The sequence below is a fragment of the Hylaeus anthracinus genome, unplaced genomic scaffold (assembly GCF_026225885.1).
Source record: "Hylaeus anthracinus isolate JK02 unplaced genomic scaffold, UHH_iyHylAnth1.0_haploid 27452, whole genome shotgun sequence".
Taxonomy (NCBI): Eukaryota; Metazoa; Arthropoda; class Insecta; order Hymenoptera; family Colletidae; genus Hylaeus; species Hylaeus anthracinus.
In genome coordinates this window covers 1-72,089 of record NW_026535242.1, presented here as the reverse complement: position 1 = coordinate 72,089, position 72,089 = coordinate 1, and the positions used below count along the sequence as shown (strand labels likewise).

The window sequence follows — 72,089 nt, the reverse complement described above, 5'->3', positions numbered from 1 at the left end:
TGAATACGCCGCGATGGTGTAAAACTCGTCAACGTCCTCCCATCGGACAGGTTACCTGCATTTTTCAGATGTTCGACTCTCTGTCGGCGAGTCGTACCTCGATTCCGAGTCGCGAGATATTTTTATCGATTCTAAGCTCCACGAAAATTGCGCTCCACGTTTAACTTAAATTTCACCCACCGTCGTAGACAATCATCCTAGTGAAACGAACAGTTGGATTCATTTATCAATGGTGGTCTCTCAGACAGCCACCGTACCATTATTTATTAATTTTTATTGGCTCCTTCTTAAGAAACGACAGGTCCTATTCATGCATCGTTTTGTACGTTACGAGTCAACCCCCTTTCCCATAATTAATTAATCGTTTCGATGATGAATCGGTACGCAGTTGCGAACCGCAATTCTTCGGATTCGAATTCTTAAAAGTCACTTTCTATCTTGTTTTCTTTATTCCTTTCCTACTCCGCCTAGCTGGAAATTAGCCCCACGAATCAGCCTTATCGTTCGTTCAGCCGTAGACAATGAAAAAGCGTGTCCCAGGCTTCGAGGACGCCTCTGCCCAGCGGAATTCAGGCCTGTTCCTTTATCTCGACCCTTCGAAACGACGTTATCAAGCCAGGAGTCAGGAGAAAGTTAGATCGACGCGAACGGTGATGCGAAAGGAGAGACGAAAAGAAAGATCCTAAGGGGTGGTTGGAAGAGGTGTGTGGGGGGGGGTGGAAATGGGAAGATGATCCGAGTGGAAGCAGAGGAGGTGGCTGTCGCTCGGCCGCCGGACGATTCTCTCGAATTAATTCTTAGGGGTGGATTTGGAAGGGGCCCGCCACCGCCGCTGCCTGTAAGGGGTGTGAGTGGAGCGAGTGGACCGTGAAATAACCAACCCCCGCGCGACACTCGCACACCCCACGCTTTGGAACCTCCGACAGTGGCGTAACCTCGCCGCGGACGCCTCTGAGCGAGCCAAGACTCTTTTCGAGGACGCTTAACTTCTCTGGCGAGAACACGAGTAGCAGCTGCCGGGAGGCTGGGGGGAGGGGAGGGCGCTAATTAACGATCTGTCTCGGGACTCTTAGTACTCCGGACCCGTATTTCCTGACCGTGGCTCATTAGCGTCGCGAGTTAACGATGACGTCACCTGGTGGCGCAGTCAGGGCACGGAAAATAAGAATGTAATCGGTGGGGGGAAGTCATGTTGAATTCTTGGGGTCGATAGAGATCACTGTGCATGAACGTACGTGGGATTAAAACTTAGTCACTTGGAGTACATGGGACAAGAATCACCAAATGACAAAGTCGAGTTTGTAGGAAGGTAATAGCATCTACTTTCAATGTTAGCCTGTACCCTGAAGATCACTCGAATATTAGCCACTCTAGGTACATTTTACCATCGTTAGCATCCTTTGAATTAATGTTTACTTCAACCTCAACCAGGACTAAGATGACATACCATGAAAATATAAAGCTAGTACGTGCATCTTAAGAACAAAATACCACATTGGCTACAAATTCTAGGCCCATGAACGTCGCCAGCCAAGACAAAGCTAGTGAAGAAACCATAAAGTTAGTGACATCAAAATAGAAGATCACCAGTTCCTCCTCCATCTCTTCTACATTTTTCAAAGCCTCCTCGTCTAAGTGTAATTTCGATTTCCCCTACCTCACATCTAAATCCCGCCTCTTATATCGATAAGTCCATGAAAACTTCCACTACCTTCGGTCAATAAGTGTCACCGAGTAGAAGCTCACAAATTCATCCTCCATCTTTTCTACATCTTTCAAAGCCTCCTCATCTAAGCGTAGCTTCGAATTCCTCTACCTCATATCTAAATCCCGACTCTTACATCGATAAGTCCATGAAAACTTCCTCCACCTTCGGTCAATATATGTCGCAGCGCCTTCCTGACCCCCCGAGACACTTAACAAACATTCTCCATATTTGCACCAAATCTCCCACAAACTCCTCCTCCCTTCCATGTCGTCCAAAGGCTCCCCATCTATGCCTAACAGCGTGTTCCTTTGCGTTACGCTTGAATACCGCAGTCCAGCTCATTATCAGCCTGCAAGAAGTCCGTGAGGAGGACGTTGCTCGGCTAGAGCTGCCAATTACCCACGGTCAACCGCGTATTCCCTTTGTTCCCTTGTCTGCCTTGCGGTGCAGCGTGCTCCGGCGACCGCTTGAACACCGTGGTCCTCGGATTCGTGTACGGATTACCAGTTTGAGGTCGTGGAGTCGCACGCATCGAAAGCAGCAAGGCACGCCACTGCAGTCAGGCTGTTCCACTTAAGCGTGTAATAGCTCAATAGCTGTCGGTCCCGTGTCTGCGAACACGGCCAGGGGTCACCACTGCGTTTCGCGCGCGTACACGCGGCCTTATTTATAGGCCTGTCCTCAGACCGAAATACTTACCTCGAAAAAGATGTCCCGCGTCCTTCGTTCCGCGGTCCCTCGTATCCCGTTCGCTGGTTAATTAGTCAGACTTTAATAGAGGATGTTCGTCGAACGCAGACGCCGAAACGAAGGGGTCGGTCTAGAGGACTGATTTTAATGCGGTAATTGGCCGATTGATTCGAGGGGATGGTGTTTTTATGATTAGATGTTGCTCGGAGCGATCCAATTAGAGTGGGTCGGACTTGTCTCGATGGGATTGGGGGATATTAGGATATCGTTTGCGAGGCGTTGTTTCGGTTTAATGATTGATCGTTTGGAATTTGTCGTACCGGTGCCTCAGGAATTTTGTTAGGTTTTACAATGTGATAGTTTATAAAAGAATCCTAGCCTACTCGGTATAGAAATTTTACATCTTGTGGATCTCATTAAACTTGTAACCTACATCCCCAAAATACAATCACCTTAGTACTCCTCCATCCCTCCTACTCAACCTAAAAATCCTGAGTAATCTTATTCGTCTGCCAAGCTACAGTTTCCAAAATCCTTTAGGAAAGTTCAGGAGTCTACACCTATGTCAGCAACCTAAAATAAAAATACTACACCTTAAGGATCTCATTAAACTTGTAACCCATATCCCCCAAAATACAATCGCCTACTCCTCCATTCTTCCTGCTCAATCTAAAACTCCTGAGGAATCTTACTTGTCTGCCAAGCTACAGTTTCCAAAATCCTTTACGCAAATCCAGCAGTCTACGTCACCGAGCCTCTCGACATCGCTCGATCTAAAAATCCTTACCCCATGGACCTCGTTAGACTATCGACCTCCAATCCTAAAAATCCTTTCATCGACAACCCATTCGTAAACATCTGAAATCCGGGTTCCGATCCAGCAGTATTTTTCCAAGAGGGTGACTTGTAGCGTTTCGGCTCTCCGCGTCGAGATAAAGTCGGTTCTTACAGAGGCTGCTCGATTCCATGCCGCCTCACCATCGAGCGTTCGTAGTTAAATCGGATAGCGGGGCCGTGGAGTGAACAAAAGCCTCAGCGGATCGATCGATTGGCTCCGAGCCGTTATCTTTCGCGTCCGCGTTTCTCTCTTTCCTTGTTCAGCCTGGTCCCCGGTGTTTCCCGTCGCGACGGGGACCCGTCACGGTTGTCTCGCGTCTCCGACGAGATCGTCGAGGATTACCCAGCTAGGAGTTCGTCCTTTCTTCGCGGGAGGCAAAGGGGGTAGGGGCTTCTCCAGGACTCGGTGTGTCCCGATACGGCGCAAATTGCCGGAACCCGTTTAATCGTCGACGATATTCGACCCTGGAGCGTTAATGGCAATCTGGACTTTGAGCGCAAACGTTGGTCCTGGCGAGCAATTACCGCCCGGTCTCGATTATCTGGACAGTTGGACGGACAACTTAGTCCTATTAAGCGGCTGGAGGGTACCTGCTCGATTATTCCTGCATTCCCGGTACCTTGAGTCGAACGAGACTTCGTTAGACTAATGGGTGACGAATAGGGACAGGATGTTGGAGTTGGAGGTAGATTTGACCACGTCGACGTGGAAAATAAATTCGTCGTGGAGGATTCGCGTAAACCAGCGTTAGTAAATGTGTTCTTTCGGAAAGATTTTAGACATCTTTTATGGGAAGTCGGTTCTTACAGAGGCAGTAGACATTTTTTATGGGAAAGATCCTAGTAGATGTTAGTAGTGGAAAACCCTTTCTTCTTAGACTGTTTGGTCTTCTTTTAAAGACTAATAAAACGTATTTTTAATGGAAGGGATGCCTTTCAGTAGAATAAGGTGTTTCGTATCAGACTTCCACTGCAGCATGAAGTACCAATAACAACAGCTAGATAATAACAGCGATCCTGATAAAATAACGTACACGTAGGATGATCTTTTCAAGGATTGAAGAAGATTAACGAAGTCAGGTCCCTTCTGGGTTTCAATTGCCACCGCCTCTCATCATTTGCAGCTCAGCCAGAGCTTTATCAAGCGAATCCAGCGTGACAGGGTAACGACAGCCACGGCTTTCCGTAAAACATTCCAATCGATAAACAACTGAATTCAAAGTCGCCTATTACTCTGCCCCCACGACAATTGAACGAAAATTTGCGAAGACGGATACCTTCCTTTTCTGGATCCGGTCGTTCGAGCGTCAGCTGGTTTCAGCAGGACGCAAATGGGTCAAACTCGATTACCTGAGAGTCAGCGATTATCTTTGAATATAAATACTTGCTTAACGACGAATAGAAGCTGGTTGGACATTTTATTATTGTGCCAATTTATTCCAATGGAGCAAAAAGAGATTCTTCTTTTAAATCATCATTATGTAAATTCTATCGATTTAATAGTACAAGAACAATAATTCCTGTAACCCTTTAAAATTATTTCTTTGACCTACGATTTACTGTAGGATCGTGCGTACCATAATCAAGTACAAAACTCCTTGCACCCTTTCGTACGACGTGCTTGACTGTTGCTTTTTATCTTCGACTCAAATTCTGTACCACGAGTCTCACACGTTGTTATAGGTTAAAGGGTTAAGGGACTAATCTAGCGTGAACAAGAAAAATTATTCCATCAAATTGATATGTTATAAATGTTATATCGTTTCCAGTATGTATGCATAGGTCTGATCTAGTAGAGCAAGGAAACTTATTCCTTTGAATCGATATAACAAAGTATTAGGTTGTCCAAAAAGTTCACACCACTTATACTTCTGCTACTAAAATTAATATGGGAAACGTGCTCTTAAGTATTATTAAAAAAAGCTAAAACTCTCTTATTTTACAATATTTTCCCACCTTTCTGAGATGGTCATTATATCGTCACTATAAAATGTCTGCACTCTTTAAATTAAGCACAAATCTAATATCGTACCCACTCCTAACCTATGGTACTGATCTAGTCGAAGCAGGAATAATGATATCTTCAAATTATCACAATAATTTATACGATACATAAATAGATGCTATAACTTCCACCTATAATAGACCACCTGCCTCCCATTTCCCTGTGGAAGAAAATCGCCAATCTTCACAATGTTCTCGAAGAGCAAAAAACAATTACAAGTTTACAACCGCCTGCGCGCACTTTCACCTTAGCCACCGTACAAGCAGTGTCCATGAACGTTTCCCGTATCTGGCTGCACGCACACAGAGCCGAATCCGGCAGGCAGGAACGGAATTCGGTTCGACCTCAACAGTGCAAACAGAAGCATTGATTTCACCGCTTTCAAACACCCCCTAGCAAAGCGTCAGTCGCTCGGGGTGTTCCCCGTCCCGTTTGTACGTGTGGGTGAGGGACCTGCGCGTTCAGACGCGTCCCATGTTCATGCCAGGCGTCTGTGTGCGCGCAGAGCCGACGAGGACGACGACGGCCACGCTCCTTGTCGCCGATGCGGTTCTAATAATAATGCTAATTGAAATCAGCACGCCCGCGAAAATCGACGGCGCAGCCCTTCGGGTTTCCACGCTCGAGTAGTTACCGCCTCGGATCGCGTTGCCGTCTTTTCGATCCTCCGCGACTCCGAGTGTCTCATATAATTCGCAGGAATAGCGAATTCCGCGAGGACGTGTTCCTCGTGCAGGAATTCACGTGGCAGGGTGCCATCCTCGATCGTCTTTAGTCGGCCATGTTGTCTTCTCGGAGCTGGGCCCTAGCATTTTTAACGCGTTGATCGCCACCCATACATGGGTGACAGTGCTTTTCACTAAAGAACTAAACAAATTAATTCTGAAAGTGTAGAATCATTGAAAATTAATTTAAATGAAATTCATGAATTTTAATAAAGTTACAAAAATGTACGTGGAATGAAATACCACGATGGATGCTTGATTATGTAGTCTTCAATAGTCTAAGTAACATTAAATCCGACAGAAATTTTCAAGACTATTTGCCTGGCAGTCAACGTGTTAATCTACATATTTTTAGGCTTGGAGTATGAGAGTCTTGAGTAAGGTTAATGGGGAATTGAGGATTGATATGGGGATGTGGTGGATATTGAGGAGGACGATAGAGGGAAGAAAACGAAGGAAGCGTTTCGTTCTGGGCCTGATGGTGGACTCGATAGTAACGCTACCTACCAGGCCCTTATCTTGGACGCCGAGATGTTTGGAGGATTTTTATTGTTGTTGGTTTCTCTTGATTACTGCGGTGCCTTTGGAGATTCCTTTATAACCCGCTTTTTTCCTTAATTTTTCTTGAGTCCCCTTGCTTCTCGAAGTTAATGTGGAGTTGATTCTCTTGAAAAAATTGAGTCAGATATATTTCTGTAAAGAGTCACTACCATTTTGGGAGTCCTGAATTTGATTTCGGTACGTGTGGTAGCCTCATTGACGTAATTCCAACAGGTGCAGGGGATGGGGGTGTTCCAGAAAATAATACTTTCCTAATAATTACTATATATTTTTACCTCCACAGTGATTACTTTGCCCCACGGGAGTCGCGTAACTTACGACATGCCTACTCCAAAAGGCAAATACCCGATACACCTTGTATAGTCACTGGTAGGGATCTTGTGAGCTCGTAAAATCGGTCGGAAATCGATCTTTACAACTTACGCCGACAGCAATTAGTAATCTGACACATTTTTAGACAAGGATAGAGCTAAACTTTTCGTTCAGGACCGTACGGTATCAAAATTAGGAGGTTCATATTTTCTGTGGTCATAAGGATCAGTTACCTGTGCGAATAAAGCAATAACTGCTGTTTCGGTTTACGACCTTACAAGATCCCTACCAGTGACTATACTGATGTGCTACCCTCATAAAGAAGATCCTACAAGTGATCGCTTCATCAAAAAATGGCCATTACCCATCAAGAATTATCCTCGGCAACCTAATCAGTAAAAGTACTTTGAAAAAATATCTTTGAACAGCTTTCATCCCTTCGAATATAACCAGAATAGTGTACGTGTCGCCTGATAGACCGACCTCTAAATGAACATTGACCTCCGCAATGCACCACTCGAAAAGGAACAACGGGTGGCCATGATACATTTGTCGTAGCCACTGTGGACGGTTTTCCAGCTGAAAACGCCAATGGAGCCGGGAACAGGAGGATCAAGGACGTTGACAAGCCTTGCCTGGAAACAATGAGCCATGGCCAGGCATCGCGGCGGCCTCGCAACCCACCGTTGCACCTTCCGCGAAGAAGAGAGCAGTCAGGGTGGCAATAACCCGCCCAGCCGCGGGGATGGTGTGGGTTCCGGCTCGGATAGTCGAGCGAGAGGAGGACCAGGGGGGCAGAGAGGGTCGGGACGGGCGGCGAAGCGAACGTTTAATAAAAGATGCGCAGAGATAGCACCATTACCCCGGCTTGCATTATTTACCGACGCGAGGCAACTCTCTGGCCGCGTTCCGCCGCAGTCGCGGCGTTAGGTAGGCGTGTCGTGTCCGTGTGTATGCGTGTGCACGTGTATTATGCGCGCGGATGTGTACGGGAGTGTATGCAGAAGCGTACCTGCTTCATCCACACCGGCGCCGTCGTCTTGGTTACACGAACGCTCGGGGAAGAACAGGGGGTTGCTCGACGAAGACGACGATGCCGTAAGATCGTTGGCAGAAGTCGTGATCGTTGATTCTGACCAGCGATCACGCGAACACCTGGAGAAACCGATCGGGCGATCGGGAAGATCTTGCCGAAGACGGGTTTGGGAATTTTGGAACCATTTGGGGATCGTTCCAGTTGAGTTTAGTGGATGTAAAATGGCGGTAGAAGATTTTAGGGAGCAGAGACCTTCGGGCGCCTGGAAGAGGCTTATAAAGAATTATAGAGAGTGTTTTGGAGTCATGGAATCATGGAATCATGGTTGGAGATTTCCTGGTGTTCGAGGGATTTGAAACTTTCATGGAGACCTGATTTATGAAATGTTGGTGGATGATGAATACCTGAAGAACCTTGATTTCGAGAGCGGTCGTTGAATCTTCAGGACAAACAGGAATAATAGCCAAGCAGATTATTTATGTAAACTCCTTATCATCTCGATAACTTTCACTTCATTTTTAACGCATGTTCGAAGCCATCCTCCGTTCAGCCATCAACGTCCTCGTGAGCAAAAGAAGAAGAGAGTCGGTTTAAGGGATGAAACAGTAAACACTGCAGTAAATCAATCGTGAAGCAGTCGATGCGCCTCCAAGAGTCGAGGCTCCATCTTTAGAATTCCCGTCGTCGAATCCCAAGTGACAAAACATTGGTTTAACAATCTGAGAAGGGTGAAGATGAGGTCCCAAACAGATTATCGTTGATTCCTGGAATAATTATTGAGTTCGAGCAACTCCGGGGTTGTAAAAGGGAGAGGATTATTAAGACGCTTCTCCGAGAACTGCGAGGCAATTCTAGGGGTGGAAACCAACGATCTTTCGAGAGTCGTTGGCGAACTGTTGCTGCCACTAATATACAATAAATGAAAGCATTTCCAGTTTTAGGACATTGTGCTTCTCCTGCGGACTACTCCCGAGGCTCTGGAAATTATTAATTAAAATCGTTGTTATTTAAATTACGTGGACCAACAAGGGTTTATAGGTTATGACTTTGTATTATTAAATACCTTTATAATACAGATAATACAGTTTCGTTATATTTCAAAAGCCCTGTAATTACATTGTTAACCGACTTCTTTTAGATAGACACAGGAAGCATTGGTTCGAAAACAGCTAGGAGCAACGAATGTCACTCCCTTCATTCGATAAGTGTCGCGGCGCGCTCCTGACCCCGCGACTCTTATCGAATATACTCATTTTCTACTGATTGTTATACACTATAAATAACCAGAAAAAGCTCTCGTGTCCCAAATTAGCCAGGAATTGTTGGAATACTTTTTGGAATATATTCCCCTCCCTTGGTCCTGGAGTCTGGTCTAATGTTCCTCCTCCGCGGCAGACGTTTAGACGTTTCTCGAAAGTCTCACCCTCTCTTTCTCGAGGAACCACCGTCCCCCGCCGCGGTGCTCTACGAACAGAAACCGTCGTAACGAGGAGCATTACTCCGGGGGATGGAAAACACCGTTAATTACCTCCAAGCGGGTCATTCGTTATCCTCTGGACCTAGCCTCAGGGCCAGCGGTGTGCGGTTCGCCCAAATTGCCTTCTCACTTCCTGGACGAAGATCGGCCGCGATTACGCCTCGGATCGGGGCCGTTGTTTCTCTTCTCCGCACTTTGTTTGTTGTTTCTCCGGAGAAACGAACGGAACGGGATAGAAACTGCGCGGGGGAGAAAGATCAAGCGGGGTTGGGACTTTACAACGGAGGGTAAGCTCCGGAGCATCGTTCCCCAAAACTTTTTCATTTGCCACAGAGCATTTCTCTCGACTCATTTACAGGATACTATGATCTTTTTATTTTTGCATAGCTATTTTAGGATACTTCGCATTTCGTGATTCATATTTTTACCTTGGAAACGGAGTGGGAATAGAAGTATATATCTGTACAAAGTGGGAAACAGTTGGGAATGAGAGCTTGAATTAAAATTGTCAAATAAATATTCTAGTCTTGTGGTTAAAATTAAAATACAAATGTACTCGTTGAATGCTTGGTAATATCTAAAAACTAAAATTTTTCCCTTAAAATTACAATCAAAATGTCAATAATTTTTGCTGTTACAGACCTTTTACGAAACAATCTTTTCAACCACTACTCTATAACGCTACATTAATAGCTGGAAAGCAGTAATATTAAAAATTTGAATTATACAAAATTCGTGTACACTACGAACTTATTTGACTCCACCTTTTCAACCATTAATCGCAATTCTTCCCAGGCCTGTTTCGAGGGCTAGAGTTTTCAAAGGGCTGGTTTAGAGGGTGGTGGTCGGTTAGAGACAGGAACCATGGAAATTCGGAAGGAACTGCCGTGGGGGGAAATTCGGTAAGAGGAAGTAACGACAGACGGAGGGGCGAGGGAAGAGATACAGCCCCGTCAAGGGCAACGAGAGCCGAAACCACCCTCGGTGACGAAAGAGAAGGACCCAGAGGAGGGAGACGCGGAAACGAGGCTCGAGTGGAAAGCCGAAAGGCGAACTTGACATTTATATCGGGGATTCTCGGCTTTACACCGTGGAGAACCCTTTCGAGGATACACCGTGAATAGAACCGAGGGGGGAGGACACTGGGAGGGGGTTGAAACTCGCGGGATCCTTTCTCCTGGGCTCCATCTCTTCTCCTTTCTTACCGGCCCTCTAACTCAAGGAAATTATGTCCAGACGGTTCGCAGTCGAGGGAGCTTCAATCGACCGTGACGAAGCTTAGGCGTTAAGGAAACTTTCCATATCCATGGAAATCCATGAATACACTGTTCATACTCGTTTACTGCACCCTCCACTTTGCTACCTTTCATAGAATTTCCCCAATGTCTCTCTACTTGTGCTATATTCCTGTTTAGGACATTTTTCAGTAATTACTTTTATATTTTATAGTCCCTTTGAAAGCCTAATGGTATAGTTGTAGAAATGACTATAGTAGGGGGTTGTTTTCAAAGTGAGTTAATAGAGCCATGCTTTAATGGAGAAGACAACCTCTGAAACATGGATGCATTTCCTCGAATGGTAAGAATTGCGGGTCGTAACATAGGGTACTGGATTTTGTACCTTCTGGGTGGTTGAAGGTTTTGAGGGTTGTTTTCTGTGACAGATAAAGGCGAGGGTGAATTTAGCTGCAGATGATACAGTCAGAAATTTAATACCTACTGTAGTAAAAAATATTTCCTTCTTATATTGGCAGTGGATGATGAGAAATTCTGTTTTACAAGTCGATGGTAACCACTGGTAATGAAAGTTACCAGCACAGGGGATGTAGGCTCAGTCTGGTGCTGCCATCGTTAGGGGTGAGTTTGCTCGCATGGTTACTGCAAGGGTAGCTTACTCGCGATCAATAACTTCCCTGAATAAGGTAACAGTATGGTGAGTGAAAGTTCTAGACAGACTGTAATCCAGTAAATATTTAATAATTTAGATATGCATATTAAAAACGAATACCATAGTCCAATCACTATTGGTACAAGAATATTAATTATAAATACATAAAAATATAAAAGAATTTACTTTATTCCTTTCTCGCATTCTTTTATATTTTATTTACGCTGTATATGATATTAATTATACTTTTGCTTTAGCTTCCATATAAATTCCATATAAATTTTCTTAGTCGATCTACAAAGTTCATCTTGAAATACAGAAAACCATCGAAGTTTATCTGACCCGCTGAAATTCGCGAAGCGTGTTTAGCAATTCCGTTGCAGGGTGGCACTAGCTGTCGATCTCTCGATACCCCCGATTCTCATCTCACCCCCAACGCGGGTATTCCAGCAGAGAAATCGCGGAAATTCCAGCAAGCGTTAAATTTTGACCGCAGACACGCGTCACGTGAACAAATTTTTCCGCGACACTTGGGCGCGCTGCGATTTATACTCGTCGATAAATTACACAGACTGCAATTTTTCCAACAAAAAAATTGTCGTCATTCTACGGTCTAAAAAATCTGAAAAAAATCTCGTGAAGGTAGAATGAAACGGAGCATCTAAAAATGTTCCAAGGAACGACCCTGATGATTAGTCATTTTCGGTATTTATGGGAGCAGAATTTATAGATAACATAGTAAATGAATAAAAAGTGTGAAAGAAGTGAATATAATGAAGAGAAAATGTCCTTTTCCATTTTGCGATCTGAGGCTTCGTTGATGAGATATAAACAGTTGAAGTCTCTACGTTCGGGTGTGCATGATTATGCGTGCCCAGGCGCGCGATCAGCTGACTGGGATATGGAATAGCGCTCACCGAGAGTCGCGTCCATAAGCTTTAATTGCTCGTACTTAAGCAACGGAGCTTCACATTGCAAAATGATAAAAACCTTTTCGATTCCTTTTCACGCGAAGATGTGATCCTCATAAAGAGCTCCTCAATTTTCTTTATTTATTCATATATTCCTTAATTAATAATTGAATTCCAATGCACGACACCTGCCACAGGTGTTCCCCCATTGAGGGAGTTCACAAATACGCGAAGTTTGGGAAACACTGTCTCCAAAAACACATAGACATACCATAAAACATTCTTTTTCTTCTTTAATACAAAAAAAATGGCTTGCTTCGGTCACGTTCCTTGGACGCAAAGCGTTCAGATGTTTCGATCCACGATCGCACAATGCGATTCGCTCGACTCGCGGCGACAGTAGCCGGCGACGGAACGCGTTAACTTTAATCTTCCGCTTTATTCTAATGCGTCCGTTTGAGGCGAGTCCCAGCCTCTGTTCCCGCCCCGTTTTCTCCAAGCTACCGCCCCCCTTCCTCCAACCTCCCTCCCCCATCCTCCCTCCCTGCTCGACGGCTCTCGGTCGCGCTTCTTAGTCTCGCAAATTGGCTCCGGCATTCTTTTCTTTATCATTGAAAAAGTTTCTATTATACGAGAATTTTCCCGTTCCGCGCAATACCGTCGTGAATAGGCGATGTCTCCCGATAATAGAAGAATGAAACGGGACAACGGGAAACCGTATAGAGTTGCATAACAAGGGACCAGTATCACGGAAAATCACGAACGGGAACAACAAATGCATTTGGCGTGCCTCCTAATGAGGTCGTTTAGCGCACGAGGCTCTCCTCGTCGGTCTCCAGAGGACCGTATTAATGAATCGGCGTGACGAGGGGTGGGAACGGTCAGGGGCAAAAGGGGTGGTTTCGAATTGGTGCAGTGCGTCGCTAGAAGTGCACACGCAGGACGGCAAAGTGAACGCATTAAAGGCGCACCGTTTTCACGTGCAATTAGCTTTCTCATCGACGACGGATCGATGCGCCGAGAAAAGGAAAACGCGCGCCTCTATTCGGCCTCCCGACGTTTCTGCTTACGATCGGGGAACGTACCCACTGTCGGGTCGGGACAAATAATTCACGCAGTAGAACGCGCCTCGAGTCGCGATTGAATCTCAATAGCGAGTTTGCGTTCATTATTGGGACGCACGGACCGCATTGTGCCCGACAGGGATCGAAGCTCGACAGAAAAGGATTCTGTGTGAAAAACTACGTCGAGAGTACGCGGGAAAGTTTCTTCATGGAAGGCTTCGTTTTTCGGGAAAATCGAGCTTGAATGCGCGACGGGGCGCGCTTACTATCGCAGCCGTGCTCCGAAGACTCGCGCACTTTAAAATCGATTATCTCAAAAACGGACGCTCGTAGACCAACATTTAATACTACCTTTCTTTTCTGTTTTTTTTTTTCGATAACTTTTACCCTTGTTCGTCAAATTTTCGAAATATTAAACAGTCCCGATGTTTCGGAGGATCGGAAAGCATACCGAAGGTTATTTAATACCCATCGTAGTCCAAAATAGATCCACAATGAAAAATGGAGGCTTGAAACGGAACGTTGTCGTTTCTCGGTTGCAAAACACTGCGGTTTTTCGGACGCCAGGGGCCGAAAGTCGATACTCGTCGGCGAACCGCTGGAAAAAAAAAAACGCGCCGACACCGCCATCGCGACGGGAAGAATCTCGTCGAAGGGGACATCCTCGCCAGAAATCCTCATTCGCGTTGCGCTAATTGAAGCGACAGGGACGCTCCGCCGATGTGTCTGGTCGGGAAAGTCCGCGGGACGTGTCGCGTGCAAGTATCATTGCCGGGCGTATTCATCCTGGCTGGGGAAATTTCCTGAAAAATATTTCCTCCCCGAAGGGGTGAGAAGTCAACGGCGCTGGAGACAGATAGACCGGTAGCTGGGGACGAGGAGAGACGGACAGGGAGGCGGAGAGCGAGGCGAGAAAAAGGGAGGACAACGCAGAGAGGAGGAGGAACAGTGAGTACACCGGCCACATTGGCAGCAACAGTGGCAGCCAGCAGCCACCCCACAGATGCTACAGAGCTGTTGGACAAGCTGTAGCCTTCACAACCGAATTAGAATGAATCGACCCTTGCCTCCGTCTCCCTCTCGGTCTCCTCCCGCGGTTTTATTCTCTTTACGCGCCGCTTTTACCCTGTCCTCCTCTCTGAGTCGCCCTCACCCGGACCTCTCCGCCGCCAAACCCGATAATCTTCGTTTCTCCTTCCCAAATCAGGCCCTCCCCCATTCTCGGCCACCTTCCTTCCCGTTCTTTCTGAAACGCTTCAGCGCCACCCTCGTACAAACTCCGCCGGCTGCCTTCTGGTAACTATCTTTCCTTCCTTCTCGCCACCCCTCCACGGAATCACGACGACGGCGACGGCCAACCCCCGACGCTATTTCCTCCCATTCCAGCATCGTACCCCCTCCCCCTCCCCCCACCCCCGACCGCTGAATATCTTGCTCCTTCAGCCGAGTTATATAAACTTTTTACGATTCTTCGAGCTCCGGCTCGAGAGTCGACTTCCCCCTCTCTCACCCTATCCCCATACGGGCGACCCGACTCCCCCGCGACTACCCCACAGTCCTGGCGTCTACCACCAGCCGCAGTGCGCGCGACCCGGGGGATAATCCCGTGTATCTTTCGGATAAGAGACCTATAAATTTGTTTGCCCTGTCACCCCGCCCCCGAGTTCGCCCAGGCAGCCAGAAGCATTAAGGCGGCAAGCTCCAATCTGTTGGCTCACCGACGATATGGCTCCCGAGGACTTCCATTTCGACGACCGACTGACGACCACGAGGACGACCGAGCTAGGGTAAAAGGGGGGTCGAATCGCGAGATGACGTTCCTCCCTGCTCGTTTGGCCGCCTCTATCCCTGGGATTCCGGCGAATTTCCACCGAACACCGCCATATTGTCGCGGTCGAGGTGAATTTTTCATCCACGTTATCCGTAGCGTGGATAGCTTGGCAATTCGAGAAGGAATCGAAACGGAAGTCGTCTGTGTTTGTAGATAAACCTTGAACGAGAAGTAAAGTAGAGCCATTTTTATATATTCTAACGCGATCTACGAGAAAATTTTATAGGAGACAGAACCCCTCGAAGAAATAAACCCAAAACGTCGAATAAACTTTGATGCACCATCCATAGTTTCCCAAAGAATCGATTTCGAATTTGGCGCGCGCCCCGCGCGATTTTCAATCTCTGTCCTCGCGAAAACGAAGCCCCGTATCGAAAGTCTCCATTCCACATTCTCGACTCATCTTTTTTATGAAGAATCGCGTATAGTGTCCACGAAAATCTAAAAGAAAATCTAAAAGAAATGCCAACGCTCGTATAAATCGCACATGTCATCTTCAAAATCACCGAATAGCCTCGAATACCTGCTCGAGAATATACAGGGTGTCTCGTAAGTGGTGGTACAAACGAGAGGGTGATTCTACTGGAAAAATTGAATCGAAATTTAGAATAAAATGTAGAATATCATGTTGACATATGACGCTTTATTTTCGAAAAAAATAAGTTTGAAAATTTGTCGAGTACGCGTGCACTTGGGCCAGCTTAAGCTCGACGGATTCCATCGTAGATCATAAAGCATGAGAAGAAAGTAAAATCGATGTAAGAGATATCATAATATTGACAATGTTTGTATAGGGAAGCACTCTTCTACTCGGAACAGTAAGATGGTAAAACCCGTCGAACTGAAGCTAAATCAAGTACACACGTCCTCGACCAATTTTCAAACTTTTCTTTTTCGAAAATAAAGCGTCGTATGACAACATTTTATTCTAAATTTTCGATTCAATTTTTCACGCAGAATCACGCCGTACTCGCTTGTACCACCAGTTACGGAACACCCCGTATATTTACAAAACGAATCCCCGCATTCGATCAGCCATAGATCTTCCGTGGTCCGTTTTGAGGGCGGATCAAGGGTAGCGTTGAAAAATCGGGAACGTTTTTCGTCGGGAACGAAGGCGACGGAGCGTCTCAAAGCATTCCGCGGAACGGGAGCACCGGCGGTGTTTATGTCGATACAGGTACAATGTAGCCTCTCGCTGCTCGTTTCCCCCGGAGTTCCTCCAATCTATCGAACTTCTATCCCGCGCGGCTTTCCATTCTGCAGCGGGAAAACATTTCCCAGGGAAATTTTCAGCGACCAAAAGCCAGCGCGGTGACAAGTAGCGCCATAAATAGAGTCGATACGACGGATACGTCGCGTTCCCGTTCGTTCCCAGCGTGCCTTCGCCAGTCACCCCGATATCTTTCCCTGCTTTACACCGCGGCTGATCCCACCACGGCAAAATCACCGGCCATCAACGGACGGATATCTCTCCTGGCTCTCTGTTTCAGCCGCGCGTCGACGAGCTTCCGTAAATAAACGCCGCAGTAAATAAAAATTACAGCCTCGGTGGCGTGGATCGACCAGCCTGACCGGGGTGATCTTCGAAGCGTGCGTTTTTCTCCATTCTGGGCCACGCTATCGACGATTCCCTCGTTCGCCGCCCCTCCCCCTCTCTTTTTTTTTTATCCTTCCTTTTTCTCATTTCGGAATTCTTGGCTGAAGTCACGGAACGTTTGAACGTCGATCGCAGGACAACGACGTGGCCAACTTTTATTATCGGTATTCCGCGGGAATCTATGGAAAATACGTTGTTTTCCCCGCTCGCATATAAAAATTGCTATCAACTCTCCCGTTAGCGTGTACGTGTTTTTCTGTTGTTTTGCTTTTTTTTTTTTTATTAGTTTATTTTTTGGTTTCATCAGACATTTACGGTTACCTCCCCCCCCCCCCTCCCCCCGCTGTACTATTTACAAACCGTCAAACGAGTGTACGTGTAACCGTTGCGGTACCGTTTCCCCTTTTTATTTTTATTTTTTTAAACGTGAAACATTGTAGAGTGATCTTGTTAGCGACGATTGGTCGGAAACGTTAAACTGACCGCCGCGTCGACAATTATCGCGCGGTAAAATATTTCACGTGTGCCGGAATCCGTGCACGGAAATATGACCGTCGGATTCGCCTATCGTCGGCTGTCACGTGACAATTATACCAATTTGAACGAATATTTTCCGCCTATTTCGAACGATTTTAAATCGAGCGTTTGGAAGGAAAAGCTTGGGCCTCGTTCACGGCGGAGGAAAAATGTTGACGTTATAGGTTTAAATGGTAAGATTTTTCATTGCCTTTTTGGGACTGCGTAGTTTATCTGTCTCGATTACTTCACTGTTTATTTTCATATCTTTAATGCTCACTCGCAACTATATTTAGTTTAAAAAGGTACAAACTAACTGTAGAGACCTCGAGTCTTTAATTCATGATAAATGGAAGACAGAGACTAAGTAATTTATTTCGATTTACTCTTTGTACTCTGATTCCTGTCTCTGTATTCCAGATTTACCGTCTAAGATATTCTCTTGCAGTTAAGCACTACGTTTATCCTTTTTGCAAACCTTCCAAAGTCAAGTTTCCATCTCCTCGAATAACAGAATCTCCTAGCTGGCGACAAAAGATCTTTCCCGATTAAAATGTTTATTCTGTTCTATAGATACTTCCATTCTTCAGCTTTTTTCAATCCGCTTCAAGCGATTATTCGCGCTTCACGTATCCTAAATTGTCTTATCGACGCATAATAGTCCCAATTGAATATGCGAAACGTTCACTAACGCCAAAAAGCGTTATTACTTTGATAATAAAAAATGATATTAAATTATAGACTTATATGATTGATTGAATACCATAATGAAAACTAGTAGAATACATGGATATATGAAATTTAAATCTAGACTTATCAAGAAACACGTTGCAATAGTGTGACCCGCCACGAATTTCACGTTTTGAGCGCGCAATAGAATGAGTCGTTACGGTCAGACACTCGGCCGTCCTACACTAACGTGGCAATCAAAATTGCTCCCTTTGTACTTTTTACAACGGAACAAAAATACGTTTCGTTGCTTATTAAGTATGTTTTCATAATTGCATCACTGTTAATCATTAGTTTATGGGACAGGAAACTCTGACCAATATTAAAACTGGCCAAGTACTTTCATGCAGGGGCAGTCTTCTTCATTCTCCCTGAAGAACAAAAATAAAAATATTAAAAATAATGCATTGAATAAAGAACACTATTAATCCATTCACTGCCAGGAAAATTTGAAGCGTTTTGCTTTGGACACCCAGATTTAATAACAAAATACATTTACAGACGTGTAATCTGAGTTATTATTTTCATAATAAAAAGTGATAATAAACTTGTAGTTTTAAAAAGAAAATTTACGATCTTCTTTTGCCACAATTTGTGTCTCAAACGGCTATAAACTTATCCCTCGTAGTTGGCAATGAATGGGTTAATTTGAGTAATTCTCCAGCACCCAACAAAGGGTGTCATTAAACCCTCGAATTTAAAAATATTCTTCCCCCCTTATACATTCAAGCAGACCAATAATCACGAAACAAACGTCGCGTGGAAGCATTTTGAAACATATTTTAAAGCAGCGATAAAATGTTTTCAGGCTTTCACCAAAAAGGTTCGCCAAAGGGAACCGTATCGTAAATTGGAGATGCATTACCGCGCGATTTCGCGGACGATTTACAAAGTACGAACTGCGCCGGGCCATTTACTCGAAAGTCCATTCCGAACGCACACGGATGCAACCCCCCACCCACCCGTCCTCCCACCCCTTGTGTACTTACACGGCCAGCGGCGTTTACAATTTAATCGATGATAAATGCCGACAGATAGCCGAGCCCCAGGTCCCCCGTTTCGTCTGTCCCCCGACGGGAAACCACTTGGCGTTCGGGTTGCTTCCTATTAGGCCGTCTCTATACATTTGCAGTATGGTCCATTTGGGGCGCGACTCGTGGTCCCATCTCTTCTCGGGGCGTCGTTGTCGACGACATGTGGGCTCACCGAAGCAAAACCACCACGGGAGCCGTGGGTGTCGTAGGTGCGACAGCATCCATCCATCTATCTGTAACCCGGCGTAAAGCCCGGTACAATATCCCTTCTGGGACTTCTTTTCGTCCTTTTAATGGTCCGCCGGTGGGTATCCTCCCGATATATCCAGCGGCGTGTTACGCGGTCCGACGGCTTTTTCGACGCAGACGCCAGACGATCGTCGACGTGACGCCGCGGCAATCGATCAAAAAAGAGATCTCTATCGAACGATGACGCGCGGTTTCCCTGCGCTTTGGCTTGTTTTCCTTTGACGAAGAGTTGTGATCGAATTCTGGAGATGATTGGGAGTCAGTGACGAGAAACGATGGGATGGAGGTCTTGGGGGAGTATTTTTGGGGGGGAAGCAAGGGTATTTTAGATTATTTTAGATCTTTGGATCTTTTATTATTCGATACTTTTTTTTTAATGTTATGGATGATAGAAGGCAGCAGTGTTGCTTGGATGTAGAACTGTGGCGAAAAGTTAGTCTAAGCACGATGGTACTAGAAATTTCTGAATCCTTAGGTTTTGCATCCCTCATCGCTTCTAATATTTCTAGTCAGTTATCCACTCAAACTAATTTTTATCAAAGTTTAAAAGTAAGCCTAAGGAATGGTAATACAAATTTCTAACTTCTCAGGTTTTGCATCCCTCGTCGCTTCTAATTTTTCTAGACGGTTATCCACTCAAAACTAATTTTTGTCAAAGTTTAAAAGTAAGTTTAAACAATGATACTACAAATGCCTAAATCCTCAGGTTTTGCATCCCTCATCGCTTCGAATATTTCCATTCAGATATAGACTCAAATTAATTTTCATCGCAGTTTAAGAATATTCAATAAATTTTTAACGATTCCTCTTGCCTCCCTTGCGATCGCTTAATGGAAGAGTATCCCTACGTGATTAGGTTCACCTGTACTTTATTCCTGCGAAACTCCAGACTTTCCAAGAGGGTATCAATTGGCGAATTTCTCCTGTTAGAGGAAGATTGCCAACCCCTGAATCCGAGCATCCCTGGAAAGAGAATATCGGTCCAGGGAGACTATTGTTTAAAAATTTAGCATCCACCTTCGTAGGCGATTCCACCCTCTTATCTAGAAACACCCCTTGCAGCCACCTCGACGACCCAACCGGAAGCAAAAGAAAAAAAGAAGCATTCTCTGGAGCAAAATTTTACACAGAAAAGGAAACTATAAAAAAGGACTTATTTTAAAAGTATTACATATTTACGAAGGAATATGAAATTGTTAACAGAAGGTGCGACGTAACCAATCTTAGTAGAAGATACAAAAGGATTTTGCATAAAAACTAAAAATATTTTCTCACTCTACGAGCAACGCATATATTCATGTCTCTAAAGTCTAAATTTTTTGAGCATGCACTTCCACAGCAATTAATTCTTGAAAACTTGCAACTAATTTACGTCTTCGTGGTACCACCCCCCATCTCAATAAAGGTGGAAGCTTTCTAAAAATCGACTTTGCATAAAAATTAAAAATATTTTCTCACTCTACGAGCAATGCATATATTCATGTCTCTGAAGTCTAAATTTTTGAACATACATTTCAACAACAATCAATTCTTGAGAACTTTCAACTAATTTACGTCTTCGTGGTACCACCCCTTCTCAATGAAGATGGAAGCTTCCCAAAGAGGTGCCCTAAGTGAAGTCAAAACGCAATCTCGGCGTTCCATATCCTCCGCTTCACCTAGCGCTTACTAACTCTCTGTTACTATAGCTCCAGCGCAATTAATTTTCAAAACTCCTCATCTATTTCATGTCACCACCCTCGCGTAACTTTCCAATAATGACGGAATCTTTCCGAAGATTGTCCCCGATCGAATTCGAGGAGTAGTCTTGAATTTCCCTGGTCAACTATACCACCTTACCGTTGCTAGATCTCGATTAGAATTTCGAGGGCGTAACGCGATTCAACGGATAAAAAACATTCCACTCGAGAGGGTTGAGGCGTTTCTCGTCCGAACTATTCGCCGCGGGTAAGCGCTGGCTCGGTTCTCTTTTCACTCCTTTACGGGGCGCACTTATTAGACGGTGGCCGTATAAAGCTGAAACGCAGTTTATACGTCGGTCTGGGTTAGTTGGCAACAAGAACGGCCGAAACCACACGTACAACGGTCGGAGCGATATACCAGGGCAGAGAGAGCGGTTAGCTTCAGCGTGAAACTGACCTCTCTATGCAACACAGCAGCGCCAGTCTGCAGCGGTAAACTGCACTTTAGTACTATGGGCCGACTTAAACGATATTGAAGCGAGACCCTTTATACACTTAAAACATTTACGATCATTACGGCGAGGGCGGGGGGGGGGGGGGGGGAGCGCGGCGGAGATGATCGCGTGCGCACGCGCGATAATTTCCAAATCGGGCGATTTTCACGGACGAGCTTTCCCGATCGATTTTTCGTTCCTCCCCGCCGCGATTAAACGCCGTGGAATTCGTAATTCCGCAGTTGTGCGATGCGGTTGGCCGCTATCGAGCTCGTTTTGATCACCGCCGCGATTCGAACGTCGGTTGCGCCAACGCGATTTTCCGTAATCTTCGGGTCGATGGAATTTTTCTATCTGCGTTCGGCGAACTTAACCTCGAATGAATATGCAATTATCGATTTCATGCAATTCGTGTAATTTATTTTGTTGTACGGACATGAAGCTTTCCTAATCCATCTCGATCGACGTCAAACATTGTCAATCGTGAAACTAGCTTCTCTGTACAATCGTCGATCATCAATCGTTACTTAATCATCCTCGATATCAGTCGTCACGAATCGACATCAGTCATGAATCATTTATATGTTACTCACACATTCCTCCTTGGAAATTCTTCCTTAACACCCACGTTGTATCGTACACTCCAACCCCTCCCTCTTTTAATGTTGCATGCCTTTAGAAAATTCAACCCCAAATTAAAAATATTTCGCGATACGAATCCGTCGAGATTTAGGGGATGATAAATGAATAGTGTTTCTTTTTGGTTTGTTTCTGTTTAATCTGTCTGGCCACGGTCGGATTCGGCTGTGAAAATATTTTCGACATTCGTTTCCTTCGTTCTCTATTTCGGTCATTAACTATGCGTCGCATTTTGCTGATATGTGATAACGCGGTGTATCAAGCAAAATTTATTTCGACAATATCCGTCCGAAAATTTCACGTGGCGAATATATGGAGGAAATATCACCGGTGTATAATCCTGACACTTATTTAAAAATTCAACATCTTTGAATGATGACAACGATCCCTATTTATAATGTTTCAACAGCTTCGCGATGGATTAATGTTGCACTTCGGGGATGCTTTAACCCTCTCCTGTATAATGAACATTATTTTGCATTTCGCGCTTCTTACTAGTTCCATTAATATTAATATTAGAACTGAACGTTAAGAAAACATCCTCCAGGACTCACCCAAAATGTTTCTTTTAATCGATATTACAGGGATTCGTTGTTTATTCAGAGGCTTAAAACATTTCTCCACGATTCCTCGCTACAAGATAGACCAAAAGCCACCCTTAGTTTCCAAGACAATCCATCTTGAACTCTCCAACGCGCGTGTGCCCCACGCGTCTTCAAACTCGATTTCCCTAAAAACTAAAGCTCCTTCAAAAAATCACACCCTACACTTTCCTCTCCTTTTTTCATGAAGAATCGTCTGTATACGCTCCAACCCCTCTATCGCAACGTCTACTCGAGATATTCGCTCGAAAGTGTCGGTAAGAGATTGGAGCAAGCCAGATCGATACACGATAGAAATGTCCCTCGGCTTCATATCGGGCAAAGGACTCCCACCCGGTGTAACTCGTCAGTTTCAAGAAGCTTTGGAAGCGTATAAGGTTTCTAACATCGGCGCCGCGTAGACGGGCGCGGAATAGAACAAAGCCATAAGCGCCGCGACTCTGTGTTATGCGTAAACAGCGAACAGTTGTCGCGGAAACTAACGACGCGCAAAGTTGGCATCGGGTTTCAGGAAAGCTGCCACCACCGCCGCCACAACCATCCTCACCTCCCCCGCCCCCTGATACCTGCCCCTCGGTGACATGTTCCGTGTTTAACGAACGTCCGCCGACGCGAATAAATAATCCGTACAAATGCGCATAAAAATGTTTTGCGCGGTCGGCGACGGGGTAATCAGTTCGCGTTGCGACGCCGCGACGTTTCATTTTTCATCCCTGTCGTTTCCGACGCGCCACCCATTGTTCCCCTAGCCGCCTTGAATCGCTGGAAAAAGCAAATACGCGCTTGAAGAACTTGTGTTATTTACACGCGACCTCTTCCATCCAGCTTCGCGGAGGCGCGAGTCTCGCTGGAATGATCGAACCGGCCGTTTGAGCATGGTCCGATTCATCTCAAGGCAGATACATTTTAAGGGGTTGGATAACTACGGCTCTGGCATGATTGGACACCCAGAGCGGTCAGGGGGTCGGCAAAGAATTATACTCGAAGGTGGGAATATTGGGCGAAAATGGTTCGGAAGGTAGATTGCTAGGGATGTTGAGGTAAAGGGGGCTGGGGCTTTGAGGGGTTCACTTTGTTCTAATTTCTGGAAATGTTGTCTTTTTTATGAAATAAGCCAGGTTTGTCCTGTAAGGCGCGATTCGTTTTATATTATGGAAACAAACACAAGGGAGGAATCTTAAATACTTTTGTGTTATCTAGTCTGTTTCGCATTTAACAAACCTTATGAATGATTAATGCATATACTACTGCGTATTTTGTATTTTGAAATTGATAATACGAAATAATAGTAAATGCAACTACGTGATGGAATTATGAATCAACGTAGGGTTGGGATGATGGTAGAAATATTTGTATCTAGGAAGGACCTGGGGGAGAAAGAGGGTAGGTTCTCAAGTATAGTTTCAGGTCTACAGGTCCAAGTGAGTTCAATGTTTACCACCTTCACCTGTTCAAATAATTATTGCATCCACGCTTGCTAGCAGATCCAACTCCTACAGTCACCGCCATAGCTCAAACGAGACAGTACTTGAATTCCCCCAAAACCAGGTTAAGTCTTCTACTACACTTCTTAAATACTCATCCCCAGTCATCTCCACAAAATCTCCTTTAAAACTCCCAGTGTCAAGAAAACCTCCCCCAAAGATCCTCACACATGTAATAGAATCGTAATGGAGCACCCTATACATTCTTCGCATGATACTGCACTGCGTTACAGATTGCATATTGTTTCAACGCTAGCGTGGCTGCCCAAAACTCATTATTGTGACGACCCTTGTACTTTATTAAACTAACTCTTCTCTTTTAAAACGAACACTTCCTTTCATCCAGAGTCCTACACACGGGAATCTTTCTAACCCATTTCGTAAATATTCGATCCTAGCCAGCTCCAGCTGCCACCTTAATCAACCCCACAAAAACCCCCCGCAAAGATCCTACAGAGCTCGCTGCAACCCGCGACGATCTCCACTAGGACAAAACCCATGGCTCGGTGAAGACAGTAGCAGATCGCGCTCGCAAGCTGAATAGCGGCGAAGGGGGGAGGGAACACGAGAAAAAAAAAGACGTCAGCGCGAGAGGATCGTTAGAAGCGGTGGAGGAGCATCGGGATCGGGGGGACGCTTAGCGTCGGGGTGTACACGGAACAATCTCGGCGGCGCAAAGTAACTCGGAGGAGGAACGACGAACGTCGCCGTCCGCGTACGCTTCTGGCCGGCAAAGTACACCGGAGGTGTAGGTGGCTGTTGTAGGTGTGTGTTTGTTTTCTTCTCTGTCGGTGGCGTGGAAAACCGAGCGGAGGCGATGGAGAAGACGAGTGCCAGCCTCGGGCGGTGGTCGTTTCCCGGGCAAGTAGCCGGAGTGGATGGATAACTTGGCCATTGTGACGAGCGATGGCCTCCAGCAAGAGTAAATGATTGCTGGGGAAGCGGATACGGTAGAGAGGGTGCCGGCGGGTCTTTGTTGTTTCGAATAACTGAAGGGTTCTTCGATGGGGCCCATCGAAACCACCCCCGTGCCGTCGCGTCGCTCCGTCTCCGTCCGACCCTCGCTTCGTCCCCTTTGCTCGCCTACCACCGTCTCTGTTCGCCCAACCTCTCACACTTTGGACGTTCTCCTTACCGCTATTATCGGTAATTAGAAGTACCCTCGTGGCCACGCGACCATTTCTGTACCGATGAGAACCTCGCTGGTACCGCGCCACGCGATCGGTAACAACTTCCCTAATTCGGGCCGAGGGTGGGGATTCTGAAACGCAGGCAGCGCGTCTATGCTCGGGGATTCATCTGAACGAATTAATTGGGGGAGATTGTGATTTGTTTGTGTTATTATCGAAAAAGCGATACCTCCGTTTCTGGTGGTCGGTTCCGGCACTGTGCTTGTGTAGGATACAGGCATAATTTTGTTATTTTCGCTCTCTTATTCTTATCATTTCCTATGTAGCAAATATTTTAATTAATTTTAGAATTATTCGTATAAATGTTCATTTTATATTTCTTTTGTTTCGTGTTCTATCGATGATTTAATTAATTGGATGAGGAGCTTGTTCCTTTTTTGCTGATATTAAGAATAATTTATTAAATTCACTTTTTTGACTATATTTTTGGGGATCAATAACAAGTATTATTAATACCGGGGAGCATCTGAGAATAAATTCTATATTTTTATTAACCCTCTTGGACATTCATGACTGTTAACGTTTTAAATGGCTTTCCTCCTCGCGTATGAAAGTACACGTACCTAAGTAAATAAAATTAAAGTTAAAACATGAAGTACAGAATGTCATTATTATTTCTACATTACTAGAATGATATCTATTTCATACAAAAATCAATAAGACTTCATAAAAAAACACAACAATAGATCAATAGAACAATCCTAATGTAAACAAATTTCCTCTAATTTTCTAAGTAATCTACACAGTCCTAACCATAAAATTTCGGATTCCAGTGGATCGTAGATCAAAATACTTCTGGCGATGTGCTACGACAATCGCGTGTTCTGTATATATCCTCCATACAATTCTGTCCAATATAATATTTTGCATCTGAAAAAGGCACCGAGTGCAAAAGGGTTACCGTACCAAATGATACAGAGTGATGCTCGCGGAGTGGCCGACAATACGTCAGTCATGAAATTCCTTTATGTGGGGGAGGGTAAAAAAAAAAAAAATTCCGTTTTCCAAAGCTAGAACGTTAATATTCGAGATGAAAGGCTCGAACAGAATTCCCCCGAAGAATACGAACGCGGGCTTTCAGGCTGTCACGCGACGATTATCTGCACCTCGCTGAAATTGCTTTAATACATCCTCGCCGTTTTAATTGCCTAATGGTAACCACATTACCGACAGATGTTTCCATTACGACTTCCGATCGTATCGTGGAGTCCGTGGATATTTCACTCCGCGAGCTTTCGATGTACATACATACACTATACAAAACGGTCAAACCGCAAAAGGTCATCGATTCTTTGCTTTCAGTTTCCTAGCGATCGTTAAGAGTGTGAGTTGAGGACAATACCGTAGGATACTTTTTGATTGAATATGATCGAGGACCATTCTTAAACGCCGAGGAGGGTTGTGAGTGTTAAGGATCGAAACGTCTGTTCAATAAGATGCTTGCGAAGTAGATCCGAAAGCAGTAAGAATTAACTAGTCCGTCCGTTTTGTTATATTGTATGTGATGATCGGTTTCCATCGAATGCTCAGCTATTGCAGATTGTGTGGTGTATAATCTGTGGTGGCGGTGCCTGTGAAGGGTGAGCGAAAGGGGAGGGGAATGGAAGGGAGCGTTTCGTCCTGGGCCTGGTATTTAGTAGACTCGTTAGTAAGGCTACCTAGCAGACCAGTGCCTTATACGTCGGTCGGGAATGACATATACTTTGAAGCGATATAGTTTGAAAACTAATAAAAATCTGATAAATACATTAAAGTTTAATGAATTCGTCTCGAAAAGTGTTATCGCATGGTATAAAAAGAAATATATAGTTCCATTTGAAAAACGAAACTTGACCATCATATCTCGTTAAATAACAAAGTTAACAAAAATTCCTTCTCGCTGAAACATGAGTCCCATTTTACCATGCAATTTCCATATTTGAAATTTTGCATTCGGTAGTTTTGGAGTTAGAACTCTGTATTATTTCTGTATCACTACTGTATATGAATGTTAGGCGAGAAGTACTTGTGAGAAATGCGTGGTACAAGCTATGTCCCTCTAATGGTGAGCACAGGAGGTGTCACGTCAAACCTAATCGAGTGCATCTCTCATGTTCTTTGATGCGTGTATCGATAATCCTCCTGGTTTCTCCTACATATTCTTTTCCGCAGGAACATGGAATTTTTTAGACTCCTGGTTGGTCTAGTACCGGCCACGGCTCCTTGGTATTATCCCTGCTAGTCTAAATCTAAAGATCTTATTTTATCTTTCCGAACGTGTCCGATTCACGTACGCGCTGTCGTAGGTTTGCGCGCGTAAGTAGTGGGGATAGAAACATAGACCGCCATCGTCGAAACGGTGATTCGCGGCCCGAATCTGGCATCTCTGTGTCAGAACCAAATAACGTATCACTTACTTATACGTGTTGCTTATACGAAAACAAGATACAGTCTAAAGCTACCCAATTTCAGCTGTTTTTAAACCTGCTTTCGATACCAAACTTGTCTTCAAGTCCGCTGGCGGTTCTCGAGCGCGCAACCGTGGGTTGAGCACACGGTAGCGGGAGAATGCAATTGCGATAAGTGCATCCGAGCAGCGGGGCTCGTTAGGAGCGGGACAGTTTGCAATTTTCTGCTTTGACTTGGTCGCGACGCTTCGCCCCGTAGAATCAGGGGGCGAAACAAGCACGCTAGCGCGCGCTCGGCATGCAAAGTAGAAGCGAGTTAAGGCAGAAACCCGAGTACCGATAACTAGTTAGCCTGATATCGGATCGGGAAAGGTTTCTCGGTGCTACTATCAGAGAGATTGGCTGCGGCATTGTGACCAGGGCTGCATCCCGCGGAACGTTAATATTCGTAGGCAGGGAAACGCCACCGCCGCCGCGTTCTGATCGCAATAGCAAGTAATACCGACGCGGAAGGCGGGCCACAATGGAGCAACCAATCCTTTTGATAGATTCTGATCAAAGACCTGCCGCTGCTCAAAGTATTCCTGCCCTTTGCTGGCGGACGTAGCCATTGCTACCGATAACATAACACATCGAGCGTATTTCAGGGACGCCGGGGGAGAAACGACCCCGCGAGCCACCCGTAATGCGATTCCTCGAAAATGGACCGCGTTTTCTTTCCTTTGGGTTCCTTGCTGACCTCGAATTTTAATGCTACTTTAGCGCGTTCGGGTTAATACTCGCAGGAGACCGATACTTTGCTTGCAACAGGACAAATCAGTTTAATTCGATTGGTTTACTGTCGAAATAATTTACTGTCAATAATTGTGGTAAGAGTATCGCTAACAGTGATGCGCACGAGACGAAACGAGGCGGGATTTCTACGATCTCGATATCGATCTCAAATTTTCGACAATTTCGAATATATGATCACGATCTCGATCTCGACGAGATATCGAAGAGAATTTGATATAATCTTGATCTCGCCCAAATCTCGATATGAATCTCATGCTGAATCTCGATATCGATTTCGAATGTTACAAGTAATCTCGTCTCGTGCGCATCACTAATTGCTAATAATAAAATAATTTTAAAAAAAGAGTTCGTCTTAGCATTCCGTAATCCTTCCGCTACCGAACCACTGATAAACACTTGTAATACTGGTATAAATTCAAAGGTGCATACGCCTTGGTATGAGCAATTGCAAACAGATTATACCTAGGCCTTTCCTTGATTTAAAACCACGATTTACAGATTGATTAGTTTTAGATTTATTATTATTAGATTGATCATAAATATAGATACTGGGAATTTTACATCAGAATACATGTAGAGTTATAGAGGGTTATTTATGTATGTAAATATACTATTGCATTAAAATCACATTTGATAGGGCCACACTTGGATATAAAGGTTTGAACAAATGTATATATGATGACCACGCTACTTTTCTCCTTGCTCGTACAGTTTAGCGGTTTCCTAAGAATAAATAGGAAGGGGGTTAAAAGAAAAGCATGAAAACACAGCAATGGCGCGGCGACCCGGAAGGCCTGTGAAACCAAGGGAACAAACACGGCCTGCAGGGGCCATGTTCGTCCAAAAATTCGCTGATACACCGGTAACGCCAACTGAACAAAGGGAGGAAAAGAGCAAAGGGTAGGAGGGCAAGGTGCTGCAATGGGAGAGAGGGATGATGATACCACTATGTATCTGCGTATACAAAGAATGAACAAAACTAAATATAGAAATTAGAGAATAAACCCCCCATACATTTATTTACACATTCATATACGATATGATAATATAGCTCGCGCAATCCGTAATATGAAACAATTAACCTGTGCATCCTGTTCCAACTCTCTCTTATCAATATATTCATATCAATGATAACGCAGCTTACATTATCTACAGTGCAAACCAGCCAACCTATTCACCTTGTTTAAATTCTCCCCCGCTATAACAAACTCTACTAATACATTTATACTTCTGATAACGAGGCTTACATTATCTATAACGCCGTGCAGTTAATCTATACACCTCCCCCGTGGATACCGTTCCGCCAGAATAAGCTAATAAAACGATGTCAGAAGACATCGCGAAAAGTCGAAACAATGTTCATCCAAAAAATCGGTGATACCGCCGGTAACACCAGTCGAACAAAGGGTGGAAAAGAGCAAAGGGTGGAACGGCAAGGTGCCGGAACGGGGAAGCCGGGGGATGTGACGGGGATGATCACCGCGTCTCTATCCTCGGTGTGCGTACAAAGAGCGTGGAAACGCGGACGGGAACGTGGATTGCGCGACGCGAGAGAAGGCGGAGCAAGAATCGAAACTCGGGGACTTTGAGATCCAGTCGATAAAGCTATTAGCATTTAGACGAGCTGTCGCCGGCGTCGTTCTGCTACCGCCACCACCAACCCTCCCTGCCTCCCGGCCCCGCCAACCCTCGTTTCTGTCCCGGTTTCTCACCCCTCCAACTGCCTCCTTCCACAGGGTTACCCCTACTTTCTCGATCCTCTCCGCCCTTTTTCCCTGCGTCCTCTTTCCCTCTTTTCCAGCGGCTGAAATGCATACCGATGTATCACCGTCCCCGCTCCCAACCCTCCCTCGAAATCTGCTCGTCTGTACACCGCCAACTGCGCACCGTTCCACCACCCCCCCTTCACCCCGTCGCGGTATTAGTGCCCGGCACACGAGCAACCGCGCCAGCTACTCGACGTAGGTGGGCAAATTCTTATCTGCGTTACGAGTTCCAGTCTGTACGCGTGAATAAATCAGCGGGGGTGGGTGTTCTTTTAATTTGTTTTTTTTTCTTTCAGACTTAGGTACTTTGAGGGTGGTGTCGCGGGTTGGTGTAAATGAATCTCTAAGGGTAGACATTTTTATGAGTTTGTTCTTGGTGTCTGATTTTTAGATATTTCGGGGGTTGTTTTGTATGCGGGTGTAAATGTATCAGTAAAGGTGGATATTTTGATATCTTTTGGGTTTGTTTGATCTATACATCTATAAAGTTAGGTATACTTTCGTAACCGAGAATTTGATCCGAGTTTTCAATATTCTATTCATTTCATAAATTGTGTGTACGGTTTTCTAAATATTAATTCCGCCATAACTCGTAAATCGTTCAGCATGATAACAATTTTATACACGTGTAGACATCCTTCCAGTTACAATATCACACTATTTTCCGCGTGTGCCGATTTATTAAAAAAGTAGTCCCAAAGGGTGCCATATTGCTTCACCCCCATAGTTCACGCCAACAAAAGTAAGAAAATATCCAACATCCCAAACAAACACCATAAAAGATACGAAAAAAAATTCCAAAACAACTCTCTACTCTTTTCTTCACGAGCCCCCCGAAAAGACCATTCTATTTTGGTGGGGCCCCCCTATAGATGATGTACAACGCATTTCTGCCACCGCCATCTATTACCCCAGCGGATCGCGGCGACTAAATGGTAGAAAAAGGGAGCCTCCGAGGATCAGGACACAGAGCCGCGGACCAGCGACGGAAGGGGTGGGAGGGTACGATGGTTTAACGCACCAACCGCCCTTCACCGCCGCGAGAAGGTGGTGCTCGTACGTGTCGTATCCGGTCCGAGCGGCCGTAACCCCGCACACACGCGCCAGCTGGGTCCATCTCCGCCAGAAGATACTTATTAAAGGCATCTACTACCCGCGAGCGCGCCCCGTTGCCGTGGAAACCCGACTCGACCACGCGTGTAAGTGTACAAGCGACCGTGAGCCCCGGGACACGTGGACCGGCCCGTGTGTGCGCGCGCGATCACACGTCGAGGAGGAGGCAACCCTCTCGTACAGGAGAAACAGACGACTACCGTGGCGGAGAGATCCGAGGGGGGGGGGGGGGGGAGGATGGCCGACGACGCTAACACACACGCGTGTATGCGTGCACCGCGGCGTTTCAGCGTCGTGGTAGGGGGGAGGGCGAAACAACCCTCTAATAGCCGGGGCGGCGCCTATACCCAACCCTAATAGCCCTATCTCGCCCTCGTCCCTCTTCGTTCCTCGTACCCTCGTCTCTATCGTCTTTCTCTGCCTCCGTCGTCTGCACACCCTCTCGCTCCGTTGCTGTAATTTCCTCCTCCACCCTCGCGCGTGTTCGTCTTCCACCGTGTCTCCGTTTTTCCCTCCAGGTTTCTCTCTCGTCTTACCCCCAAACCACCGCCTCCCTCCGCCGCGCGATTCTTCCGCATTCCCATCCGTTCCTCCTGGCCGTTTCTCCGCCGAGAAAGGGGGGGCGAGAGGGCGGAGGGGGGGGGGGGAAGGCAGATGAAGAGAGGACGAGCGGAAGACCTTTCCTCTTGCACCGCGAGAGACCAGTGGCCTGTTACTCGCGGCCCCTCTTCTCGATCCTCCACCCCACCCCCCCCAAACCTCCCACTCGGCCCCGCTGTTTGTTTATCCTGATGCCTTTTCACTCTCTATTAGTCTCCCGCGCTCCTACATTTTCTGATTAGCCGGATGTCGCGCGTATACACGCTTTACCTACCGCACCCGATTCCGCGCGCCGGCTTTTCTTTGAACCGGAGGCAACCAGAGCCATCCGATCGATCGCGCCCCGCCCCCCCCTCTCCTCCCCCATCCTCCTCCTCCTCCCCCTCCCGTCAACCTAGGCCCCCCAGCGCCCTCCTGGTTCTCCCTCCTGCTCGCCACACGACCCGCTCCCGCGCCCACGGCGCGCGGACTCACCCCCTTCTGTCCCTCTGTCGGTCTCGCTCCGCGTTTGTCCTCGTCCTCGTCTCTTGTGTTATGCTGGCTTCCCACATGCAAACATTATTGGCGCCAGAAACGGCGTCGATTCGACTGGCGCCACTTGACTTGGCGTCAGTAATCCTCTGCGCGAGGAAGAGGAGATAGCTCGTGGACCAGGTGCCTCCGAGGAGAAGTTTATCGGGATCGCGATGGTAAATTAACGGGTTGTCCAGAATGGTCCCGCAGTTTGGGGCCCGGTATCCTCCTGAAAATGGCGCTGGGAGTATTCAATAAAGTGTGCTTTTAGTTGATACACTTGGGATATCTATAAATGAAGAGAAGAATTCTTAACATCACTTTGAATGGATTCCACGTGAAAATTAGACACCACGATAATTTCAGCGCACGGCGAGCACGCCAGCCAGGGGCGCCACTAGTTCACCTGCTCCCCACGCGCTAAAGCGATCCATGAACGTCCAGACCTTGATAGAATCGATTCGAATATCGTTAAAAACCGTGAAAATGTAAACTGGCCTCCGACGTTGGCGTCATTTAACTGGCGCACTGCTGGCGACGATAATCCTTGCATGTGGAAAGCCCGCATTACGGAGGCGAGCTTGTGCGGCTGGTTCCCCCGTTCGACGATTCGCCGTTTTCGTTTCCAGCGATGAACGGTCCTTTGGCAACGGTCAACCGCGCTCGGACGACCAGAGAATGGAGAGCAGCCTGTTCGCCAACGGGAGCTGTTCCAACGAATGTCTTTATCCAGCGCGGGAATCCGACGCGCGCGGCCTCCTCTGTCGCGCGCAAAGAGAGAAAATTTGATCGCGGGGCCTTTTCACCCTCTGGAGTGGTAAATAGAAATGATGAAACGTGTTGAAATTCTCCTGCTTTTTTTTTTATACATATTTTATTTAGTAAAAAGAACACCTCTTAAAGCGAACAGGGATGATTTATGGCGTTGTGAGAATTTAAATAAAATTATGAGGCAATTTAAAATGAAATCGCACCTCTTGTTTCCTTTTTGTGGTGTACATGTTGTTTGTGGAAATTTCAGAAAATGTTTTGGATAAATCTTGGAGAATATTAAATTCTAGGAACGCAGGGAAGTTTGATACTCTTTTTCTGTAGCTTCTCTGATAAGGACTCTAAACATTTTTTTATGTCTTTGAGGTGGAGAATAAAATGCAGGATAAGCTTCATAGAATATTCGTGTATAATAAAAATTGTTCTTAGCTATACATTAAATGTACATCATTCTAATATTAATATTTGTGCAGTAAAAAGCATAGAGAATATAATTCCAAACAAATAAATGTTGGACGATTAATAGAAGTACGAATAGTTCTTCTAAATCGTTTTATGAATCGTAATGACTAATAACTCTGGTATCTTCAAAACTGCCCTCGCAACCGCGCTCTTTGTAAGATTTCAGGTTTGCGATTAGCTTTCTGAACGGATGTCGAGTTTCTTTCCGTAACAAGGCACACAGATTACATTCATGCGTATTCAACCATAGCCGAGTAATGTAGTCGCAAACCACCCCTTCAGGAGATACGATCGAGGGATCTGAAACTCGATCCAGAAGGGAGTTATTCGGAAAGACATTTTTACGTTGCTCTTTTACAATAGGGCGTTCTTGCGGAATAATTCCAGCGTTGAAAGATCACCCTGTATCTTCCAAAACAACGACGATCTCCGAAATAACACTCACAAAATGTTATACGAAATCTAGAATTTCCCAAATTCACGTAATTAACGAGTATTGCTTGTTGTAGTTTTTTGGTAAACATTAATTTATTCCAAACACATTATATTCTGATATTTCGAAACAATCACAAACATGTACTCATGTGTACACGTACAATATTCTGAGATTTCCAAATATACTTCAGAAACAGACTCTAATTTTTTTATTATTTTATATTTGTATATGAATAATAATAATTATTATATATATATAAACCTGACTAATTATGCCATTACGAATGATCTGTTCCCAAATGATCGTTCACAGGACTCGATCGATTCATAACAGAAAAATATTAATTTGCGACATCCATAAATTCTATAAGAACTGAAGCAGAAGTATATTAATAATTTTTCATCTACAAAATAGATGATGGCAAACAAACAAAAAAGTTGAAGAAGCCCTTGTGTAAGAGTCGAAGTGATCAGACTGGCCTCCGAATCCAATCAGCGATAAACGCAAACGTCGATCCCCGCGAATTCACGTGTTATAGGAACGCGTCCCAAAACCTCCGGTTGGAATTTTCCGAATCGCGAATGCTAGGGGCGCCAGTGGCGGCGGCGGAAGGGGTGGTCGTCGGGCTCGCGGAGAAAATCGAACGAGTAGGCGTCGGGACGACGATTCGCTGGAGCGTCGACGAAGCGCTCTTGCACCTTTCTCTTGCCTGGCGTTTTTTTTCACGTGCGGTTTCATTTAGTCGGGCGGCAATATCACGGAGACCCAGTCGCGACGGAGTATGAGAATCTCTCTCCTCGTTCCACCCCCGCGTCCCTGGCACTACCTGTCTCCTCCTTCCTTTCATGCCTCCTCTTTGTTCCACTCTTTCTTTCTTTCGCGGCGCGTAATCATCGCGAGCGCAAGACTCCATTTCAGCCATTCCCAAAGAAAGTCGCCACCACTCACCCCCTCGGTCCCTCCCTGTTTCTTGCTCGGTTTGCCAGAAACGGCCCGAAACGCAAAATCCGTCGGGGGACCACCCTTTGCTCGTCGTCTACGCCGTTGTTCGAAAGGCCACGTTGTACCACCGCGGTTCGCGTGGATTAATGCGAAATGGTGCTGGTAACGGTTGACCGTTTCACAAGCCGCAAGGGATGGAGGAAAGGGAGGGTTTAGACTTGCGTGTGGAGTTTGTTCCAACATTCGAATCGCGGGACTAATTAAAACTCGAAGGTTTTTCGATGTTCCAACCATTTAGGAAAATTGACTACCAGTTTGAGGCTATGAATCACCGCGTGTAATAGATTGATGAAGCCTTTTCAATGTTTGGAAAAATGGAGTCGGAAGATGAATTGAAATTCTTGCTTGGAAACAAGTTTGTGCGTTGTTATACTTTTGTACTGTTCTATAATTTCTGATTGTATCTCTGAGGTGGGTTGATAATTGGTCGAAAGGTTAGGGCAGTATATTTTACTTGCGTTACATAAGAACTCCGCAACGACACAATAAAAACAAAAAGGGTTTATATTATTTAATTCCTTCTGAGACAGAGATTCCAATTCTATTCATAATACAAATTTACTTTAACCCGTTTACTGCCAGGCAAATTTAAGGGTAGAAATTTAATACAGATGTGTGATCTAAGTTATTATTATTTTGATAATAAAAAGTGATATCGATTTTGTAGTTTTAAAAAGAAAATTTACGATCTTCTTTTGCAATAATTCGTGACTCAAGGCTATAAACTAATCCCTTGACTAATTGCAATTAATTCGAACTACGAGATTCGTAGTTGGCAGTGAATGGGTTAAAATATATGCAACACGAAATGAAAATGTTATTATTAAAACTCTCCGTGTATTTGCACATATATCTCCTATATTTCTTGAAGATGAAATAAAATTCATGCAGCACACAGACAGTGCGATCGTGTATGTGCGAGTACAAACAGAAACAACGAGAGGGAAACGCATCCGAGCAGGGGTGTGCGTCGAAGCCTCAAGTCTCGCGGGTCGAAACTACGACTTTTCGTGGGCTCCCGTATCCCAAACGGCGCAGTCCGAGGAATTTTTCCGGCTTCAGCCGGGTCCGGCTCAAGAACCATCGAAAATACACCTGGAAAATGTGTGCAGAAAAAGACAATGGGCGACTGGGAATGCGAGGGAGCGTGTAGGCAACTCCAGAGTCGCGGCAACCGTGGCTGCAGTTAATTCGCTGGAGACGATTTTTGAGGTGATTTAACCCTTTGTCTCGATTCCTGCCTCGGCATTGCGTCCCGCCGTTCGCCTGGCAGTAAAATAATCCTCGTTCAAACACCGCCCATTGATTTTTATTTCATCGAGTGTCCATTGTCTTTAATTTTAGGATCCGTGAGTTTGTACAAACACGTCGAGGGAGGAAGTTGATGGGAATTTTGTATTCGTGATGGAAAATTGAAAAGAAAAAAAGGAACAAATGTGTAACCAACTGGTAGGGTTGTAAGGGGCGGCTCTTAATTTTCCGGTGGTAAGAAAAATTCAAATTCTTAAGAAGCTGTTGTTAGATTGCAAGGTATACCTAACCATTTTCGATCGTATGAAACAAAATTGAATGAGTCCACGAGAAGCTCAGAGTTATTAAATAATTTCCCCTATTTTTATAGAAGACCTGCACCGATCAGCTTCTGTTATTTTTCATCGTCCTGTTCAGCGTCCATAAATTCTCTAGAGATAAATAAAAATTGATCCAGTTCATAATATTTTAACACATTCGCGACTGGCGGATGATAAAAATTACAAAATATGTCTCGAAATATCAATGTTATAAATATGTAGCGCACAAGATAAAAAGATTTTCATAAGTTTTTCGTAACCAGGAATACAATTTGAAGTGACGTAATAATAGTATCTTCGTTTCGCGTTCCATACTTTTCAATTGAATCCGCACAAACAATATCATCGCTATTGTCTCGAATTACCAGTTTCCTCAACGGTACGTAAACTCTCAAGCAATGGCCCGCCGACAATACTACAAAGTTAACACTCGAATAAAAACATGTTTCTTCATCAGCCATCGAACACAATTTAGCTAAACGCTCGCTTAAACGTTCGATTACCGCTGAATCGATATCGAGCAATACAATTCCGTCGCGCTACGTCGATTGTTTTCCGTATAAATTATGGTAAACAGACGCCCGGGATAATGCGCGTACATCAAACAGCCGCGAGGGCCGCGGGGGTGGGGCGGGGTTGGTTTTTGCGCGTTTTGAAACAGAAAATCATCTTGAACGAAACGGATCAATCCCGGGAAACACTGGCGCCGGAAAACTTGTGTTGCTTTCAGCTTCGCGTTTTTTATTGGTTTTAGGGAATGCTCTCGCGTTCCCATTATGGATACCGGCCGTAATGTTTACAGCAAGCAACCCCATTCCGCTTCCTGTATCGAAACGAATATCGAAGATTGAGCTTTTTCGAAACACCGACGCGTTCGTTTGCCTTTTTACCGCTGAGGGTTTTTTCGCTCGAAGGGCTTTTTAATTAATTGTGAGATACATACATCCCGTACGCCAGATCGCGAATGGTTTCGCGTCCCGTTTTATAACGTCGAACAAGGAAAGAGCCTAGGGGATGTTTGTTGTTGTTAAAATGAATCGAACGTCGAGCATTTTAATGGGAAAAGAGCGTGGGCGATCGAGGGGTGGGGCGAGGGGAGGGGCGAGGGAAGAGGGAGGGCGGAGTGGCGCTTTTTACGCGAAACGATCGCGATATCATTTTCCGTTCCGCAGCGTTTTCCACGATTTTTGCTTATTCTGTATCAACATTATATTCGCATCGCCGCCCACGTAACGAGCCTGCGAGCCTATACCGCGCAATGTATTGTTTACTTAATTGCACGCTCATAAACGAACCGTCCGCGTATTTTTAGTTAAATACTTGCTCCATCGAACCCAGGACCAACTGGATGTTTATTAAAATAATCATAATGCAACCCGTCCCGGACCGACAATACCCAGGGCCGCGTTATTTGCCCGGGTGTAATAACAACGAGCTATTTTTTTCTCCGTTTGTTCGCGTTTGTTTGGTCATCCGTTTCGCGACGTGGCCCGAAGAAGGGGTCGTGATAGAGTAAAAATCACTTTTCATTTATGCTTTCGGTCCTTTGAAGGAGTACATTTGTCCGTGTAGCGATCGCATTTGTTAGAACGCATGAGAACTTGACGCTGAAAGGGATGAAAATGCAATGGTTTATGGGCGCGCGGTTATTCCGAAACAAAGATTTCTGTTCCTGTTTGTAACGTAATACGTTGCACGAGATGAGTTCATCGTCTGACCAGTTTATCAAGACCTGACAATAATGTCCAAGCATAGAGACGTGATCTTTCCTCGCTATTAATTGACCCTTTGCGATCCGATGTCGAGTGACTCGGGACAAAAATGTACTGAAATCAGAAAATGCGAAGTGCAAAGGATTAACACACCTATGTGTTAGTTTATCGGGAAAATTATTTTACACGACTGAATTTACACAAAATTATAATTTAATATTATTTACAGAGACTGAAAATTCAGGAAGGTATGAAACTAACGTTTGGAAGCGGCGTGATTGTTTAACAGAATATTACTATCAATTATTAATAATGCTTCTACTGTAATTTTGGACAATAATTATTTTAATAGAGAATTAATTTGATCGACCATCTAGCTTGCGCTTCATTCCTTTAATTACAAAGGTATGTACAGTCAGTCTCATAAGCATTCATACCCTCTATGTTTATTAAAGAAGTTTGTCTACATTAAATAATAAGTTCCACGGTTTTGAATACAATGTTTCATTATAGGTGAATTTTACATTTATACATATATATGCAGTTTAATCCATTCGTGAGTGTTGAGTCTCTGTAAATAATATTAAATTATAATTTCGTGTGAATTCAGTCGTGTAAAACAATTTTCATTGTATATACATATTAATAATAATAATGAAAAATTTATTTGAAAACATCAAACTTATCATTTAATTTAGACAATTTCTATCAATAAACACAGAGGGCACGCATATTTATGGGGACTGACTGTATGTACGTATGCGTTGACCGTGGTAGTTTTGCTATTAAAGACCACTTCCACAAAATCTTAGCTTCCCTCCGATGGGAAACAGCGCAGTTATTCCAATTCCCCGAATCCCGAAGAGACACCTACCTGGAAGAGAAAAACGCAAGCTCGGGCAACCCTTAATTCTCCGCCATCCTCCCTGGCCGGAGAACTATACCGAGGCTATTTACGAAAGTTACCTAATTTGACCGGCACGATTGTCCTTAGGGGATACACTCGCCCTCGTCCATTAACACTGCCCCCGACGCACGTCCCTGAAATTTAGATCGCATTCCCGCGTCGCCAGTCAAAACGTGAAAGCGCCATTATTGACCGCAACATAGCGTCCACCCCTCTCGTTGTATCATCGTCACGAGTTTTAATTTATCCTGCTTTGACTGCCACCCCGTAACGCGCACCCCCACCGAGAAGCATCTCTCAATCACCTCTATTCGTGATAGTTCGTCTGATTGACATAATTTTATCGATAAAGAGCGATAAGTTTCAGTCTTATGCTGCTGGTCTGTTGCTGAAACTTATTTATTATCGATACGAGGAATACTGTTAGGGGGGCCGAATAGTAATCAAAATTGTCATCAACATTTATGTATCAAAGAAATCTTAAATACTAATCAACAAAATAATTTCCATCATTTTCTAACGCTTTTTGCCAGCGTAAAAGCAGTTGTTCGATTCTCTTTTTAAAAAAAGTCCTTCGATTATTCATTGAAAAATATTTCCAAGTCGAAGACATTTTGATTACTTTTCTGTCTCCCTATTACTGTCGAGAATTGTGTCGAGACTAATGCTTCTGAAGAAACTTTGTTTGCAACAAATTAGATTTTTATTGTCCCTTTCAAAAAGAATTGAAAAGATAGAGTGATACTATCTTCTCGTGGTATAGAAATAATAAAACTGTGCCAACAGTTTCAAGAGTAGGTAAGGATATCCACGCGATACTTAGACAACATTTACTTAACTCCTAAACTTTAGGCGGTATTGAAAAATGTTTCAAATGAAAGTTGTACTGTTTCTAGAGCTCTATAGTTTAACACTTCAACCTATGACACCGTGTGAGACTCGTGGTACCGAATTTGAGTCGAACATGAAAAACACGAGTCAGACACGTCGCATGAAAGGGCACAAGGAATTTTATACCTGATTATGGTCCCACAGTAAATCGCAGGGCAAACGGTTAACATGAAAAAATGTTCGTAAAAGAAGCTTTTTTTATCGAAACTTCAAGTATTCAGACTTCATTTATCAGATCTCCATTTAACACACTAGATACAATATAAAATATATACCCCTGATATTGAAAGGAGAAAACTGATGAACATTTGCCTAAAATTTCAGTCCCTCCCCGGTCCTCGCATTTTCGTTTCCATAGCCGGCGATCTCAACGATTCCCTTCGAAGGCAATTTACGCACCGTTCCGTCTCATCCAAACAAAATCCATTACGCTGTTCGAACCGGGAGCCTTAATCGCGTGATCGAACACTCATAACACGACACCCCCGCGCCGCGGCACAATGCGGACAACAAACGCGCGTCGGAGGAAAGGCAGGCCGAGCCCGAGAGAAAGATCGATCAGCTCAACAACCGTGACATAATACCTATTTAACGAGGGATACAGCTGACAGGTAAAAAAAGAAGGAGAGAAAAGAAAAAAGAAAAATCGGAGAGAGTAGGGAAGAAAAGAGGTGGAGAAAACGGTGGAGAAAGAAGAATCGGAGGAGCAGTTAGATAACAAGCGATTAACGGGCGGTCACAGCTTAAAACTAGAGGAAAGGGAGGGACATAATGGCGACGAAGGTAAACGAGGAGCCCCCGAAGGTCGCTGGAACAAGGCAGCGAGAAGAAAAGCCTCGGGTGAGCTGGTTGGCTGGCGGCTTTAATACCTTACATTAAACTCGCCGGAGTAAGCGACTAATTACTTGACGCCGTTCACAGTAAACGCGAATTAAAAGAACCCGGGGCTCATTTTCGTGGACGCTTTGTCTCCCCTGTCTTCGTCATCACTCCCCCTCCCGATCCACCCCTAACACCCGTGCCTTCGTCCCGTGCCACTTGCGCCGAGACTAATTTTCATGCGAAGACCGATCGAAGCCGAAGCCAGAATCCACCGGAAAGAGGAACTCGCCATGGCTATACAATTTCCCGTGAAAGCCGCGAAATTTTTCTGCGGACATCCGACCATTCGTGGTCGAAGGAAATTAAACGGACGTTGGCTAGATCGATTCGATCTACGATTCGCGGACTGGCAATCGAAGATTAAATATCAGAGACTTTTTTTTTAGTGATGATCTTCGAGAATTTTTGCGATTCAAATGTTTGACGAATTTGTCACTCGATTTAGTATTAAAGTAGTTGAATATTGGGACAGTACTTGGATGCTTGAGGAGTCGAGGATCTTCCTATGCAAACATGACGATTTATTACAGATGGAGGTGTTTTCATTGTGGATTACATATTAACACTAAATTTACCCAGGTTCGTTTATAACTATTGCGATGGAACAAATTTGTTAGAGACACTTTGTCTAACGAAATGCAAAAATATTTTAAGTGAAACTAGATTGAATAATGAATGAAACCATTGCACACAATTCATAAGAAGCATATAAAAACTGTATACAACAATCTTAAAACAGTCATTTGTACCGGTCGTGGTAGGTTTAATGTTAAACTCATGATTATTTGACTATTTAAGTATACTATCTTTCGCAACCCTTAACAACGGACTCGTCGCATCTCCTAAACGAAACCACAGATTCCAAAATGGTAAGGAACTTTTCGATTTCCCTTCCCATGAAGAATTTTCATATTCAGCCCCCTCTCTTCCAAACACACCTATAAACACACACGCGCGCAGGGAGTCGCAGCTCCCATGACCAAAACTGTCCCTCTATACTCGTTAACGTACGTATTCCCATCTCGAGGTGTCCTAAAAAAAACTGTGTATGTTCTCCAAACGGTTCGAGCTGGCGAAATCGACTTGAAATCGATCGTCCAGGTGTGTCGAACGGTGAAAGAGAGACGGGCCACGGTCTAATTACTCGGCAAAGCAGATTCGCGTTCACGGTGGATAAAGGGCGGCCCTCGGTAAACGATAATACAAATCGGCCGTGCAAAAACGGCCGACGATCATTGTTGCGGCCCTGTGTAAGAGTATAAATTTCACAGCAGGTCGGCGGCAACCGATTCGTCGACAGCCGGTTAGATGCAGGGCGCGCCTCCACGTGGAAGGAAGGAGCAGGACGACGAAGGAGGAAGGGAGATGGGACCGCACCGGACCACTCAGAAATACCGATCTCTCCGACAGGGATTCCTTGCGTCGAACAGGGATGAAACGACGGGGAACGAGGGTAGGCGAAGGGAGACGGAGAGCTGCTCGCAGGATGGTCGCAATATTCCGACGGAACTCACGCAGTTCGCGGATGAGCGAGTAGTTCTCTCAGCAGTATAATGGGGACCCCCCGCGGTAGCTTACCTGCATCATCGACTAATCACGCCGGATAATAGGGAACAATGGCGCCCCCGTGAAAAGTGAAGCATACCCACCACTTACCTCCCTTTTCACCCTGCCGCCGTTTCTGTCTTCTTCCAGTATCTTCTTACCCCCCCCCCCCCATCAAGTTGTTCTCTCTCTCTTTCTCCGTCGATCCTTACCGAGATCGTTCCTGCGAGACCGTCTCTGTCGCAGTCCCCCCCTCCCGTGGACTGTTCTTCGTCCACGCGGAGGATATAATCCTCTTACGCACCGAGCACAAAGTAAAATACGGACAACACAAGGCTCGACCGTGGCCACGTCCCTAGTATTGCGCGTAGGCACGAAAAAGTGTTCCGGAGACGTACGGGGGGCAGGGAGACGTCCTAGGAATCGACGCAGCCGTCGTGCACCCTCCCGCGAAATCTCTTAAGCGGCTACCGATTTCGCATTCCGCGGTCTCGCTGTCGAAAACGCGTTGCTTTTGGAATTCTAATCGAAAGGGAATTTTGTTTTCGTTGTAAATAAATGTATGTTTGGAAAACTTGCGCTGCTTTGGGAATTTTTATCAACCGAACCGGTGGATGGGTGTTGCTTAAATTTTTACTGAGCCGAGGTAACGTTTCAAGAGAAGTTTGCAAAAATTTGTAGCGCGAAAGGTTTGTTTGTAGTGTGTTGCGATTATTCGTTAGCGAGCCCTCTCTCTCGTGTAAATTAACCCTCCTCTCCTGCGGTGGTTTCTGATCACACATTTACTGGGGTTGGGTCGGATCCGACCTTGCCATATTTTTGGGCCATTTTTCACTTAAAAACGCATTTATCGAACAGGGGTATTACTCGCTAAAAAAACTTCTCTAAAACCAAATTAATTTTTATTTATAACCTTTAAAACATATGTGAAGAACACGTCAAGAAATAACTATTTACTATGTACATATGTAGATATGACGGACGACTAGACATTTTCGAAACAGAAAATGATATAGCATAATGATAAAACAAGCGATGAGTATAATATAACAGTTACTAATTAAATAATCCACTATAAACTTGAGTTCTGTACAGTGGACGAGCACTGTCCCTCGTAGTTTCTCGATAAAAATTTTCGAACGATTGCCTATCCCGCCGCTCTGCGGATTCGTTTCGCGTTTCTTGGGGCTGGTCAACGGTTTCTCGTTACCTGGAAGGGCTGACAGAGGGACAGGGACACGGGTGGTACGCTTTTGTCGCGTTTCATCCTCCTGGGCTGGCGTTCTCCGTGAGCAGAACGCGCGCGTTTGACCCTTTTACCGCTCGCCTACGCCGCTGGCCGTGTAATCATTTTCCTACTTTCGCGTTACTTCCTCCACCGACCCCCTCGGCCCCTCTTTCAGTCCCTGCCCGACGCGAAATCCAGTCGCTTTGAGGCGCTTTTGTGGCCTTCCGGTTTGGATCCGCGAGCGGACCAGCCAGACCCGGCCCATTATGCCACGCACCTCCCGCGTTTTGTCAACTTGACTCTGAAAGGATCGTTAAAGGAGCCCCTCTCGGACTCGTTAGCCGCGTCTGGTGAATCAAGGATCCAGTGATCGCCCCATTGAAGAGACGCCCGGGTGGGACGCGGAGAACACCGCTCTGAATGGCGAATCTTTATCGCTGGCTAACGACAACGTTATTTTATAAGCGTGGACTTAGTAGTGTCGATAGATTCGATGGCTGCTCATTGCATGAGAATTAGGTGGCTTTTTTCAAGTATTTTATTGGAGACGGTTCGATCATTTGTGATCCTCTTCGGTGATGGACGATGTTATTATACGCAACTTGATATTATGACATACAGGGTGGTTTTCTAAGTCAAACTTTGCCAGCGTGTTCTACAGGCAAAAGTAAGAAAAAAGTGTTATATGAAATGTTCGTACGCTGTGTCGACAAAATACAGGTTCATTATCATTTTGTATTATTAGTTATAAGTCCTTAATAAGACATTTAAGAGCATATGTTCATATAACATCTTTTTCTTAGATTTGTGTGTAGAACTTGCTGACAAAGTTTGGCTGAAAACAAATCTGGAACAAACACCTTGTATATTTTTGTTGGTTCCGAACAGGTCTTCTGTTACGTTATTACATTATAATTCTTTTCTCGTTGTTCCTTTGCTTCCATCAATTTCCATATCCTTCTCCCTGGCGCAATTCCTCTAACTCCAACACGTGGTTTCATCACCCTCAAAGTTACCCCTCAAGAAGCTTCAAGACCATCGCATAAAACCTAAACTTCTCATCATGAAATCATTCCTACAACTAAAAAACCTAGCTCAAGAAGCCTCAGTAACCAATGCATTCTTTATTTTCAGAAAAAACACCAGCATCAACTCCGATCGGAAATCAGAACTCCGTCTAAAACTACCCCTCATCCTGCACCTCCGGCACAGTACTCGCCTCTACCCGAATTGCTCGATAAAATCATTTAAGAATCCGACACCCAAAGTGTTCCGCGGACCACCTCCTCCAACCGAGCCTCGAAAAGATCGACGAGCCATCGCCGAACAAAGAGCAGCCCCCGAAAGAAAAAGGAAAAGCCAGTCGCGGGCTCCACTCTTAATTTCCGTCACCCGACGCCGTATTTAAGCTCGCTCAAGGATTCCACGGGTAGGCGAGTGACGGACGGGGAGATTGTACGACTCGGGGGTTCCCGACTCGGTACGAGAAACTCTGCCCCCCATTCTCCCCCCTCGCGGCCGGCTACGTGCTCGGGGTATTTGTACGCGCGAATACGCGGCTCTGATACACCGACGCGCATAATGCATGTGGTTATAGAGAGCGAGAAAGGTGGGCCGGATGGGTGGAAAAAGAGGGAGCTACCGGGATAGCGGGTAACCAGATAGAGAGGTACGGGGGAACGAGGTGGAAGGGAGAGAACCAGTAGATTAGGTGGGTACATCGCGCGACTGCGGCGAGGACGTTAGTATAGAATACGGATATAGGTGGTACGGCAACTACCATCGTGCCACGGGGTAGCAAGCCAGAGGGACCGAGCTCGAGGGAGAGAGAAATAGACTGCCGCGAAGCTGAAACGCGAGGGGTAGAGGGGAAACGACGACTGGAAACGAGGGGCGAGGACGCAGGAGGGGGGGGGCGCGCCGAGGGGGGTAGGCTATAAAGGCTAATTGGTTAAAAGCTCACCGCTGGCTGCAGGCTTAAATCAAGATCTTGGAGTGTTATAATGGATAAGTAACACGGCCAGGCACGGGCACCACCAGCGGAGTTGTGTGTTATCCCCCCCCCCCCCGCCCCTTCCACTCTCCGCACACCCCCTCTCCGCGCCCCCGGACTCGGGGTACGGTAGGTAGCCTCGCTAAACCACCGCAACCACCCCCATTCCGCGATCCGCAGGATCGTCGAGGGCGAGTATCTTTCGAGTTAAGGACTCCGCGGCTCACGCGATTGGCCCGCACCTACGGCTACCCCCGTGCCGGATACACTCTGCCACGAGTCATCGATCGCGCCACCACCCTATGAGAAATCGCGAGATCCATCCCCCTCGGAGAGCCATTTGCTCCGCCCCGCCCGTCGCCCCTCCAACAACGACACCCCTTCTGGCAACTTCCAGCTTATAGCCGTCCCTCGCCTACCCCTCCAGCGCGCGCGGGGCCACCCTTCCGTCTCCGTCCCGTTTCGTGCCTCTCCCTTCCGCCGCTACCCTTCGGCCCGTTTCGTCCGTCCTTCGGTAGTCTATCTATCCGACGCGCAACTACCACCCCGTGACTCTCGAAGCGTGACTCCGTCGTTCCGTCCTTCTCCTCCGCGCAGTCTCGATCTTTACGCCGTCTCTTTCCCACCCGCGACGTACCCCCTTGCCCACACCACTCGGAGTTACCGCCGCCTGCCCCCTGTCTCCGTGCTCTCCGGCTGCGTGCGCGAATGTTCAAGCAAGGCCCTCGTTCGTGTGACCTGTGGTTTCTACGGCGTTTTCCTACCCTTAGTGCGAGCACAGCGGCCCATCCGCAGTCCATCACTCGCCACGAAACGCGATCGCAGAGTGTTCGGTGCGCGCTCGTGGGTGAATCGTTTTCTCGCGTTGCTCCGCTACAACGTCGCGAGCTAACCGCCAGCGAGTGTGCCCGCCGTACCGCGCGTACCCGCGTCCAGCCGGAAAGCGGAAGACGCACGACGACATTCCCGGAGACTCGGTGGATCCGAATCGCGGACAGAAACGGCGAGATCCCCGGTGGAAGCGAGTGGACGAGTGATTAACGATCAACGGCCAGAGAAAGTGACTCGAGGAAGTGACTCGGTTGTTACTCTTCGCGGTTTTACACGCCACAGCAACGTTTTCGCGAACAGAGCACCGAGAGGGGAAGGAGAGCCGAGGAGAGGAGCGAAGCTACGGTGTCGGACCGGTGGGCGGCGATAGGAGGTGCTGACACGCACGCACACATGCACGTAGGTGGGAAGGGGTGGATAGATTGAAGGACGAGAGGGGTGGTCAGAGCGGGTGAGTTCTGAGAAGGGTGGGCCCTCCAAAGTGTCTTGTCTCCTATCATCCTGTCGTCCAGGGTATCGCTTACGAATGTCGCGCGATCGAGCGATCCGTCTCCGATCCACGACGACGAGGGACTTCCGGCCGACGGAGGCGACGCGAGGTGCACATTAGATAGAACGGAGAATCAGCGCCGACACGGTTGGACTGATATGCGACGCGAAGGACTGGAACCGCTCCGCGTGTCGGACAGACTCTGCTGGGCCGTCGGAACGTCGACGGAGCCGGCGGCGAGCTTCTGACGGGAGGGTGACACGGGCGACGGGACGATCGTGCTAAGTGGAAGAGGTGACGAGTCGCGTGTGACCGGTGACGGGACGGTCGAGGGACTGGAGACGATCGTGCCGTGCACGGGGATTCCCGGACCTTGGCTCGCTGGACGCGCGTCGACGATGTCGGGCGAAACGGAGATCGAGGTGTCTGTGGTGTCCGAGGAGGACCTGGAGCTGGAGGGATCGAGAAGTAGCTCGACGCCAGCGGAGCTGCTCCTTCAAGAGAAGAACGGCAAGCCCGGTTGCGGGTTGAACAATCATCACTCGTTCAGCTTCGACGTCGGCAAGCCGGCACTCAGGCCCCCGTGTAATCCTCAGTACACGTCCTTCAGCATCTCCAGCATCCTCGGCAGGCCTGAATCGCCGCCAGTCGACTCGACGTCCACCGTGTCCGGCGAGAGGCAGTCCTCGGACGTGGACAGAGCCTCACCGCTGCCGCAAACGCAAAACTCCCAGCGGATCGGTTCGACCTGCGACAGCCCTGGAAGAGGACTGTCCTCGCCGACGCCTCTGAGGTACTCGAGCCAAAGGGGCACTTCTACGGTGGGCCACGGGTTAGAGACTAGGAACAATACGGCCAGTATCGGTATCGGGTGTACTACCAGTGCTACCAGCCCAGCAACGACATTCTCGCCTCCGAACGACGCCGCTGCGAATCCGCTCCTGGGACACCAAGCGTCGGCGGACTTGGCTATGCTGTCGAGGTACGTTTGCTTTATGTTCATCTGCTTCTTGTTATGCTAAGTGGTGAATCGTGTTCGTTGCACTGTTTTTCGCTGGTCAGGAAAATAGATTAGGTGTCTGGTCAGAGGACGATAATTTGGTCTAGGGGGCTGTTAGTTGACAGGTTTTTTGGGTAGTTCGGTTATCTCAACCGGATTCTTGATAGTGCTCGAGGCGGGCAATGTTTCATATCGTAGGCTGAGATTTAAAGAGCAGGGAGCTACGTTTGAACTAAATACTGCGGTCGATTTGTTCATTCAATCTCGTTTAGGAACTGTTGCTCCAAACTAGGCGTCGCACGAGTAGAGCCCTTCGATTTAACCCTTCAGGAGCATACAAGGAGACATCCATAAACATTTGGAAATAGGACACGAAGAGATAAATTCTTCAAATGCCTCGGTGAAAGAAACTATAACAAATACCTGTATAAACAGATTTTCTGGTACCTAGATTACCAAACTAGGCACGTATAGCTTCTAAATGCCAACAGTTTAAAACTGAAATCATCCGTAAAATAAACAGACGTACGCAACTTCGGCGTCACGCGTTAGCCTTCCGACGGTCCCGAAATTCACAGACGTGTACCCATCACATAATTTACTCTGTCAACACTAATATTTCACGTGGTAATAAACTGAATGATGCATGAAACAATTGTATATAATTCATGTATTGCGTAGAAGAACTCTACACAAAAATTTGAAAACGTTCATTTGACCGGTCATGGTAGGTTTAATGTTAATGTAAACATCGTACGTTCCTTCACAGCGTCACAGTGCCTTGTTTCAGTTATGATTTCTTTTATGAAAAATTGTTTTTCCTGCATGCCTCCGCTTGGATTACGAAGAATAATTAAAGGTTCGCACGATGATCCAATTTAATGCAGTTGGAACGGAGTATTTGCTGCTTGCAATGATTCATGGCATAGTTTAGTTTGGTGCAACTAACATGTCGCATTAACGCGTCAATACCACTGAACGGAGCTATCAATGTTTACTAATAAGGAATTAGCGGGCGCCATCAATGTTAAATCTGCACTGCAATGGGTGCCGGACGCGCAGTTAATAATAACTATCCCGTCTGTTATCGCACTCCATCATGAGCAATCGACGGTCATCGATGACGATCCTGAAGCGTGAACCTGCACTTGAACTTCCAGACATTTCACGCGGGCGAACGTGTTTGCTCGAATGGTACGAGATCAAACTATGTTCAACCGTTTCTAATTTTATTACGAACGGTAGAAAGAAGATTGTGGACAAATGAGTCGTTCATTGCACAAATCGATTAACTCCATAAAAAAAGAACAGTCGAGAAATGCAATGAAATGGCTTCTGAAATAAATTATTTATTATTCGATGGCTACAAAAATTTTGTCGATTAATGGTGTTAATCTTTAATATTCAGGAAAGTTATCATGAATACAGAAAGTTATCATGAATACAGAAAGTTATGACTACACCAAGGGCTCTGACACTTAAATTTAAGATTTTTTAAAAAGTGGAGTTAGGTCGATCGTAAATCGATTTGCGCAGCGAACGGTTCAAATATCCAATGCTCGTGAATGGGACTTGACTGACTCAAAGAACTACAGATCAATACAGATTCATCTTTCTTCGTTAAAAAGACTTTGTTTTCTGTCCTTGAAGTGGTGAGTCTTAGACACTTGGGTTAATGTCACCAAACACCTGAACTATCAACTAACTGAAACCCTTTAACTTCAATCTTATAAATCAACCATCCATCAAACGATGCCACATAAATTCCTCGTAGTTAGCTTAGAGACCATTCTTCTCTTCATTATTGAAGATCATACCTTTTCACGAATAACATTAACAACCACAGCCTACGGATCACGATTAACCGACTCAAACTTCTTTAGTAGCAATATTTTGACATCATACATTAAACTTCATCAAACAATACCTAAAGTCCTTTTCTTTGCCCTAGAGGACCGTCTTCCCCGTTGGAAATGTTATTCTTGAACCCCTTCACCCTTTAAATCCGTTCATAACGTCAACACCCATTCTCAACCAACTCAAACTCCTCGAGACTCAGCCTTCTTACAGCTCGCACCTACCCCAAGTAATACCTCTTAACAGATTCGCGACCACTGACGTGAATTCAGCTCGCTACAAATTTTGTTTCTACTTATAAAAAAATTATGAAAATCTGTTCACTTTGTGCACTACATATTTACAACATCGATATTTCAAAACATCATTTGTCATTTTTATCTTCGCCCTAACGATACAGAATTGTATCGTTTTCATCAGTACCCGATATTAGAATTAGAAACGTAAAATATCTATAGGTCGCGATTCGTTCTGTTTATCCCAGAGAATCTCGCTGTCTGAACGACGTCCATCTTTCTACGACCAACGTCGTCAAACGAGATCCAAACCTTTGCTCGACAAGCTCAAACTCCCAAGAGCTCACCCCCAAGTCTCCGTCTCTCGACGCAAAATATCCTTTTCAAGCAACACACCTCTGCCGCGCCATGAGAAAGTCACCTTCCGTCGGATTGGCGGTCCAAAATTAGAAGAACACAGGCTGCCAAGCGGAGCCGCGCGTCGCGCGTGGACCACAGATGAAATTTTCGTGGGCGTGAGTGCTCTCGGATCAAGATACACGACGAAGCAGAGACCAAGGGGGTTTAGGGGGTTTGTCGGGGGTTGATATAGTAGCAGGGAGCAGCGCGCGCGTGCGGTGAGGATTATATTATGTGGGAATGGACCGGAGGGGTCCGTAATGGGCCTATTAGGCTGTCTCATTTAATAACAACCGTAGCAACAACCACCCTCTTACATTACTTACGTTACTTAGAGCTCGGCTCTGTATCGAGTGTATCCGCGAGGAACACGAGCGCCGTGCCACGAGGGGCCGCGACGGGGAGGGGTTCGAGATGATTTTATCAGATTTACACCCCCCCTTCCGATTGACGACTACCACCGCTGCAACCGGCTGCTCGCTGCTGCCGGCTCGATGCCTCCGATTGCTTGTTTTCCACCCGTTTACCATTTGATTAAGTTCCACTCGCATGCACCATTACTCCGTCGCGCTCGACGAACAGGGAAAAGGTTTTCGTTGGGGTACCGCAGTGGCCCCGTCACGCGGGGGTGGCTCTCGTCGAGCGATCACGATTGCTGTCGCTTCGGATTCGCGATGACGATTCTGTCGTTCATCGTCGAGACGCGATCGCGCGTTGTTCGAGCGCGGGGAACACGGGACACTCCGTTCCACGGATTTGGTAGGATGCCAGAAGGGGCTGGAAAATAGGCATTTTAGGGGGAATTCGCGGTTTTTTGTCGGCCATTGCGCTGGGAGATTAAACGACGTGAGGTATTGGAAACGTAGGTGGCACCGGGGGGACGGGACAATCCAAATTGCGAGCGTTTGCATTTTGAAAAATTGAATGTGCGCATGGAGACACCGAGGGACGGCGGGTGATACGTGTGCGTTGATGGAAACGACAATAGAAACCTTCGAAGTAGCTTTACTGTAACGGCTGCAAATATCAATAATAATAATAATATTGCTTTATTTACTGGCAATATGCCCTTGATATCGAATACAGTACGAAAAAAAAGAATAAAAATCAAAGAAATGGAGGCAAGCACGGCGTATCATTATGTACCATATTTGACTAGATTACGCACACGCAAAATTGCTGCAAATGAATGTTTTAACGCCGAAGTTGATTCATGAAAAATATTAACAGACATGTTAAGGTTGTTAGCCGTCGCACATTCTGAGGTACGGCATGAATCAGTATAGAAAATATTATTGTTTCTAAGTAGCTTTCTTGGAATACTAAATGTCAATCGATCTAGTATCTTAGGACGTTCAATTTTTCCGTTAATAATTTTTAAAACACAGGATGTTGTGATAATTGTGACATGCTATATCCATAGGTCTACCAATCATGTAAGAGACGTACCTTAAGAATTCGTATAAATAACATTTACACATTGGCAAGCGATGTATCGATTTCTTCTTCTTGCGTTCGAAAAATACTTGAAAATCTATGCAGAGGAAGCGAGAATCTCCGAATCTAAGAAGGTTGCGAGGTTCGGGACCTGTTTCGGGGAAGATCGAGTATCAGGGGGGAACCGCGGAAAGTAGAAAAGAATCAATTAGGCAGCGGGTGCATAATACATCAGCGGATGAAACACCAGCGTAGTCAAAGTTAAGGAGCCTAAGGCTCCCGAGAGAAACGGGCACCTATCCCGCCCATTTCGGCGCGCCCCCTTACGTCTTCCGCGAGGAGGAAGCGAGCAACTTCTAGGTTCGATTTATTATTAAATTGGTGCATACGGCATCCAGCCAGGAGTCTTGGTCTTGCCAAGGTCGGCTAAGTACACGAAAAGCTTGCACCGCGAAATCTTCTCCGCCGTCTCGACGCTTAACGCCAACCCCTCCCCACTCTCACCCCTTCCGTTCCGCCCCTAAACTGATACGGTAATAGCATTTCCCAGGGAGAAGAGATTTCAGCGGAAAGGATTCCCGTGTAGAATATTATCCGAATTAGACGCTCTACGAATTTACCTCGCATCCGTTCGTTCTACGACGGGACGACGGCCACGCTTCGCTCGCGGAAGCGCGTTAAGCTCAAGTCGCGATACCGTGGCTGTAAACTGCTTTGCGCGGAGAGAGGAGTACGGTTGAAATGCGCTGCGCGGAGTGGAAACCGTTAACGTTAATGTTCGGTAATTTGCTGCCACGTGGATTTAACGATGGCTAAATTCGGTGGTGCTTGGGGTGAGAGGAAATTGGAGAGGATCAAGTAGCCTAGTTTAGACGGATCACTTGGATAGCGACTGTTTAGTAGATCGTGCTCGCGATGTCTACGTATACCACTTTTGGGGCCCACGAGTCCATTTAGGTCGGGTCTCAAACAGTGCTGCCAAGAATCCTCGGTTTAACACATTCCCGATCACCGACGTGAATTCACGTTACTTGAAATTCTACTGGTTATGACAAAATTATTAAAATCTTTTTATTTTATACACTATATGTTTAGAAATGTAAATATATAGGTATCAGAAATGTAAAATATCTGCCGGTAGCGAGTGTTTTAATATCATAGAACATTGCTTCTAACTCTAGCTGTCTTATTAAAGCTACTTTCATTTTTACGAAATTCACGATTATTTATTCTTTTTATCACACTCGCATGTTCATCTTAACGCCAATCAACTAAAACATAACATTTTTCTATAAGTCCGAGAGACATTTTCGAATTCTTCGACTTTCTGACACTTCAAACGCCAAAAGTATCATCGGGCTGCTTTTATACTCTCCCAAATAGGTTCTCTCGCAAAGAAAAAGATGCTTAACGAAAAGTTAACGAGTAGAACTTACCAGGAGCGGTCCAATAAATTTCAATCTTCGATTATCGGCACAACCGGCGAAGCTTGCGGTCTCGAAGAAACTTTATAGGGCCAAATAATTCAACTGGTCGGAGTTGAATAATTGTCCGTCGCCTCGCCAGACTGGACGCTATCAGGTTTAAAAGGGAACACGACAAAGCCCGTATTAATATTGATAATATTCCGGAAGAGAGACGTGAGCGCAGGACTCCATGAATTAATCAGAATGCCACCTAGCTAACAGGAACGCGTATCCCGTTTATCTTCAACATTTTCCCACGATCCAATTAAATTATCACGTGTTTATTCCGGGAACTTAGAGCGCCGAATGTAATGTCACTTTATTACGAAAGTCGATGGTGAAATTATCGATGGTGGTACTGAAACACGAGATACGATAATTTAAGATCGTTTAAATTAAGTCATATTTAATTAAACGAATTTGAGTTAAGAATTGAATCGAAAGCGTGAGATAAAATTTTCCCCCGTGACTCATCGTCTTCAAAGAAACCGAGATTAGACAGGAAGAAAGTAGACGGTGCCCCACGCATGTTTTAAAATAGATTTTCTCAATACTGAAAGATCCTGCAAAGAAACTTTATTATATCGTGTTGTCTGGAAAGTTCACGTCGATTTTTGGTAGATGGTACATGTTTCAATATATCGAAATGGTTGAAAACGAATAACATGTATACATTTCTTAAAAAGTGGAAAGATTATGGAACAAAATGGTACCTAAAGTCAGTCCCATAAGTATTAGAACCCTCTACATGTTCAAATTGTAGTTGTAAATATATATATATATATATATGTTGGATGTTTATTCATATACATATTTATAAAGGAGAATCGATTTAGAATTATGAAGGCTATCATTTAAATTAGACAAATTTCTTCGATAAATATAGAGTGTACGTATACTTATGGAACTGACTATGTAATTCGATAAATATATATCAAAATTCAAACGTGCCTTTGAATTTTTCTTAAAAATTGTCACGAACTTTCTGGACAACCCAACAAGTTTTTGTTGCTCGTTTTCGCAAAGAATCCCTTTCTTGCAATTAAAACCACGTTTATAGTTACATTCAACCTACCTCGTGTACATTTATTCTCATTACACCAAGCAATTTATCCTATTTCTTAAGAAATTTGTAAGTCATCTTACGCATTTATTATGTACACGCCGAGCAAATTACGTCGAAATAAATTTAGTCCTTTGCTTAGCGTAAACGCGTCGCTAGCAAGAACGCGTCTCCCGTTTATCTTCAATATTTTCCCGCGTTCCAATCTAATTACCGCGTGTTTATCCTCGGGAAACGGGGTGCAACAAATGTAACGGCGTTCCATTAAAAAGAAAAAAAAAAAAGAACTAGTCTCGCGGGCGGCATTGAAACGCGAGATACAGGATCGTAAGAATATTTTTCTTTTCACTTTTTGCTTCTTTTTGGCTCTCTGTCGCTCTTTCTCTGTTCGCGCCGAGTAAAAGTCGCGCGGGCCCCTTTGCAGCGGGGCAACAATATTCAGGCAACGTTACCGCAGGCGCATGACGTCTATGCGCAAAAGATCTGGTCGGGATAATCCGCGACAGAGTCGGCCTCGTTAATTACAGCGCTGATGAATGATTCGTTAATTAGCGTGGGATCGCGCTCCAAGTTTCAAAGGAAGGTACGATAAAGCCCACTGTGTATGATCGCCCGTTCGAGGGCGATATGGATGTTCAACGTCGGAAACAAATGTGGAATGAACGGTAGCTGGGAATAGACCACGAATAATAATCGCGTCGAAACACAGTTTCCCTCTCTCTCTCTCGATCCCTTTGATTCCCCTGATCCCCTTGCTCGCTCCGTATATCTCCTCGATTCGTCGTTTTCTCCACTGCTCTCGTTTACGCTGGTGACGCCTCCATTCTTTCTCCCAAATCAAAAACTTCACGGCTGGCGAAACCACCTTGAAAAGAACTTTTCGACGATTTTTAACGTGGACCATTTTACCGTCTTTAAAATCAACGTGTTCGTTAAGATTATAATAAGTTAGCTACAGTGATATTTTTCTTTTATATTACTTTTATTGAGTTTTACGTAACGCTGCCTCGAGTGATCGAAAAACGATTCATATAGGGTAATTTTGCGTTAAAAACTGAAGAAGGAGTGCGGAATACGACTTTTCGATGCGAAGCTTCGTTCACGAAGAAATCAAGCTTGAAGTGGATGGTATACGTGAAGTTGGTGTTGCAGCATGTGTGCCCCTCGCGCATGTTGAACACCGATTTTCTCAAGAACAACGCCTTGTATAAACAATTTGATCGTACACTTTCGACGAAGTTTTTCGCGAAGTACTCCATTTATAATGGCCAATGTTCGAGGGGGTGTCTTAATTCAATTTGCAATTAAGTAGGTTCGAAAATCGCCAGCGACAGGAGCGTTTGAGTGGCGCGTTTTGTAAGGGTTGAAAGCGTACAACGAACTCGACAACTTTTTAATAAGCGAAGAAATCTTTGCGACGTTTCCGTAATTAATTCCCCGTCGCTCGGCGGAGTTTAATCCGCGAGTGTATCCTGGTCGAGTTTATAAAGCCCGCAAGCGTCGCGCTAAAGCAATTAAGTTGTTTCCTTGAAATCCAGCGAAATGAAGTTGTCTTCTGTGTAGGCGCAAGCATAAATCCTCCACTTGGCCTGTAACAGGCAGCGAGCGGAACGAAGCCAAGTAGCGGATTTAGCCGAGTACTTTGAAAGCCAATAACTCATTGTTGGGTCATCGTAATGACACCTCGCGAGTCAGTACGTAACCGTGAACGTTGTTAGCCGAATCGATAAAAATACGATCTGCCCGTGTGCGTGTTAAAGCCAAAACGATACTCGCTATTTTGCTTTGTTCGACGAAACAATACCGAGCATACGCTATTTTTATCGATGATCAACTGTCTGGGAAATTTTAATTTTTAATTGACATCGTTGGAATGATCGTTCGAACGGGAACGCATTCGAGTACGAATTTTAGTTGAATAAATTTTCGTTTGGATAGATCGACGAATAAACCGACGGGTGTGACAAATTCGTTTGTTATCGAGGACCTTCGAATAACGAATCGAATCTTATTCGAAACAAAATTTGCCCGACTCTGGTACGAACCTCCATTGTATACTACCTTTCGACTCTCCTTCCTTCGGAAAATTGGGGATCACTCTCCGATGGAGAGTTCTAATCGAATTTGGAGCGCGCGAACCTAACCCAGGGCCGATTGCCCGCCATCGTGCGTAATCGACTTCTCCTCCTAGTCTGCGCTCGGGACCGAGCCCCCCCGGTGTAACGGTACACGACAAAACGTATCGTGTTACGAGCACGATCGTTAACCACGGCATAAAGAGTTCATATTCGAGAATGGCACTTACTCACCGCGCGCAAGCAACCCAAGCGAAAGGTGGAATAATAATCAATACGGGAAAAGGGATAATATCCCCCCATTGAACGGGGTACAGTGGCATTAGGAGGTTAGGGGGAGGAGGCAGAGAGAAAGTTTAACGGACAAATTGCCCGAGGATGCCGTGGCAAGCGTCGAAGGAATCCGACTCCGTGCTTGACCAGCGAGAGTGAATCGATACACGGCCACGTCGTCGTCGACGTTGTCGTCGGTTAGACGTTCGATTCGACTGTAGTCGCCCGTCGCGTTCCGCCAAAGCCGTCCGTATCCGATTATGCAGGGGAGTCCCTCCGCGCTCGGTAATCAGCGAGTTTCCTCTCTCGTGGACACTATCGAGACTAACAAGCTGAGAAAATCGCGAATTGGGTATTGTACATTGCTCAGGTGTTGGCGAGACACCTACGAATTGAAGTGGACAGAGGCAAGGAAATTGCACTGTCCGCTTTCGCCCCCTTTCATTCGAGAAGTCACACTGCTTAGTCGTAGTCGACGCTACATTGTCGGTTAAATACGAAATGTACCTTATGCATCTCGAACTCTTTAATTTTTCTTGCATGTGAGTCGTTCGCTGCGCAAATTGATCGACTCCACTTTTAAAAAAATCTTACATACTACGGATGTTGAAAGAAATGCGGGCATACTGCAATCAACTGCCTCAAACTCGAGGGACTTCGATACTTGAGGCCACCAAGCTGGCTACAGCGAGGAATGGGACTTCAATTTTAATAGATGAGGATTGTTAGCGATTTCGTGGAACTGTATCAACGACCTGTGGTTTCAAACTGTCTCAAACTTGTCAGAGCTTAAGAACACCGGTATTCAGAGCAACTATAACGAAGAATATCACCTTGTTCCAAGAGAAATTGGATTATTATACATTTCATAGAATAGTTTCAATGATCTGTTCCTTCAGACAAGTTCAAACCGAGTTAAACCCTGCATATTTCGATGGTCGACTATCCTCAACTCACTCAAACTTCCTAAAACACCGTATTCTTCATCGGGAGAACCTCTAACTCCATTGTTGAAGATATCCTTCTTAAACCCCTCTGCAAACAGCGTCAACAACCTAACTACCATGGCTCACAAGTCACTGAAATCTCTCGAAGCACATTTTTCTGCGTCACGAGCCAAACGTTCGCCGAATAATGCCATCTAAACTCCTTTTCCTGAGCGAGCGAGTGAAAAAAAGCGAAAGTATCGGTGGCAGCCGAGATCGATGGAAGTCGAGAGTAGGTCCTCTCGAGGTGGAATCGATCGAGCGAGGAAGAGGCCAGAGCGAGAAGATTGCGCCCGCGGAAAAGGGGAGAAGAAAGCAATGGCCTCTCTCCCCGCGGCCATTCAGTCCGCTGGCTACCTAAGAAGACGTAAGCCGCGCAAGAATTAGGCAGAAAAAGGTGGAGCACGCTCCTCGAACGACCGTAGTGTTTGGGTGTTTATACCTGCTCCTTAGAAAAGACCTCTCCCTCCCCCCTACAGCTGAATGCTTACAAACAGGCGGTTGTCAGATTTCTTTTATCTTTCCTGGGGCATCTGTGTGGCTGATGCCTTCGGGGCGCTACTCCTCTTTTGCGTTTCCTCTTTCTTGTTCTGGCGACGAGGCCTCTTCTTGCGCGACCACCCTCCGACAGCGCGCGATTATCGATGCTGGAGATGGGAAACGTTCTTATCTACGCATTAATGGTATCTTATATAAATTCCTTTTCTGTTATGCTTCTAGTTCTCGAAACGTTGTGCCAGCCAGTTTTCAAATTGACCCTTTAAGCGCCAGAGGAAACTTTCATACATATCCGAGAAACGCCAGAGAATTTTAAGCAAAGATGCATGATTGTGAACAGAAACGGTATATTTCGGTATAAATAGGCAGACTAAAGAAGACACCGACTTCTCAGTCGTTATATGCGTATTACGGTATTTGAAGTAAAATTGAAGTGCACAGATAAATCTACGTACATTAGATAACGAGGTTATTTTCGTAAAGCAAAATTGATTTTTTAACGAGTTCTAACACTTACTGCTTCGAGCAGCGATATATCGCTCTCTGGCAGGCAAAGGATTACACACGCAATTTCTTTTTCAATTTTAAGCGAAATTACAGGAAGGAAAGAAAAATCCTTTCTTACGGTTTAATTGAGCTGGTTGGAATATAAAATAATGCGAGGAGTAATTTAAAGTAACAGCGTCACGCATTAGGAGAACGATTGATAGTTTTCGGAGGATCGAGAGGAGCTTTTAGACGTTCTGTTGGGAAGGTTGTTTGTAAGGGATGAAGATCTTCTTAGCGATATCCCTTTCTGCGCGGACAGCTCGGGTTTGTTTTCCGATCTTCTTTCGTTTGTAGACTGATTACGGATTTTCAAGTCTTCGATGTCCCGGTGCAGTGGTTCTCTATTTTCTGTGGCTACCGTTCAGTTACGCCGAGCATCTAACTCCTTCATCCCCTTAATTTTGATGAAGCTTTGTGCGATACATCTCGGGAAACACGCGAACGATGATGTTTAATAATTTTCTGTTTTCTTATTCCAATCAGGACATTGAACCAGGCTTGTCTTTTCCGATAGGGTGTCTCTCAGTTCAATCACGTCCCCTCCTGTCATCGATTAAACGAACCTTGTCGAGCATCGATAATCAATGGACTTAGGGGGTGTTTCTTGAGCCAAAGTGGTCCGAATCCGTGTCACGAGAAATTTGGGAAGCCTGTGATTTAGGGAAATTACCAGAAGGCCACAGTCATTCTTAACCCTTTCCACTGGAGAGGTAGAAGACGAGCGAGGACGAGAGCAAATCAACCAGCAATAATGTTTGTTTAGATTTCATTTCTTTGTGACTCGAAGTGTCAATAAAATGATTGTCAGTGTGGCAAAGTCTGATTCTCAAATCTCAAATTAGAGATCTCATTCTCGAAGTCGATCTAAGCTTAGCATTCGTGGCGATAGAATGCTAAGAAAGTATCTCGAGTTTCGGATAGATACCAGAAAAAAATATGCAGAGTTAAAATTCCCGACAGTTACAACATGTCCAATCAAAATCGAAGCTCACCAATCAAAACCCAAACCAAAGTCCCTAAAGTACAAGCTCCCTCCCACTGCCTGCTCTACCTCCCTAGATCTCCACCCAAATCCTACACCTTCCAACGCCTAACGACCGCGCCGGTCAATTAAAAATTCCAACAACGTCCGAGGTTGGCCAATCGATACCAGATTGGTGTCTCCGAACACAGCTCGCAGCGATTAAGGCATCCCAGCGGTAATCGATGTGCCAGCTCGGTCGGCTCGACCGACAAGCCCCCGCGAGGAATCGTCGACGATCGTTGCCGAGCATGTGCAATAGGAAAGTGCGTTGAGCAGGCGATCGGATCGCTCGACGCGGAGCATGACTGCGAAGGGAAGCGTAGCCAGGAACACGGGGGAGTTAGTATGGCTTCCGAAGCCTCAGCTTCTGACTACCACCTTTCGGTATCGCCCTGTGCGGAAACTCGGCTACCTACCTACCTACATTTCACCCGGACTAAATCGTCGCCGCAAATCGGCGCTCGCGTTAAGTTGCTCCGTCGCGACGCGGCGTCAAGCGGTCGCAGCTGCACTTACCGCGCTGATCAGGAGTAACGATCGTTACACGGCCGTTGAGCAGCTGTAACGGGCGACCCGTTAAAATGGCCGCTATAATTGAGAGTTCTGGCGCGAGGACGCGACGCTGGGGTCTCCAGGGGGCGGATACGGGACGACGAGACCACTGCGGATACTGCGCGAGGTCTGGTAGCGAGGGCGAAGAGGACCGTTTGCGTCCGTGGTGTGATCGAGAGTCATTTAGGGCTGGGGCGAACGGAGGAGTGTTTATGGTTGCGCCTGTAATCGGGAAGTCTGAGAGCGTGTACACGCCGGGAGGCTCTGTTTGGCGAACTGTGATGGAGAGGAGTGGCACGAGCTGTGGAGGGGTGAGTTTTAGGGGTTGTGATGCGATTGGGGAATCTAGATGCAAGTCTGTGTTTTGTGGAGGGCTTGATTTCTGATTTTGTTTTAGTTAGGTGGAGTAGAGTGGGATGTACACTTGTTTAGGCATTTTAAGTCGTTAGCTCTAAACACAGTCGCAAACTCTAGATGATTATTGCGAAAGATTCTAGTCATAGATGTTGATTTTGATAGTTTGATCGACTCTATTTGTAGGAAAGTGACACTAGGGCACGCTTGTCTGAAAATTCTGATTCGAGGTACTTTGCTCTAAACACTCTCACAAGCTCTAACTGCTATAACATCAGATCTTCAACTGTATGAATCTAATGTTGACAGAAAAATATCGAAATATATTTGCTTGAGAATTTCGACTACAAAGATTCCTTGCTCTAAACACTCTCACAAGCTCTAACTGTTATAACAAGGATATCCAACTGTATGAATTTAATATTGACAGAAAAATATCGAAATACATTTGCTTGAGAATTTTAACTACAAAGATACCTTGCATTACACACTATCACAAGCTCCATCTGCTAGAGCTGCATCCAAGGGCTACAATCACAAACATGCATTCTCACACTTACTATCCACACCAGCGTATCATCAAACTTCTCTTATCTGAGAATTATTACAGAAATTTGCTAATTGTACGTCTCTTATAAGGTCTCCACGCCCATATCAAACAACTCTATCTGCACACTCCAATTCGCAGCCACTCGAACTCCCGAATCCATTTCTGAATACACTTGTCGAAGCACTCCAAACCCTCCAAACACCAAGCCATCGATTACAACTCTAACAACCCCCTTACCAGAGGCTTCGCTAGGAATTCTCCACACCGTTTACAAGAGAGCGTCTCGCTGAGCGTTTCCGTTCACCCAATGCGCGTGTCGTACGCTCGCAGGTACGACTCGAGGAGAGTTTCACGCGGCGCAGGTACGATTCGAGGAGCAGAGTCTGCAGCCATAAGCGGATTTTCGCTCTTAATAATGAGGCTAAACGAGCGGGGCTCGGGTGTCATTGTTGCGACGCAAGCGTCGCTCTTAATAGGCATAACTCTCGAAATTCCTTTTGAGCTCGAGGGCCAAGTAGCCCGGGGGTATATTAATGGCTTCCTGGTGGAGAGCGACGAAGGGCAGGAGGAGGGCCGAAAAGTGCAGGCACGCCTGTGTAACGTTCGCGAAACGATCTCTGGAGAAAGAGACGGAGAATGGGCGAATTCACTTCTGCGCGGCTGTGGACTGGATAAAATGGGTTTGGGGAAACATTCGCCTGGTTTTTCGAGGGATAGAAGACAGGTTCGGGTGAATCGAGCCCGACGCCTCGGACATGGTCACCGTTCGAGTTGTAAACTCGATGGGCTTGCCTCGCATTGAAAACGTTCCGCCGCTGGTAAAAAAAACGTGGCCACTGTTTTAATCCAAGTTTTTTAGCGGTGTTTTATTTAGAGCGAGGCTTTAAACGGCTTCCAGCCAAACATTTTCGCTAACGGTTTCACTTTTACGACTCCCGCGCTACGAACGGCCCAGAAAACTCGCGAAAAATACGACCGGAGCGCCGTTTCGTAGATCTGTAAAACCATGCGAGGCGATCGAACTTGGAGCTTTAGCTCTGCTCGAATCAGCTGTTTCCTCCTGCACTTTCGGCGATGTTGTTTCTTGATTAATTTATTGGAATTGTAAATTCATTTTTTTTGTTTTTAAATAAATCTATCAAATAGTAGACGTTTCGCGTAAATATTACAAACTACACTAAATCCATATCAATTGGTGAATGTTTCCGGGTAGACACTACAGGCAGATGTCAGTATAATAATCACATAAATAACAGAAATTAGAGCTTAAAAGGAAATAACACTTCCGGCTTCATTATTCAAATAACTCTCGTACCATTTTCAAACTTGGCAATACAAGGAACCAATACATCACCTGTCGATCATGTCTTCAACCCTCTGCTCCATATTTTCCCATTACTACAATATTATACAGTGTCTATGCTCCAAGAATTTCACCATTTCCCTTCTTTCCTCAGAAAGTGCCAAATTCAAAAAGCCTGTGTTTAATTCTTAAAGTTGCATCGACCTGCGTCAATGAACACACGAAACTGACAGAGCACGTATTCTTTCAGATTGGGCCTGATGTCGTCACTGATAGCAGGACGCTACCCAGTGGGAATAGGCGTGGGTGGGGTGTTTTTCCCGTCGACGCTGCAGCACCTTCACCAGCAACAACAGCATCAGCATCACTCGCGGCTGGCGGCCGCGTCGTCGGCGCTGAGCAACGCTGTGCAGGTCACCGGCCAATCGGACATCGTCGACGCCGACGGCATCCGCGGCGTCCTCCCCAGCGGCGCCGGTTGGCCGTTTCCATGGAGGCCGACACATGGCCTGCAGACGCTCGAGCATCCGTCGCCGAGCGACGTGGTGGGCTCGCTGAGCCGCGTCAGTCCTGCTTCCGCTTCCTTCCCGCAAAGGGGTGAGTTGCAGGGATGAAACCAATCGAATTGAATTCCCGTTAAGGTAGAGCCGCGGTTCGAAACCATCGAGTTATTGTTTGGGAGGGTTATATGTATGCAATGGCTAGGAATTTTCTGACGATTTTAGAGGCTAATTTATTGAAAAATTACGAAATTTTGGGAAATGGAAGCTGAAACAGTTTAGCTCTGGTAAGAACTTTTAATTTGACTCTAACAAGGTATAGGAATCAGTTGAGGATCTAAGTGTTAATACACATTTAAAATTACAGTAGGATTTGCTGTGAGATTATAGTTGAGGGTTAGGTCTGGTACTACCTCTAATCACTGTCAATTCTTTTCTCAGCTGAGATTTGGAGTAAATCTCTAGTTGTTTTTCGCATGCATGGTTAAACAGCTGAGAAAATGTATACGAGTATCTATTAGGGAGACCGAAAGGTATTCAAAATTTTATCAACATTTATTTATTAAAGAAATCTTAAATACTAATCAATAAACTAATTTCCATCATTTTCTGACACTTTTTGCCTGCGTAAAGGCAGTTGCTCGATTTCCCTTTTAATAAAGTCCTTCGATTTTTCATTGAACAATTTTTCCAAGTCGAAGACATTTTGATTACTTTTCGATCCCTCTAATATATACTTCAGGATTTCTGATACCAGTCCAACTACCTCGAGAGAAGTCAACAGTGACAATTTCTGTGGCGGTGAACAATCATTTTAATTGTGAATTAACAGAAAAGCGGTAGTGAGGGACTCGTGCTTAAGTCCTCTACCAACTCTATTTATCTATGAGAAGGGAATCGAGACCAATTATTCTCAACACTAGTGTTTATTAACACCAATTCCTAGCATTAGAGTGTATTTATTTGCAAAGACAAAAAAGATTAAACCTGCCTACTCACGATAAAAGAAAAAGGGACCTTATGCAATAAATACATACTTCCTCGTTCGTTTTACCTCGTAGCTTTGTTTCTCACCAAGTGATCAATCTCAATTTGTTACTTCGCTTTAAATTGTAGAATATTCTCCTTCCCCTTAAATTTGAAAGATTTACTGCGATCACGAATGATCCATCAAAACATCTCTGAATCCCACCACTGATCCAGGCTCCTGGTTTTCGAATTTTGTTTTCAATCGCGATTCTATTGTTGTAGCATTCCCGGGTTACTCGATGGTTTAGTTACATTGGATTGGGTTTTTATCAACCCTCCGGGGTGCCGATACACAGTTTACACCGTGTTTCATGGTATATGGAATTGTCGAGACCTCTGGATCGACGAAGATAACAACATATTCGATCTATCGGACGTTTTAGCGTTTGAGAATAGACTTCTGATATATTACTCGAAGAGAACTTGAAGTTAAATTGTCTGAAACATCGGCATTATAATTTATCATTCAAAATATCCATTTTCTGTTTATTTTGTGTCCAACTTAACGATTTCTGTTCACAACTCGAGTACAATTCTCTACAATATTGACGCAGACGAAAAATAGGCCTTAAATCGTAATTAAAATGAAGTAATTCGCAAGTTTCATTTCATTTCAAGCTCAAATTAGCCAATTCACTGCCAGGCAAATTTAAAGCGTTTTCCCTTGGGCGTCAAGATTTAATACAAACTATTAAATTCGTTGTTTTGAAAAGAAAATTTACGATCTTCTCTTGCAATATCGTGGCTCAAAAGGCTATAAACTTATCCCTCGAGTAATTGCAATCAATTTGAACTACGAGACATCTCGTGGTTGGCAGTGAACGGGTTAAAGAAGAATTCATCTTCGCTCTCTTTTTGTGCCAATGCCTCGATTGGATTGTACGTTGTCCTCGGTATGCGTGTAATCACGTCTCATTGTAGGATCATATATTTAAGCTAGTCGAGCACAATAGATCCATAAACATTCCCGTGGAGAGCGGCGGGTTACCGAAAATCGCGCGGTTGAATACAATATTCTATATACACTAGATAGACGAGGCTGGGTGCTGGTGTACCTATCGACGAGCAATGAATCCAAACACCAAACGATTAACGTGATTGGTTCGTTGTTATAATTACTTCGATTAACTATGCGCAAACAAATACCGGATCGAATATCATTTCTTCTTCGAATTACGGTAGCAGCTACTTAAAGAAATTAAAATGTTAAAAATAATAATGAATATAGTAATGTTATGGACTGTATGAGTTAAGATATACATAAGAAAGTACTAATGATAATAATAATAATAATAATAATAAAAAGAAGAAGAAATAAGATATTGAAATTAGGCTGTTGTTGTTTCAAATTGCTACAAAATTCCTTTAATATAAGGCCTTCTATTCAGAGCAATTCGAAGATGCAAGCTTGAGTCGAGACAGACTGAATTGGCCACTCAAGGTCGCACACAAAGCTTCCCCCACTCTAACACTTGACTATCTCCCACTCTGTGATCAACCTTGCAGACATTCTGTCACTCAAAAGATATATTTATCTTCAATTTACAGTTACAAACATCGATTCTTTTATTTAGATACATGTATGTACATTCTTTTATTTAGTATACATGCTACAAGAATTATATTCTCTTACAGACTACCATTTTTCTTTTTCAATTTGCAGAAATATTTCTCAAAACATGTACTTGTAATATAAATATACAACATTTAAATCACGCCTTCCCTATCATTAGGAAATATTCCCAAATATTTTCATCAGCCATCAAGGAGTTCTTCATCCCTAAACAAAGAGGGCAAACGCGGTCTTCTACCCCTCCGAAAATATTTCCTCGTAAACGAAAAAGCTTCCAAAGGTAAACTACCGATTGAAAGAGACAAAACAACGACTTAGGTGGAAGTCGTGAAAGCGATCCGGCCTGTTTGATTTTGCGGCGTGTCGGGGCAAACCAAACGAGGGATGTTTTCGGATGAGATTGAGGGAGGTGGCGATGATGGAACGTCGCAAGACGAGGATCGTAAAAGAGCAGAGAACGGAACGGAGAGAAAAAGGCAAGGCGAGGGTCTGTACACGTTATACGTAAGTGTATAAACGCGAGCGTGGACGGCGAGCAGTATGGCTTCCACGGCTTCCACCACGACAAACGAACGTCGATCGCCTTACCCACCGATCGTTTTACTCTTGCCACTTCACCAAAATACTTGGCTGACTGCTAGTTGACTGCTACACGAGAAGACGATGGCCGAATATTAGATAGACGGAACTAGACCTCACCCTGGGAGGAATTCTGATTTAGTGAGCTAAATTTTAAAAAAATTAAGTAACCTATTTTTAATGAGGTTGGCTCACCATTGGTCAGAATTTTTGGTATAACGGAATAATTGGTGGATAAATGTTGCGAACGATCAATTTTTTGTTTATTTTGTAGACAGGGTAAATCGAACTCGACGAATCTGGGAAAAGTTGTCATTCGAGATCTTTCAAAGCAATCTGAAACTGTGTTTGTTAGATTATATAGAATATGTAGTAGTCGCACGCTGGGAGTTTGCACCTGAGTCCAATCGGTCGATTTTTATTTTATACGAACTTATCCAGAAAAGGATCAGTTGAAACGCCAAATCCTCATTTTACCAAGTCATTCGAATTATTCATATTAAAACGAATAAGAATAGATGCTTCTAACCCTCGAATTACTTGAATAACGAAAACTGTAATTATAAACCATAAAATTGTAACTTGCAATGGCGAGTATTTCGAGAATTTCGCAGACAATATCGTTGCAATCGGAACTGTTGGCCGACATGCGTTTTAAATTAACATTAATTAGCGAAACCGTGAATTTTACAAGGGATTAGCGAAATCGCGCGAAAGGCGCGAAGTACCAGGGCGGGAGGGGGGGGGGGGGAGGGGAAATGTCGAATAATCCATCCGATCGATGAAAAAGTTTCGCGCGAACGCGCGCGATCCGAAGCAATTACGTCAAAGTGGATAAATAGAATATTAATTAGGAGACTATCAATCGACTACATGTTAAATGCAACGCTGCCGGAGATGAATAGCCCTGTGATTAATCGAATCCGCGCCGCTGGAGCGAGTTTATTCATCGACAATATCGAGAGAGGGATCTCGTCGTCGATCCTATCCGCGACCACGAGGAACGCTTTAAAGGACCGGTTAATTAACGCATTTGGTGCGGCAAACGATCTGCAACAATCACGAACACCAAATAAATAGCGCGATTTGCGAAATCATGGCTCTGTTGGCTCACCACTTGCCTCTGCTGTAATATCGTTTAAATTCGTTCAGTCGATGCAATTGTTGTATTAGCAATTGTTACTGCATATTTCATGAAAAAACTATCGATACCATAGCCGTCCCCACGATAAATGTTCTTCGATTAATATTTGGTAAGAGTTTTAAAACGATTCATTGAATAGTTTCTTTTCAGTAAATTCTGGAAGATGCACTTTATTCTGAAGTTCGAGCATTATGCGTCTAGAAGAAGTTACGTTGGCCTTATTTCGTCGGTGCCTGACGCAACGCAAATACGATTAAGTAGTTTCCATTTCCTGAAGGTCAATATTTGCTTAGGTTGCAGATTATTAGTGTAGCAATACATCTGTTAGGGTAGCCTGTAAACTCGAGGATTATGCTCAACCTTCATGTTCAAGAAACCATTACAGTCTCTACGTCCTGAGATATTTACAGAATCGTTATTCAATCTTAGCAGTTTAGAAATATCTTAGTGCACCAAATGCGGTGAATCTTCGATAAGTATCGCAGGGCAAAACAGTATCATGATTCATTAATAGCTCGATATGGTCAGTGGAGAGGTTCCCAAAGCACCAGTTTTGTAAGTAGCAGGAGTAACCACGCGATAGTTACTGAACACAGGCTTGCGACACTTATCGAACAACTCTCTATATCTCAGAAACTATTACTTCTACGATAAACATGCTTCAATACTTTTACTCTCAGAATTCCTCTCAGAATTCCTTCATCGAATTCTTCCATAAAGAATTAGTCATCCCACCTAAAACAACAAAATTAACCCCCAAATCTCCTCTACGCTACCACTCACCAAGAAACTGTTGCCAACATATTATTAACCCCTCTAGGTTGAACAACTTTCGTTACCAATAATTGCCAAACTACATCGAAACAGATTATTAGTTAAAGTCCAAGTTCGGTAGGGCAAATATAAACGACCTTATTGTTCTCCGTGCGATTGGGCGTGTTTTCCGCGAGTAAAATATCGAAACAACTCGCCTGTGCGCCGTTCACGTGAAACGTAGAAAGCACTTAAGCTTTTATCGTTCGAAATACACGAGAACCGATACGAAGTCGCTCGAGAGGACGATAATGCGTTCGTTTTTAGTAGCTGCGGTGGCGGAAGACTGCTCATCGATATCGATTAACGCTTCAATTTGTCGGCACGCGCGCGCGTACGCGATAATGGAAACATACGCTTCGAATCCAGCCGATGATCGGTAGTTTATTGTCATTGTGGCAAATGCAGAGAGCCAAATGGATAGTATTGCTACCGGGCGTGATATAAATTTCTACGGTCTCGGCCATTAAGCTGCGCTTGCTTTACGCGAAAATTGGTTCATTCGCGTCACTCTTTCCACATCAAGATCGTTATTCAAGGTCACACTGGTGCCCATTGGCGAACACTTACATTAGAAGTGGGAAGATGATACCTTCTGAAATATTACACCTGTCTTTTGGAAACAAAATTATTTTCGATGACCCTGGGTAACCTTGAACTGTACTTGTCTGCGCATGTCTTAGAAGTCTCTGGTGGAAGATAAACGAAGATATGTAATTGAATTAAAAGAACAAGATTGTTTGATCTTGAAGTGTTCTCAGCCATTAGGTAGCCTTGAACTATAACTCGTCGTATTTGTCTTCAAAGTCGCTGTGATAGTAAGAGCATAAGTTTTCATTATCCCTCTCATCCCCCCCAAAAACGACCGATCGCTACGAATCAGTCTCGCTAAAATTCTCAACGACTCGATTATTGTTCTGCGCAGACGACCTGGACGACGAGAACGGGGAGGACCGTCTGCACCGGACACGGAGTCCGTCATCCGGCGACGAGGGCCACGACGACCTCGGGGAGCAGGACGACTGCCAGGACGCCGACGGGGAGGGTGAATCAACGAACTCGACGGGCCTGCACGGCGGCGGTGGCACGGGGAACGGCGGCAACGGTGGCGGGAATCCGAACAGCGTCCAGGTCGGGGTGGACGGACGCGACTCGAGCAGCATGAAACGCAAGAAGAAGACGCGCACGGTGTTCTCCAGGTCGCAGGTGTTCCAGCTGGAGAGCACGTTCGACATGAAACGCTACCTGTCGTCGTCGGAACGCGCCGGTCTGGCGGCGTCGTTGCGGTTGACGGAAACCCAAGTGAAGATCTGGTTCCAGAATCGTCGTAACAAGTGGAAGAGGCAGCTGGCCGCCGAGCTGGAGGCGGCAAACATGGCGCACGCCGCGCAGAGACTGGTCAGGGTGCCGATATTGTATCACGAGGCGTCAGCCGGCACCGGGGCGTCAGGCGGTGTCTCGGTGTCGGTGGCCGCACCGCCGACGGCCGCTGCGCCAGCGTCGGTCGCGACGTCGGCGCTCTCCCACTCGGTCGGCGTCGGCGTCGGCGTCGGCACCTCCTGCCCCCCTACCACCGCGCAGCCGATCTTCTACTCCCATCACCATCAGCACCACCATCATCATCCGGGTCACGTGCAGGCGCACACACTCCTGCCCCACCAGGTACACCCACAACCGCCGCCCCCCCCGCCCCCGCCGCCTAACGGACAACCACCCCAATCCTCCTCGCAATAACACCGTCCGGCTCACGAGACCGTCGGCCCGCCGCAACCAACCGTCGCTGACAGCACGATGTCTCTCTCGCGAATCGCCACGATCGCGTTGTCAGGTTGAAACACTGGCATTTGACGTTCTTGGACCGTCGGGGATGCTCACTGGACGATTGGGTTGGTTCGATCGGGTTGTCTTTTTTCGGTTGCTTTGGGGTAGACATTTTTCGAAACCTTACTCGATGGAGAATCGCGGGGATGTTTAGTAGCAGTTTTCTAGGGAAGGTCGGCAGGTGTCGATGAAGATTTTTGTTAATTTCGATGTGTATCCTCCATCTTGACCTTTGTTCATCTTTGGTTGCGAACAATTTCGTAGATAACGCTTTAGAGTTTCACCGAAGCTAATAATAATGGTTGCATGATTTTATTTTCGTAAAGAGAATTTAAAAAAATGATACTTGACGCCATATAATGTGCTCGTTGAAGGTCATTTAGAGACAAGCAGGAGATGTTAACGTTTCACTTTTAAATTCGAATGTGATTGAAACAGAACAGTGCGTCGATTTTGTATATAAAATTTATCGTTTCAAACGTGAGTCAAACAAGTTCATCAAGAATTATATTGTAATTAAAATAAATGAAAGTCGAAGGTTCATTGTATCTATGGAAATCTAAGGGTAGCTATGTTGCACAAAAAGTGATACCGTGTGACGTCATTCGTACTTGTGGAAATGGCCTTCAGCGACCAGCTTTTTTAACTTCGAGTAGAGTGTATCATACTTCAATGGATTACAACCGTAAGTAGATGAAAGAAGTAATTAAAACTAGAGTTCTTCAAATTCTCAAGGCTTTTAAAAAATAGCAATCCTACAGAATTTCCAAGAATCTCAAAGATTTTATACAGAATTTACAAAATTAAGAAAGATCAGAAGTATACAATTTCTTCTTCGATTACTATTTATATAAAATGAGGAAACTCGTTGAGGAAAACGAATTAAAATCAATTTTGATTCGAAAGAACTCTACGAGTAAAGGTATCAAAAATTCGTCCAACCCCAGGCCCATCTGCCGATCCGATTCTCCAGGTTCGTCGCGTCAAATCTTTCAATTTCACGTTTGAAAATTCCGTGTTTTTCACATCGTGGTTTCACCGACGTGGACAAATTAATACGATCGACAATCAAATTTAAAGAAACTTTGACCCCGATTGCAGGAACTTATCTTGAATAGCCTATAGTGAATTACCAACATTCAGAAACTGTTTTTCTGTTCTTGATTCTTGAAACAAAGAGACTACTAATTTTATTTACAATTGTTTCTAGAATCAAAAACAAGAAATCAACTCGTGAATTTTACAACTGTTTTTACTAGGAAAACACTGCAAAACGATTCATGCTCAAAAGCTGCTCAACGCGAGTAATTTTTGTTTATTAGCGAGCATTTTATTCAACGCCATCCAATAAATTAATACGATCGTTACAATGTACATTGATGAAATAATCGAACAGTCAATGAAAAAAGTCGTAATTTTTCTATAGTATCGCATTAATTTGGCCACGTTCGCGGAATGTGGCAGAGAGACGTGCGTTCTCCAGCGAGGTTTGGGCCTTGCCGCGATCCCACGCGACCGTCGACTTCCGGCAAGTCGAAGGAAACGTTGTAATATAAGTATTGTATCTAGTCTATCACTCGTCGATAAGAAACCGCTCGTGGAACGATTCCGAAGAATATTTTGTCGAAGAGCCGCGGGACAAGCACGGCACTGTCCTAAATTCTCTCTCTAAAAAAAAAAAAACACCTCCTCTATTTATTTTCTATTTTCTGTGTTTTTTGTTTTTTTAGATTCGTGCGTGAAGATTATTTCTACGATCGAAGTGGACGTGTCACTTGTAAATCGGGGACGTTGCAAAAGCGAAAAAACGAAAACGAAAACGAGAAAGAGAACGAAACACAAAAAGTTTT

At 45.2% G+C, this 72,089-nt stretch overlaps 1 protein-coding gene across 3 annotated transcripts; it reads left to right on the top strand.

The window, feature by feature from the left end:
• The first annotated feature begins 46,376 nt into the window (after nucleotides 1-46,376).
• LOC128893408 (homeobox protein Hmx-like) lies at nucleotides 46,377-72,044 on the top strand. 3 transcript variants are annotated; one of them, XR_008461326.1, is made up of 4 exons: nucleotides 46,377-48,140; nucleotides 63,031-63,377; nucleotides 69,344-70,304; nucleotides 71,970-72,039. XR_008461326.1 is itself a non-coding variant. In XM_054154317.1 (4 exons), the coding sequence occupies exons 1-4, from the start codon at nucleotides 47,557-47,559 to the stop codon at nucleotides 71,979-71,981; spliced, it is 1,680 nt and encodes a 559-aa protein (XP_054010292.1). In that variant the 5' UTR covers nucleotides 46,377-47,556; the 3' UTR covers nucleotides 71,982-72,044. The 3 variants fall into 3 exon arrangements, 2 of the variants coding, with proteins under 2 accessions (XP_054010292.1, XP_054010291.1); XM_054154317.1 differs by having other exon boundaries at nucleotides 69,344-70,080; nucleotides 71,970-72,044; XM_054154316.1 differs by lacking the exon at nucleotides 71,970-72,039 and having other exon boundaries at nucleotides 69,344-70,390.
• The last annotated feature ends 45 nt before the right edge of the window (nucleotides 72,045-72,089 follow it).

What these genes read in the sequence shown, in the direction of transcription:
- LOC128893408 (XM_054154316.1), top strand. Translation starts at nt 47,557, where the DNA reads ATGTCGGGCGAAACGGAGATCGAGGTGTCTGTGGTGTCCGAGGAGGAC. An exon ending in GACTTGGCTATGCTGTCGAG is followed by an intron (nt 48,141 to 63,030) that starts GTACGTTTGCTT and finishes GTATTCTTTCAG; the next exon opens with ATTGGGCCTGATGTCGTCAC. An exon ending in CGCTTCCTTCCCGCAAAGGG is followed by an intron (nt 63,378 to 69,343) that starts GTGAGTTGCAGG and finishes TGTTCTGCGCAG; the next exon opens with ACGACCTGGACGACGAGAAC.